The sequence below is a fragment of the Pleurodeles waltl genome, chromosome 4_1 (assembly GCF_031143425.1).
Source record: "Pleurodeles waltl isolate 20211129_DDA chromosome 4_1, aPleWal1.hap1.20221129, whole genome shotgun sequence".
In the NCBI taxonomy this organism is placed as follows: domain Eukaryota; kingdom Metazoa; phylum Chordata; class Amphibia; order Caudata; family Salamandridae; genus Pleurodeles; species Pleurodeles waltl.
The window spans coordinates 876,015,314-876,087,402 of NC_090442.1; positions in this window are offsets into that span (position 1 = coordinate 876,015,314).

A 72,089-nucleotide genomic window follows, 5' to 3' on the forward strand; every position below is an offset into this window, starting at 1 on the left:
CACAGGTCCAGCACACACCCATTGCCAGGAAGATGGAGTTATGGCAGACAATTGTCAACAATGTCAACGCAGTGGGACACCATCCATGCACGAGGGAAGACATCTGCAAGAGATGGAACGACCTGCGCGGGAAGGTGAGGTCCATGGCATTCTGGCACAACATTGCGGTACAGAAGACTGGGGGAGGACCTCCACCAACACAACCCGTCTACACTGACTGGGAGGAAAAGGTACTGGCCATCCTGCACCCTGAGGGCCTCACTGGACTAACTGAAGGAATGGACTCGGGTAAGTGATCTACAATTACCCCATATCCATCACACCTGTAATGCATGGACTACCCCACCCCTCCAACAGCCACCAGGACCACTACCCCACCCAGGCCACAATCAAAAAATCCAGTAACACTGCATGCCCACAATTCCACCAACAGGCCCACATAACCTCCCCTGTGCACAGCCACCTACCCCTTCAAGTAATCACCAAGGCACTACACCACCCACAATGCATCTCCACATCCAAAGCACAATGCAATGGCAACCTCACAAAGGCATCCTGCATGGCCCAAAAGTGGAAAACCTGCACAAAATATCCCAGTCCTGTGCACCCCATCTGATTATGCAATTGTAACAGACATGTCCATTCCCCCCAACAGACACCACCACCCATGCCACCCTGACGGAAAGGACAAGGAATGGCAGTGCCTCACTTGGAGACAGAGGCACCACCCAGGGCACTGGAGAGGGAACCCTGGACAGTGAGGAATACCATGGCCCCTCACACAGTCCTGGACTGTCACCATCCAGCAGTCCCACCCAGGACACCACTGACACCCCTACCGCCCACCCACCAACATCAGGACAGGGCAACCGACCCCACACCTGTGTATCCAGGCCGCAGACTGGTGGAACACAAGGACAGAGGCCACAGTCACCACCTACCAACAGGCAGGAAGACGATGGTCCCAGCACAAGTGGTACCACCATACCTGTGCAGGGAACACAGGCACAGGGGGCTAGGCCCAGTGGGAGGGATTCAGTGGCCCAGGAGGGAGGCCACTGGATGGATGCTGCAGCCCAGGACGTGATCTCTTGGTTCCTGGACGCATACCACCATACCCAGGACAGGATGGGCCAGATTGTGGCCACCCTGGAGCAGAGTCAAAGGCTGCAGATAGCCCAACACCAAGAGACCATGGAGCAGTGGAAACTGCACAATACGACCATGGCCACCATCGAAGGTGCGCTGCTGCTCCTTGTCCCAACCCAGCCTGAGACCCCCACAGACCAGGAAGCCCCTACTACAGGCCAAGATACAGACCAGCCGGCAACAGCAGCAGCAGTAGCAACTGGACTTGTGCCACCATCTGAGGACACAGGAGACCAGAAACCTCAACCCGTACAGGCCAACACCAGGCACCCAAACGGTCTCCAAGACGAAGGCCCCCTCTAAAAGTGACTCTGACAAGAACTGTCCCCCAAGTGTGCCACTGAACCACCATCCACACCACGCAATAACAACCCCAAAACTTGTAAATAACAGATGGACATATTACCACTGCCAACAGTCACTGAGACAATGTAGCCAGTATGGACATCTACCAGTAGCCCACTCCCATCACTATAAAGAACACCATAGCATCCCTGACACCAATTAAAACACCTGCTCACCAATATAAATGCCACCTGTCCTTATGTTGATTCGAATCCAAGTGTGCATTCAATTGTCATTGAAATCATTCATTCATATTTTTATTACAGGAATGGCACCCCATGCATAACATGGGGTGGTGCCAACAGAAATGTCTAACAAGTTGTCCATAATGTCACATGCCCCATGCAAACCTGGTCACAGTGACAATGTCAATTGACCCAACACCTCAATAGAGAATAAGGCATACTGACAGTATGCAGTACAGACAACCACAGCATCAAATAGTACCACTTAGTTACTGGAAGTACAGTTGGATCAGTTGGTTCCTGAAGTGTACATCTTACTCCTCCTCATCATCACCATCACTCTCATCCCCTCTCTGAGGATGCTGGTCTGGATATACAGCCCCCTCCTCCTCCAAGAGGGGAATAGATTGCCTCAAAGCCACATTGTGCAGCATGCAGCAGGCAACCACTATTCTACACACCTTCTCAGGCTCATAGGCCAGGGATCCCCCAGAGATATGGAGGCAACAGAATCTAGCCTTCAGGAGACCTATTGGGCGCTCTATCACCCCCCTAGTATGTCCATGGGCCTCATTGTAATTCCTCTCTGTATCTGTCCTAGGAGTCCTCACTGGTGTCAGGAGCCAACGCATGTTGGGGTAGCCAGAATCACCTGCAAAAGGGGGCAGAACAGGACTGTCACTGACAACCCTCAGTTGCAGACAGCCTGGTTGTCTGCTATGTGCCAAAAAGTGTCAGACACACTCACCTATGATCCATCCTCTGTCCCCTTGTAGTTGTTTCCTCATGTGTGGCACACCGCTGGTCCTCAGCACAAAGGAATCATGGACTGATCCAGGGACCATGGCATTCACATGTGAGATGTACTGGTCTGCAGTACACACGAATTGAATGTTCATGGGGTAAAAGTTCTTCCTGTTTCTGTACACCTGTTCACTTACTCTTGGGAGGATAAGAGCTATGTGTGTTCCATCGATGGCACCTATCACATGGGGAATGTTGACAAAGGCATAGAAGTCTGACTTGATGGCAGGGAGGTCAGCACTTTGGGGAAACCTCACACAGGACTGCAGGTGTCGTACAAATGCATTCAGGAATCTGGACAACATTGGCTGTGAAAAACCTTCACCCATGCCCACAGTCACATGAAATGAGCCCGTTGCCAGGAAATGGAGTGCAGAGAGCACTTGCACTCCAGTAGGGATGGGATGGTGATTCCAATTAGCCGGTCTCAGTGCTGGACCCAGTAATGCACAAAGTTCATGAATAGTAGCACGGTCTGTAATTGATAGTGATGTGACTCTTCACCATGGTCCCCAAATCAACAAGTGGTCTGTACACCGATGGGGCCCTCCCTCACCACATGGGTCTGTACCTAGGAGGAGTTGGGAACACATGTGAGGAACACACATACATCTGCCCAACATGTTAAATGTTCAGCACTGCTGGCATATAAGTCGATGACACATATGCATAGTAGGATGTTAAACTGGAGTGACATGTCCTCAATGAGACATCAGGCCTATTGTGGTGAGTAAATGTATATTTGTTCATGCCTATGGGGGTTGGGAACAATAGGGCCTGCATGAGGCAAATGAGAAATTAATAACTGGGTAGTAATGGCCAAAATGTTGGCCCCTGTAATCCAGAAATGTTGTAGTGGAAGTGACCTCATACCGATAGTGATTGTCGTAATAGCGTAAGGTGGGGCTCACTGCTGTGCGACCATTCATTGGTTAACATGGTTGTCAATAGGGAATAAGAGCATATAATCGCAGCCGGTGATGAAGGTGCACACTGCCGCGGAGTGTACGCCATCTTGTCACCCCAACTTCACTTGACTCCCGGATCACGTGCATGCAGGTACTCCACTGAGTGTGCTGCTGTGTCCTGACTCTGGTCCTGGAAATTACATGAGTGGCAGGGAAAAGGCCCCGGCCTTCACCATAGAGGAACTGGATAAGCTCGTGGACAGGGTCCTACACGTGTACACCAAGCTCTATGGTCGACCAGAGGTACAGGTGAGTAGATGGATTAGGGGGGCATGGATGTGTGTAATGGTGGTAGATGGCTGTAAACATGTGTGCACGTTTGACACTGTACAGTCATAGGATTCATGACATGCTGCGTGTGTGAGGTCCTGTTTTGCTGTTGTAAGTGTCCGTCCCATAGGGGACGTATAGCCAGCTGTATCATATGGGCATTGTCTGACCTCTGTGTTACTTTTTCTGTGTGTCCCATATAGGTCAGCGCCCATCAGAAAAGGGGACTCTGACATGTCATCGCCAGGGTGGGACGGACCCTGGGGGTCTACAACCAGTGGAGCAACCACTGCAGGAAGCGGTGGGAGGACCTGCGGTGCTGGACGAGGGAGACCTGCAAGGCCCAGCTGGGGAAGTCCTCCCAACGAGGACGGGGTGCCCGTCGGGCCCTGACCCCCCGTAATGCACCGCATTCTGGCAGTGGTGCATCCGGACCTGAATCGGCACCTGAAGGCTGCACAGCAGACACAAGGGGGTGAGTACAGAAACCATTGTATGCCTCCTTGATGGATGTGTGAGTGTGCTGTAGTATGTATGCTGTCTATTGGCAGGAACTCTGACTGATGTCAGTTTACATACTGGCCACCATGGGAAGAAGGGTTGAAAGGAACAGGTCTGCAGTACTTCAGGTCCCTCTGTGATGTTGGAAATGGCTGTAAAGCAGGGTTGTGGCCCCTAGTCAGGGGCATTGCCATGTGTATAGCGATAGGTGCTGCATGGTGGAATATTTGCAGGGTGGGAGTATGTGTGAACCAGTTATGTACCTCCAGTCCGCTAGTTACAAGTGTCTCTCCTGTTTTGTCTCCCCATCCCTGTTCTCTTATGATGTCTGTGTACATCAGCATCATCTGGCGAGGGAGCTGTGGCACCGGCGGTTCCACGGAGGCAGAGTCGAGCGACACCAAGGGGACCAGTGGGTTGGAGTGTGAGGGGAGTATCACGGGGGAGGCAATTACCACTAGAGGTATTGACTCTGATTCCTCCTCCGATGGGAGCTCCCTGGTGGTGGCTGACCCTAGTGGGCTCACCCATTCTGTGTCATCTTCTGCCACACCCCATACCATCACCGCCCTCCCATTTGCTCCCCACCGAGTTGCCCGTGCCTGCACACCCAGAAGGGTGGGCGCCTCCTTCGCCCAAGGCACCTCATCCCCTGCCCCAGTCAGCTCTGCTGCCCTCACAGAGGAGGCTATTGACTTCCTGAGGACCATCTCTGTAGGGCAGACAACCATAGTCAATGCCATCCAGGGGCTAGCATCAGAGGTGCATCAGACCAGTGCCTACCTGGATGGCATTCATGGTGCTGTGTCTGGCCTACAAAGATCTTTTTGGGCTCTGGCCTCCTCTTTGACGGCAGCTAGTGTCCCTGGTCATTCCGTCCCCCCTCCAACCACCTCTGTCCCTTCCAGCACCCGACTCCCTTCACCCGTCCTAAGCACACATTCTTACAGCCATGCACACACATCAACACACAAGAAGCGCACTGAAAAACAGAAGCACCACACTTCCCACCACAGGCATACACACAGCCAACATACAAAGGCACACACACCAACATCCACTTCTCCCAGTGTGTCCACCTCTTCCACCTCCATGTCTGTCACCTCTACATGCACACTCACAGGTACTGCACCCTCATTCACTGTTGCTGACCCCATTCTGGCAGTCACCACAAAATCAGACATCCATTCATACACCCCAGACACCACACCTGCACTCACCACAACGACTTTGGTTGACACATGCAGCACACTCATCAAACCTGCAGACACACAGACAACATGCATTTACTCTGGCAGCCTGTCTTGCCTCACTGTGTCCACCCCCTCCTCCCAAGACACTCAAACGTTCCAAGACATCAACCTAACACACATCCACCACACCTCAGCATACTGTACAGTCACCTGCGCCCACGTCACACACACCTACACCTGTCACAACCACCTCCTCTACCTCCACTCCCACATCTTCCTCCAGGTCCACTCCGATTGCCCCTAAAAAACTTTTCCTATCCCTTGTTGACCTATTCAAACCCACAGGCCCACCCCGTCTTGTCCCTAAGCGTGCCCACCTCCTTGCCCTGTCCACTCCTCCCACGTCGTAGCCCGCCCCTGTCCGCCCTTCCCATTCCCGTGCTACTTCTCCTGTGAGCAAGAGACCCTGTGCTGGCCCAGGTACATCTGCCGCACCCCAGTCCAAGGCTGCTCCACCAGCTTCAAAAGCCAGACCCAAGCCCCTTCCACCTCCCAAATGTAAAGCCAAGCCCCCCTCCCAGTCGTAAGTCACCACCCCCACCATTCCCTGCCCCTTTTCCCTGAGGTGCCTGGATGCCCCATTGTTGCCCCTTTATGGTGGAGTACCATTTGCACTTGTGGGAGTCAAATTGGGGCCATTTGGACTTTGGAATATGGCCATTGGCCTTCTGTTGGACTTCTGTTGCTCCTGGAGCTTAATAAAAAGTTTCTGTGGCCAGTATTGGTTTTGGCACACTCTGGATCCATGGTTCTTTGTTTCTTTGTGGGGATGTGTTGTGCACGTGTGTACTTTAGGCAGGTTGTCTTGGCCTTGTGTAGGGTAAGTACCTCTTGCTTTGGGGTGTACATAGGAACTTTCTCTGAATATTTATGTAGTGCCAGTGTTTGCTGATGGCCCTCATTTTTAGAAACCGCCGCTTATTTTTCCTCAACAGATATTTACCATTTGCAAGTTAGAGAAAAATACACAAATGGGAAATGAAAAAGAAAACAAGGTAGAACAGGCATAAAGGGAGAAAGCAGGGAATGGGAAGAGAGAGATACAAAGGCAGCAGTGCCTGGTAGTCGATTAAGAGTCCTGAGCAGAATTCAACACTAAGCAGCTTTGATATTTGGTGCATCAATTTTTAATAGCACCGCAGTAGCAGAGCTTTGGGAACCGACACTCATTCTTTTACAAACTAAGCACTGTGTTCAGAGTGTTCATAACTTATGTTATTAGAGATTCAGTGGTTATGCAATTGATGTTTTACTACCTACCACCCCTTTTATATCCTATTATTTCTCCCTCCACCTCAGACTCACTATGGCTGACTATTAGACTAGACCACCTCTTCATCAGCAAAGCTCATTCTTGTAATCGTTAGTCTATCCTTCTTGCGTTTCCAAAGTTATGCACACTTTGAACGTCTCGCTCTTTCCTCTAAAGCTCAATTTTGCCTTACCTCTCTCTTCAACTACGTCTTATCCAGCACCTATGAATCATGTGAAGCATTGTGCCTCCTCTCCGGTCACATACCAGATCTCATGTTGTTCATACTGCAAAATAACTTCACACTTTATCAAATACTTTCTTACAAAGCTGTAGGAAGTCCACGTTGCAAAATAGGTTGCGCCGCAGAAAGGCCCTTGTTTTATAATGTATGTGTTTCCCCAGTAAAGATCAGTGTGTAATATGGAGTTTATTCCTTAATGTTATGAAGCAGACCTTTTCTATGCAGAACTAGCAAACAGTTCTTCAACTCTGGAAGCATGCTCCGTCCATTCACTCAAATGTGTAATCCAGATCTGGGTAAAGGGTAAAGCTATTTGATATCGTTGATATATCTATGTCATTGTGTTGACTTTCTGTAAGAAAAAGTCATATTTTGTATTGCACTTCAGCATGTGCTGACTACAGCAAAGTCAAATGCTTCTAGCTGTCTGCCACCGAATAAGGCGCATTGCTATCATTTATTTAACACACTGTTTCTTTTTAAGTGCATTCCTACTGTATCTTCAAGATTATGATTATCCACTGAGAGAATGTGAAGAACTCAGACTGAAAACAAATTGAGTCATGCAGAAGTAGTACTTGGATCAACAAAAGAAGGACAAATATATTGCTTCACAAAGACGACAAATCAGGATACATTTCATGCAGGAACATTAATCATTTAGTAGATTGTTCAACATTACGAATTATGTTTAACTAACCATGGCCTCGCTAATAGTATTTACTCACGAAATTAGGAATGTAGGCTACCTAGCATCCATAGTTGACCATTTCCGTACTCAAGGACTGAACCATATTTGATGTGAAAGCAACCGTGTTCAAGGACGCCATTTCAAAACAGTTTCTGAAGCAGGCAACAAGCAATGACAAAACAGGCACGGCTGCTGTAAAACGCCTAAAGTTGGAATGATTTAGATTGAGCATATTTGTTATTTAAATTGGAGCTAGTGATTTCCTTTTTTTAAATGTTTCAAGGCAAAATACCTGAAACGAACGAGTCTGACATTTTCTTTGAAGGGGTTCATGGATGTTCCGCCCGTGAAACTTTGATTAAAAAATTAGTTCAAATAGTGCATTCTACAGGACAGTTGTCATCTAAATGTATTCAACATGTGTAAGGGCACTCATGAAATATTCCAATACTTTCATAGTGTGCGAGCAAGCCCTTACTATGCCAGACTATGCATTTTTAGCACAATTGTTTCCTGAAATGTATAAGAAGCCAGAGGTAAAACACCAATTTCATGAATGAATCTTCCTGTGGCCTATCATTCATGATGATTTAATTTTCATTTCCTTCCTTTATCCTGCCTCTTTCAGCTGATTCTTAGGCCCATTTTTATACTTTTTTAGCGCCACATTTGCGCCACTTTTTGACCCAAAAACGGCGAAAACGTACAAAATACAACTGTGGCCCATATTTATACTTTTTGATGCAAAACTGTGGCGACGCAGTTTTGTGTCAAAAATGTGACCGCCGGCTAACGCCATTTCTTTGCACAGCTCGGGCGTCAAATTTATACTTTGACGCACAGCAGTGTAATCCACTGGTGTGTCATTTTTTTTTACTCAACCCAATGCGTCACGTAGTAAAGAAAAATGACGTTAATGTGGCGAAAATGACTGTGAGCCGGTTTACGATGTTGCAAACTGGATACGTGCCTTTTTTTGACGCAATAGCATCAAAAAGTGGTGCAAACACAGCAAAATGTGCTAAGGAGATCCAAAATGGATCCCAGATGCTTGCACAGACCCAAGGAAGATGACAGCAGACCAGGAACCCGCCAGGATGACCCACAGAAGACCCAGGGCAGGGAGAAGAAGAAAAGAAAGTGTCGCTTCAGTGCAAAGGAGCAGGAAATTCTGGTGAAAGAGGTGACGGAACACCAGCACCAACTGTTTGTCACCTCAAAGTTGCCAATCAGTAGGAGAGAGGCAATATGGCAACAAATTGTTGACAAGATAAACAGTGTGGCAGAAGTACGGAGAACAGTCATCGAGTGCAAGAAACGCTGGCATGACTGCAAGCCCAGGACAAAGGAAAAGATGGCCAGGAACAGGAAGGCAGCACTGCAGACTGGACGTTGGAATCCAGCACCGCAGGAGGCCCTGTATCACATGGAGGAGATGGTGGCAGCCGTCATCCCTGAGGAGATTGTCACAGGGATTCAAGGACAGGACAGCGCAGACTACCAGGAGACAACAGAGATGCAGGGTAAGTAGAATGGGGAATTAAAATGCACAAATGTTAACTGCAAGTGTGGGGGACATACCTACTACACAATGCATGTATGTCATGATATTTAGGAAGTGGAATGGGTAAAAGGGCACGGCACGGGGGCATGGCCCGTTCAGAGGAAACCTGGGGCACAGTACTACACTACACCAACAACCTTTGCATGGGGGTATGCTGCCATGCCAAGGATGTTGGAAAGGTAAAGCCAGTCCAGGAGGGCAGGGTACAACGTAAAACTGGCCTGCTGTCACACGTAAGCTGGTATTCTCCCTACATGAACTAGGGCTCAATGAACAGTCTCAGACCATATCTGCAAGTGGAATTTAACATTGACAACAGTTGCCACTACCACCTCTGCTGTGTGTGCAGGTCAAGTAGCTAATGGCAGTAACGTCCCCATGGATCAAACACACCCAAATTAGAGGGTTCATGATGACAACTTTATCAATCCCCTGTAATCAAAAAAATGCTCTAATCCTGTCAAATGTGATTGTCCATAGTTGCTACAAATATTAGCCATTGCCATAAACATTATGGGGTACACAGCACTAATGTTATACACATGCTGCATATGTTAGGGTCCACCCTGTGCCTGGGTCACAATAGCTCCAGTGACACCATGCAACATCCCAAATGTTATACTGCTCAGACAACAGCATTGAGGGGGAGGATATATGTCACCGGCTAGTGAAATTCACCCTCACAGTCAGAAGAGGAAATGGAATACTGCTAGGACCATCAGTGCAATCAAATTCAGCACACATTCCTCAACATCAACATTACACACTACCAATGCTGACTTATGTAGTGTGCCATGCCAATGCTATACATAGTATATTCTAGGTCTCAGCAACATATAGCTGGATGTGAAATATCTGAGCCTGCCTCAGTTCCAGATTGTGAAGTGTGGTGCTAGTGCCATCAGAACAACCACAGCCAGTGCAAGGCCTCACCATGAGAATGGAAGTAGACGGAGGGTTGAGTAGGACAAGAAGGTGGCAATTCACAATTTGGCCAGAAACAACACCTAGAGGATGTGATGCTGACAAGTCCCCAAACTGACCACAATACATGTGACATGCAAGTGGGGCACGGGCCATGGGAGAATGCTAATATGAAAGACAGGAGTAATGAACAGGAACCAAGATCACTATGTGCAACAAATAGGAAGGCATGCACGTCACATCACAAATCCCACAACACACACACACTAATTGTACCATATCTCATTGCAGAGGACTATGGCTCTCCTGGGGATATGCCTGTCTTGGACTTCCCTGATGACATGGATGACGAGCTGACAAACGTTAGCCAGCAGACTCTCCAAGATGTCCTTGGGACTCTCCAGACCCCACCTTCTGTCGCAAGGAGGAGCACAGATACAGCAGCCATCACAGAGGACCCACCCACTACCCCAATTGCATGATCTGCCAGCTCCAACCCAGCTGAGGACTCTGACGACCCTGGAACCAGCTTTGAGCAAACTGTAGTTGGAGTACAGCGGGAGCTGGCCAAGGAGGTGCAGGTGGGGATGGAAAATATGGCAGCCAGCCTAGAGGGGGTGCGTTGGTGCATGATGTCTACTGCAGAACAGGCAGCAGCCATGCAAGGGCGAACATCAATCTTGCAGGAACTTGAAAAAAGTCAGCACAGCTGTAAGAGAGTTGACACAACACCTCCAACAACAAACTTTTCAACGGGTGCACAAATGCAATATTGACCCCTTCAGGGTCGACCTGGCTGCCTCCCACAGTGATGTGACTGCTATCCTTAAGAACCAGCAGCTCCTCGTTGCTGCAGTACTGCCCTTAATAGCCCCACAGTTGGCAGCTACCAGGATGTCTGATTCCACGTCTTCAAACACTGAGGTGTGTGTTGCCCCTTCGCAACTACCACTACCAAGGGCAGAGGAGACAACACACACATCAGAAGATGAAGACGTGGAACAGATCACCTTCACCCGTAAGAGTACACGGTAGCACTAGTCCCTGCCACATGGCCACCTACAACCAAGGTCCGGTGCTTTGTAACACGCCAGTCTTGCGACAGCTGCTCACACGCACTGTTCTCCAGCCCACTATTTATCTTGTCACCCTGCCCTGTGATTGATTCTCACTAACTCATTGGCAAATCCTGTCCCTCTGCACAGTCTGACACTTCACCTCAGCATATCCAATGACATGTCCTTTTGCTCTTGCGTAGGATCACAATGGAAGGTGTCACATTAATGGACTCACAATCATGGACAATGTACATATAGCACTACAGCACTTTAAAATAAATAGCGCTTACACAACAACTTTGTCTCTGTGTAATGTGACACATCAACCGTGATGGAGATCAGTGATGTTTACCTCAGGTCAATGATTATAGAGTGTCAATACAACTGACCAAAAAGAATGTGGGCTGATAACTATGGACTGTGGTCTGGATTGTACCATCATCTGCCCTTCCTGATGCTTAATTATGAGGGAAATAGAAACTATACAGTATAATGCTGTTTTGGACAGAATAACGCTTCCTCAAGGGATGTCTAAGCCAAAGATTATTGCCTTCAACTTTTTCGTCAAGCACAAACCCACAAAACACAAACAGCCACACTCACCCAAGCAACAAATGCCCAGCAAAAAAGTACAAATTCAAATATACACCACATACATCAGACCCGCAGGCAACTGCACCCTCAACCGACACACACACTTCACCCACTGCCCCTCCCTCTACCTCCTAAACCCAACTCCCTGCAACCATCTTACTCATTTTCCCAAAGAAAACTTTCTATTTGCCCAGGCCCTGACCCCGTCCACATCCCAAACCACCCCTCCCAAATGTAAACTCACCTCCCAAATCCAAACCACCCCCTCCCAAATCCAAACCACCCCCTTTCAAGTAAGTACATTGAGGTGCCTGCTTCTTGCCACATAGATGCCCCTTCCTGAGGAGGATGCACTTGGCAATGCAATTAGCAGGCACCCTTCAGGTCCTGAAGCCAACTTGTCCAATTCTGGACTATTTGGACATTGATTGTTTATAGAACAAGAAATATAAACTGAGAGAAGTATCTCCTTAGCATATTAACAATTATTCTATTTTGAGTTCCTTTGTCCTAGCATTATTTTAATACTATTAGTAAATATTTGCTAATAATGTTATTTATGCAAATGTATGTAACATGCATTTATTTTAATTTCTGACAATGAAAAGCACAGGTTTTATTTTTGAAATATTCATGTAGTACATACATTCAAGTTGGACATTTGTGATGCACATGTTAATTTTGGTGCAAGCATTCATCATGATACTGGACATTTACACCAATATTATACATGCTTATATTTCAGTGACTTGAGAATGGAGGTGTGTTTATTGTAACATGATATGTCTTAATAAAAACACATTTGCATCACACAGGGAAAATAAAAATTTTGAGTTGAATTAAATCTAATGGTTAAATGAAATTGCACAAGACAAGGGGAAATGTGACCTTAATACATCTATGATATGTTTGTAGTTTAGAGGTGACATTAGATGTACATTTTGTATAAACCCACTTATTGTATCGTGTGATGCCCTTACTACATTATATTGGATTTATGTAGTTACAATGATGTGTACTGTTTATGTATATGATATGGTAGTTTAGTATATTTGAACACACCATTATGGACACATTTCGAATTAGGAATTGATGTGACGTTTTGTGTAGGTGTCCATTAGCATGAAGGCAGTTAGTACCAGATTGATGAGTGCTAAAGATATATTTAGGTGTGTTATTTTAAGTTTTTAAAGCTACCACTTTACTCACATATGCAGTGCACTTCATTGTACTATTGCTTGCAAGTATTTTTTAAACATACACGATTTAAATGTTAATGTACACAGACAATTCCAGTTTTAACAGGCAAAACAGTGACTTATCTTCTTTTCAGCAATGACAGGGTTGATTTTAGTTTTGGTCCAGTAGCAGCAGCAAAGGTAGGACTTGTACGATCAGAATCATGGTGGCAGGAAACAGGAAAAGTAGAAAAAAAGTAAGTTTCATGCTTATATGTCTTCTAGTATGCCAACTCAGGTGTTGAGGTTTAGCTGCCATAGTTACATCGGTGGGAAGACACAATGGCCCTCATTACAACATTGGCGGTAAAAGCCGCTTACCGCCATGCAGAAGACCACCAACACACCGCTGCGGCCGCGGAATTCCCCCACAGCTATTATGACCCACATTTCGGAATCCTCCAAAATTCAGACACCCACACAACTCCGCCACACCAAAGGTCAGTGATAAACTGGTGAAAACAAATCCTCCACCGTCACGCCAACAGAAAAACGCCCATACTATCATGACACACGAATCCACGCGGCGGTCTATCAACCGCGGTATTCCATTGGCGGTACACACCGCCGCGCTCAAAATACACACACTCTTACAAAACACAGCCACATTGGACAATTCCAAATACACACACCTGATACACATACACACACCACTCCCACACACCCATTACAATATAAAACACACACCCACATCACCCACAAACCCCTACGACAAAAAATTCTAAAAGAAGGCCAGAGAGAGACAGCACCAGCAAGAACAACAGCATCCACAGGCACACAATAACATCACCCACAGAACTTCCACGCACCTCACACAACACACCACTACATCTCAGCACACTTATCACCACACACTCCACCCCACACATCACTGACACCACCCCTTGGCACGGCAAAGACACCCCAGGTTCTCGGAGGAGGAGCTCAGGGTCATGGTGGAGTAAATCATCCGGGTAGAGCCACAACTATTTGGATCACAGGTGCAGCACACCTCAATAGCAAAGAAGATGGAGCTATGGTGAAGAATAGTGGACAGGGTCAACGCAGTGGGACAGCACCCAAGAAATCGTGAGGACATCAGGAAGAGGTGGAACGACATACGGGGGAAGGTGCGTTCCGTGGTCTCAAGACACCGCCAGGCGATTCAGCGGACTGGCGGCGGACCCCCACCTTGTCCTCCACAACTAACAACATGGGAGGAGCAGGTCTTGGCGATTCTGCATCCTGAGGGCCTCGCAGGAGTAGGTGGAGGAATGGACTCTGGTAAGACAAATCTTACTCATTACATCCCCCACCCTATCTGCATGCCAGCACATACCCCCACCATCACCCTCACCCCCAGCACCCCAACTCCTCACATCTGTCCCAACATAACAAAGCACCCATCCCAACACCAAGCCCTGCATGCAACAACAAAGCATGGACACCCATCACTAAAGCATGCCCACTGCACATACCCATCCAACCCCCTAAACCAGCATCACACAAGGTCCCACACAGGAATGCAAGCACTGGGTACACGGTCACCCACCCATTCCACACCATGACACAGACAAATGTAATAATCATCCTTTTATACCCTTGCAGGACCCCTACCCAACGTCACCAGACAGGAGCATCCACACATGTCCACACCACCAACAGAAGAGGCCCACAGTGATGACAGCAGCTCTGTCCAACTGGATCAAGATGACCAGCCCGTCCCATCGGGGACCTCAGGACAGTCGGTTCCCCTCACACTGGCACAGGCCACCACAGACCTACCCCCCTCTGGAAACACCAGCACAGCAGCCACCCAGCGGGCCCATACCTCCGTCCCTAGGACACGTCAATCAGCTGTGTGTCCACCACTACAGGGAATCCAGGATAACCCACCACCCCAACAACAACAGGGACCTGGGGGAAGTGGGCACACGGTCCAGGGGACGGAGGCCCAGGAACACAGGGGAACTGGGAGGGCTGCTGTGCGACAGGGGATGGACAGGCCAAGGGAACCCACTCTCCACGAGGCCCTCTCCTCCATCATGGGAGCCTACCACCACTCCCAGGAGACAATGGCAACGGTACTGGCCAAGTTTCAGGAGACCCAGTGCCTGCAGGACGAACAGTATATGGGCTTCAGGGAGGAACTCAGAACCACCAGCTCCACCCTGGGCACCATCATAGGGGTGCTGAAGGAAGTACTCAACACCAGGAGGGACACTGTGGCACTACAAGGGGCCCCTGACACTAGCATGGACGATGAACTGCCCACCACCTCCGCCGGTGCTAGTGGACAGGACGCCACGCCACAGGACCACCACACCAGCACCCCACCCCTTGCAGAGGGAGAACCACCCTGCAAACGGTCCCTGAGATCCAGGACAAAGACAGAGCACGATGCCAAGACCCCCGCCAAGAAATGAGACCACCCTGATTGTCATCCTACTGTCCCACATTGTCATCCTATCCATACTTAAACTGCCCCAGCTCCACTTCCTATGCCCATATGGGCAATGCCCCTGTGAGACTAATAGACTGGACTCTGCCATGGACATTCCTCCGCCATCACCCCTCACCATTTTACAGCACCCTCCAATATTGAGCACTTAAATAAACACACTTAATGCACAAAACAATCTGGAGTCTGTCTGTGATTTCGAAAAAGTGTATTAGCAATTACAGTGACAAAATGATCTTTCAATTGTAATGTCAACATACCTATGTCACACAGCTCTAGTCCATGAGGAATCTAAGCAGATGTCACACAGTGGGACCCACATCTGTGAAATCATAAGGGAAAGTGACAACTCAGTGACCATACACTGGGTGAAAACGACAGACAGTAGAGAGGTGGTAGTGTTAAAGTACATGTAGTAGGCAGGTCTATACTCTTACCTGTGTCTCACTGGAAATATTGCTGGATCACTGAGTCCCTGTTGTTCATGTCTTCTTCCACTGCTTCCTCGTCTTCACTGTCCACAGGCTCCACAGCTGCCACAACACCGCCATCTGGACCATCCTCCTGCAGAAAAGGCACCTGTGGTCGCAAAGCCAAGTTGTGAAGCATACAGCAGGCCACGATGATCTGGCACACCTTCTTTGGTGAGTAGAATAGGGATCCACCTGTCATATGGAGGCACCTGAACCTGGCCTTCAGGAGGCCGAAGGTCCGCTCGATCACCCTCCTAGTTCGCCCATGGGCCTCATTGTAGCGTTCCTCTGCCCTTGTCCTGGGATTCCTCACTGGGGTCAGTAGCCATGACAGGTTGGGGTAACCAGAGTCACCTGCAAATGGTGAGGGACAACTGTTAGACACGCACTAACCTGGAGGGATATCCCCAGACCCAGACAACCATTCCCACTGACTAGCTTCCACGTGCTCACCTAATAGCCACACACGGTGCCTGTGGAGTTGACCCATCACATAAGGGATGCTGCTATTCCGCAGGATGTAGGCATCATGCACTGAGCCAGGGAGCATGGCATTCACATGGGAGATGTACTAGTCTGCCAAACATACCATCTGTACATTCATCGAATGATAACTCTTCCGGTTTCTGTACACCTGTTCACTCCTGTGGGGGGGACCAAAGCCACATGGGTCCTATCAATGGCACCTATGATATTGGGAATGTGTCCCAGGGCATAGAAATCACCTCTCACTGTAGGCAAATCCTCCACCTGAGGAAAAACGATGTAGCTCCGCATGTGTTTCAGAAGGGCAGAACACACTCTGGACAATACGTTGGAAAACATAGGCTGGGACATCCCTGATGCTATGGCCACTGTTGTTTGAAATTACCCACTTGCAAGGAAATGGAGTACTGACAGCACCTGCACTAGAGGGGGAATTCCTGTGGGATGGCGGATTGCTGACATCAGGTCTGGCTCCAACTGGGTACACAGTTCCTGGATTGTGGCACGGTCAAGCCTGTATGTGATAATCACATGTCGCTCCTCCATTGTTGACAGGTCCACCAATGGTCGGTACACCGTAGGATGCTTCCCATCTCCTCACATGTCCCAGTGGACGGTGCCTATGAAGGACAACAGCGAGCACAGAGTCAACCAACTCAGAGGTACGTACCCACAGTTTACACAGAACACCATTCCTACACAAAAGATGGCCTGTATGTGTGTAGAGTCTAGGCCTAGGTATGTGGGACGCAGTTGAAAATGAAGCCATGTGGGCCCCTGAAATGGTGGCTACCTGACCTGTAAAGTGGGACAATGGGATGTGAGGTAACTGTGCTGGCGTTGTACACCATTGCGGTAGGCGATCGAAGACCGCGGCGCAATGCTGCATTGGTTAACATTGGACCCTATGGGTCCCAGGAGCCAATGGCGATGTACGCCGGCGGTGACGGTACGCACCGCCGCGGACGTGACCGCCATTTTCTATCACTTCAATCACTCGATACCTGATCTTTCGACAGTGCTGCTGTGATCTCGGTCTGGAAGAGACAATGGCTCAAGTGTCTGGGGAAAGGGCCCCTGCCTTCACATCAGAGGAGATAGAGAAGCTCGTGGATGGGGTCCTCCCCCAGTAAACGCTACTTTACGGTCCTCCAGACAAACAGGTAAGTACACAGGGAGCATGTTGTATGGGCTATGCCTGTGTGGAGAGGGCTGGATGTAAGAAGAAAGGAGGGAGAGTGCTGCATGCTTGAAAGATGGTGAATACATGTGCCACATGGCAAGGGTAGGGATGGGGGCCAATCAGTTTGACGGTGCATTTGGTAATAACATCTCTTTTTCCCTTGTACATTTCATGTAGGTCAGCGCCCACCAGAAAAAAGATATTTGGTGTGCCATTGCCAAGGACGTCCGGACCCTGGGGGTCTACCACAGACGGAGCACCCACTGCCGGAAAAGATGGGAGGACATTCACTGCTGGAGCAAAAAGACGGCAGAGGCTCAGCTGGGGATGGCCTCCCAACGTGGGAGGGGTGCTCGTCGCACCATGACCCCCCTGATTTTCAGGGTCCTGGCGGTGGCCTACCCGGAGTTGAATGGGTGCTTGAGGGCATCACAGCAGACACAAGGGGGTGAGTACACTCTCATTCTGCTGACTTTGCGCGCAGTGGAGGGGTCTGGGTGGGGGAGGTGGGCTGTTGGTTTCCCTAGGCCAGGGCGAGTTCCGAAGGCAAGGCCCCTCCGTAAGACAGGCCATGAGGCACCCCACCCCACCTCTGTAGAGTGCCAAGCACACCTAGTCATGCCCCTGCGTCATGTATGTGTGAAGATGTCATCCATAGCCTTGTAGGCCATTTCCCAGGATTTGAACAGTGGACCCCAAGAGCGCGGCGTACTGCAGGGGGCTTCTGTGTCTGTCGTGTCCGGCAACGGTAGCGGTAATGCATGCACTCAACATGTCTTTCTTCTGTCGTTCCCCCCCCCTTTTTGTGGTCTCCCTGTTCTTGTGTGCATTAGCATCATCAGGCGGAGGAGCAGTGGCACCGGAGCACGAGGGAGCTGCATCCCACATAGCCCTGGAGGGCGAGACTAAAGACTCAGAGTTCACCAGTGGGACGGAGGGCGAGGAGAGCTCCACGGCGGGGACAGGAGCTGACAACAGCGACACGGACTCGTCCTCTGATGGGAGCTCCCTTGTGGTGGAGGCAACATCTGTGCCCCCGCATCTACAGGTACAGCCGTCACCCCCCCAATCAGCACTGCCCTCCCAGCAGCCCCTCAGCCTTTGCCCCGTGCCCGCTCACCTAGGAGGGTGAGCATCACCTTCGCCCCAGGCACCTCAGGCCCTGCCCCAGTCACCCCTGCTGCCCTCAGTGAGGAGGCCATTGACCTCCTCAGGTCCCTCACTGTTGGGCAGTCTACCATTTTGAATGCCATCCAGGATGTAGAAAGGCAGTTGCAACAAACAAATGCATTCCTGGAGGGCATTCATTCTGGTCAGGCGGCCCTTCAGCGAGCTTTTCAGACTCTGGCCTCAGCACTGATGGCAGCCATTGTCCCCGTCTCCTGCCTCCCCCTCCAACTTCCTCCACCCAGACCCAATCCCCTGTACCTCAGCCTATCCCAAGCACACCTACAGACCAGCATGCACACATGTCAACATACAAGGGAAGCTCAGGCAAACATAAGCACCACACATCCCACAGGCACTCACGCAAGCATCACACACATGCAGACACACCAACATCCACTGCCTCCACTGTGTCCCCCTCCTCCTCGTCTCCCTCCTCCCTCCCAGTCTCATCTACACTCACACCTGCATGCACTACCTCTACAGCCACTACGTCCCTCTCCAGCACACCCACTACCACACCCCGCTCACGTGCAGTCACCACCCCCACTACCATTCACACGTCCCCTGTGTCCTCTCCCAGTGTGTCTGTGACGCCCCCTCCCAAGATACACAAACGCAGGCACACACCCACCCAACAGCCATCCACCTCACAACAGCCTCCAGCGCATGCACCTTCACCCAAAGTCACCAAACGTACACCTCCTACAACCACCACCTCTTCCTCCACTCCCAAACCCCCTCCAGCTACCCATCCCAGTGTCTCCCAAAAACGTTTTCTGTCCACCCTTGACCTCTTTCCCACACCTCCCCCACCCCGTCCGTCTCCTAGGTCCCGAACTAGCACCTCAGCCACAACATCTCTGGGACCAGTGGTGCCTGTAGTCACCGGAATCGGGAGTGCACCGGCCACCTGGGCAGCCAGTGTGGCACAGGGCAACAGCACAGACAGTCCCCCACCTGTGAAGCATCAGAAGTTGGCCAGTGCCCGGCGGGAGAGGGGGAAGACTCCAGCCACCAAAGCCGCTCACAGGGGTCCCGATGGGAGTGTGGAGTCAGCTGTGATACCTTCCAAGGTGGGGAAGGCCCACAAGAAACCCGGCAAGTCTGGGAAGAGCAGCACGGCGGAGAAGACCGCCATCATCCCCGATGCCCAGGAGCCCACCTCCAGCACAAGCCCAGCTGCCCAGGACAGGACCGCCAGCACTAGCCCACCTGCCCAGGAGGGGCCCTCCAGCACCAGCCCAGCTGTCCAGGAGAGGCCCGCCATCACCAGCCCAGCTGCCCAGGAGGCCACCGCCAGCACCAGCCCAGCTGCCCAGGAGGCCACCGCCAGCACTAGCCCCGCTGGGCAATGAAGGACCGCCAGCAAAATCCCCGCTGGGCCATGAAGGACCTCCAGCAAAAGCCCCGCTGGGCCATGAAGGACCACCAGCAAAAGCCCCACTTGCCCATGAAGAACCGCCAGCAGCTGAGACCCTGCAATGGAGACCGCCATCTCAAGCACCGCTGAAAAGGGCACTGCCAACTCAAGCACCGCTGAGTAGGGCACCGCCAACTCAAGCACCGCTGAACAGGGCACCGCCAACTCAAGCACCGCTGAATAGGGCACCGCCGTCTCAAGCACCGCTGAACAGGGCACCGCCATCTCAAGCACCACTGAACAGGGCACCGCCAACAAGCACCGCTGAACAGGGCACCGCCAACTCAAGCACCGCTGAACAGGGCACCGCCGTCTCAAGCACCGCTGAACAGGGCACCACCATCACAAGCACCGCTGCACAGGGCACCGCCATCTCAAGCACCGCTGGCCCATGAGCGGCAAGGGCACTGACGCAACTGAGTCCGTCAAGGGGTGAATGATGCACTCTGGGCACCATGCCCCCTCCAGAAACAGTGGAGAAAAGAATCCACTTCCCCACTCCTTGGCAGGATGAAGCACTCTGGGCACCATGCCCCCTCCAGAACCAGTGGGGACTGTCATCCACTACCTCTGTCCTTAGCAGGATGAAGCACTTTGGGCACCATGCCCCCTCCCGAACCAGTGGAGAAAAGCATCCACTACCCCAATCCTTGGCAGGATGAAGCACTCTGGGCACCATGCCCCCTCCAGAACCAGTGGAGAAGAGCATCCACTACCCCAATCCTTGGCAGGATGAAGCACTCTGGGCACCATGCCCCCTCCAGAACCAGTGGAGAAAAGCATCCACTACCCCAATCCTTGGCAGGATGAAGCACTCTGGGCACCATGCCCCCTCCGGAACCAGTGGAGACTGTCATCCACTACCTCTGTCCTTAGCAGGATAAAGCACTCTGGGCACCATGCCCTCTCCAGAACCAGTGGAGACTGTTATCCACTTGAGAGATTGTGGCTTTGCACTCCCCAGGATAGGACAGTGGGCAACCCACCCACTGTAGAAACTTGAGAGACTGTGGCTTTGCACTCCCCAGGATAGGACAGTGGGCAACCCACCCACTGTAGAGACTTGAGAGACTGTGGCTTTGCAATCCCCAGGATGGAACAGTGGGCAACCCACCCACTTGGGAGACTTGAGAGACTGTGGCTTTGCACTCCCCAGGATTGAACAGTGGGCAACCCACCCACTGAAGAGACTTGAGAGACTGTGGCTTTGCACTCCCCAGGATTGAACAGTGGGCAACCAACCCACTGTAGAGACTTGAGAGACTGTGGCTTTGCACTCCCCAGGATTGAACAGTGGGCATGTGGCCCCCTCGTGGATTTGGCGTTGTGCACTCAACCGGCTGAGGTGCCCCCCCTTTCCCTCCCCCTGAGGTGCCTGTTTAGTTGCTCTATGATGCCCCAGCAGTGTTCTCTCCGTCATGGTCGGGGATCTTGAGTGGGCCTCGCCCATACCGTGTGGTCCCAGTGTTCCACGGACTTTATTAGAGCACTACCTGGACTACTATGCTTGGTATATATAATGTACATGGTGTATATATATATATTTCTGCCTACTTGCTTTTAATATATTACATTGGTTACACTAATTTTCTATTGTCTTTGCATTCTTCCTGGGGGTTTGGGGGGTGTAACTGTGATGTATTGATATACATTAGTGTGTGTGTTGTAGTGGGTGAGGGTGGGGGTGCGGGTGTTGCATGTGTGTGTACCTGTTTTTTCCCTCCCCCCTCCACTGTGTCGTAGGTGCAGTACCCACTGTGGTCTTCGCCGCCGGCGTTCGTGCTCCTGGTAGAGGAGCAGGAAGACTATTGCAGGTAGAATTTGGAGTTCCGGGTCCATGGCGTCCTCGTTCCTCGTGGGGTGTGTAGAGGTGAGCGTTTTCCCTTCGGGATTCCTGTTTCCGTCGTGTTTTTATCCACGGTGAATCCGCCCCGGAAAAGGTGGTGGATTGGCCTGTCATAATAGTGTGTGCGGTACATTGTCTCCCGCTTGTCTGTTGGAGGTGACCGTCGCGCTGTTTGTTTGTACCGCCGTGGCGGTCGGAGTGTTAAAGTGGATGTCTTTGTTGGCGGTTTCCGCCACGGTCATAATTGCTAATTTTTTACCGCCAGCCTGTTGGCGGTCTTACCACCGCTTTAACACCGACCGCCAGGGTTGTAATGACCACCTATGTGATTAGCTCAGTGGTAAAAGTGGCTGGAGTCTGACCGCCAGCTGCTTTTGCCTATGGTGACATTGTCACGGGTGAAGAATACTGTCAGTGACAGCAGTTCTTCAGTGGTCTTTTGTTTAGGGGACCGCCAACATCTAAATAGATCGGGCGGACCGCCAAGGTGGCAGATGGGCAATCCAATGGCAAATCAACGGCGGAACCATTAACACCAAAATCTAAATCAAGCTCTAAATTTGGATGTAAATCTATATTTACTTTTGTGATCAGAGCCCAAAGTATATATGGATACTTTCTAATGCAACCCTATTTAGGGGAGAGGCACAATCTGGCCAAAGTGTGGTTAGGAAATCAGACAATATTGCAAAAGAGCAGTGCATCTCAAACATTTTGTGAATAGGGCCTGTTACCTTCCTCCTCCCCTGTCATTATTGTGAGTTTATTTTTAAACCTGTGTAAAATAGTTTTCTTCTATTTTTGTCTTGGAATAAAAAAAGGTATACTATTTTCTTAGTGTCATTGGAAAGAGGTGGTTTGCCAATATTTATTGGTCTGATGGCAGGCTGCCAAGTTTTGCTACCAGTTTCAATTTTAGATGAGGCCTACAGGTAACATTCGCTCTCTGTTTATAAGACTTATTCTTTCCAAAGTATAACATACATGTAGGCCCTCATTACAAGTTGGATAGAATAAAGTGAGATGTTTACTCCACCTGGTCACTATCATATCTCCAGTGTGAGGTGTTTACTATGTGTTGAAAGTAGGTCCTATTCTGAGCTCTCAACAGAAAAATGGGACATAACATGCAGAATCATTTTCAACAGACTGCATTCCATATGTTTTGCCTTTTTACTGGGCCTCTCTACTGGATAAATGTTGTCCTGTTTGCCCTCCTAAAATCTACCAGGGAAAATTGCACAGATATGAAAATGATTTCACACATTGATATTCTGACCCTTGGGCAAACGAATGGTTGCAAAGGATAGGAATTTAGCCCTGACATTCCATTGAGGGCCTGAGAGTGGATTTGGGTCAGATCCTTGCTCATACCATAATGGTTTTGTTGTCCAGCTGAGGCATCTGTGTTTGTGTTGATGGTTTACCCATGACATTTTGGTCTCACATTGTTCAGAATTGAAGAGTTGTATTTTTCCACTGATATGGCGGGACTCCTTTTAGGGTCTCTTATCAGGTTATTGTGTAATTAGTAGCAGACCATGCACTCGAATAAACCACTTCCTGGTTCACATACCCTAGGTACCTTATTGCTATGAGAGACATATAGTCGACTGGATAAAACACTCCCAACAGTGATGTCAATAGCAAGAAGTTTGAAACTGTTATGCTTTTAAGGTACTACAAAATGTGTGTGATGTTCCAATGTCAAAATAGAAACTTGGTCCATGTTAAACACCTGCACCCATCATGTGCTACAGGTCGGAAAGGTTTGTTTGATTTTGCATACCTCGCCTCATCTGCTGGCATACTGCTTCAAATTAACAGGGACCTCTGCTCCTCCATAGCATTTGTTAGGTCAGGAATCCTGTGCTGGGAATACTAGTCAATAATTCAGTGCTGGAAACATGAGGTCAGAGCAGTAGAAATGGGATTAATATGAGGAAGGGCTACCTCAAGCCCTCTCACAGTTTCTGTTGGGCTTTGGATCCAACCCCTAATACTCTGTCATTTCTTCAATTGATCAGTGGGACAAGGGTTCCTTCACAGTCCCATTTAGCAGAGCTATTGAGCTGCCTAGGAGAATGCCCAAGATTGGTTCTATGTGTAATGCATTAATCTTGTAGGAGGGAATGTTCTGAAGGTATGCACTCACACACACACTGCCTTTGCACCCCTCCCCTTTAGAATTGCCCCATTTGTCCTCCACCTGTCCTCAAGCTATAGACATTAAAAGTATGAGAAGCACAATAGATAGTGGGTTGGGAAACACAACTGTATTTATGGAATTCTGTGAGTGCTACTGTTTAGTGTATGTATTACAGTATGTGTGGTTGCTCATAGGTTGTGGATGGTGGAGACTCAAATAACATATGGTTAAATTTGAAACTTAAGATTAATGAAAGGATGGGAATATCTTTGGTGATCATTTGTTTTTGTAGGTATTTCTTCATTATTACAGTGCAGGGTGGAATGGCGGATAGCTGACATCAGGTCTGGCTCCAACTGGGCACACAGTTCATGGATTGTGGCACGATCAAGTCTGTAGGTGATAATGAAGTATCTGTCTTCCATTGTCGACAAGTCAACCAGGGGTCTGTATACCGGAGGATGACGCCATCTCATCATCTGCCCCAGAGGACATGCCCTAAGGAGGAGAAGGGTGAGCAGAGGGTCATACATCACATAGCTTTCACAAGGGTGTTTTGAACAATTGTGATGTAATCGGTGTGTGGCGCTGCCTGTCCGTATTCCTGCACAAAAGTGATGTGACACAGTTAGTTGCCCTGCCATGTGGCCCCCTGAAATGGCGGCTGCCTGACCTGTAAGGAGGGACAAGGGGAAATGAGGTAACTGCGCTGAAGTTGTGCAGCGTTGCAGTGGGCGGACGAAGATCGCTGCGCAATTCAGCATTGGTTATCATTGGCCCCTATGGGTTCCAGGAGCCAATGACAATGTACACCTGCGGTGACGGTACGCACCGCTGCGGAGGTGACTGCCATTTTCTATCTGTTCACTCAATTGATACCTGACCTTCAACAGGAGAGGACCTACACTGCAAGTGCTGTTGTGACCTGAGTCTGGAAGCGACAATGGCTACAGTGTCTGGGGAAAGGGCCCCTGCCTTCACCGTGGAGGAGTTGGACAACCTGGTGGCTGGGGTCCTACCCCAGTACACACTACTCTACGGTCCTCCAGACACACAGGTGAGCACATTGTGAGCATGATGGATGGGACATGAATGTATGGAGTGGCGTGGATGGAAGATACGGGGGTGGGCTGAGGCCAGCATGTGATGATGGTCAGTGTATGTGTTTCTGGGCCAGGGTTTGAAGTTGTGGCCAATGAGTAAGATGAACCGGACGGGGGAGTAAAATCCATTCTTACTTCACTTTTCCTCTAGGTCAGCGCCCACAAGAAGAAGGGTATTTGGCGTGCCATTGCCAAGGAAGTGCAGACCCTCGGGGTCTACCATAGACAGAGCACCCACTACCGCAAAAGATGGGAGGACCTGCGCTTCTGGAGCAAGAAGACGGCGAAGGCCCAGCTGGGGATGACATCCCAAAGTGGAAGGGGTGCCCATTGCATCATGACCCCCCTGATGTACCGGATCCTGGCGGTGGCATATCCTGAGTTGGATGGGAGTTTGAGAGCATCACAGCAGCCACAAAGGGGTGAGTACAGTCTCATTCAGCTGAGTCTGTGCGCTGTATGAGGTGTCTGGGAGGGGGAAGTGGGCTGTCGGTTCCCCTAGGCCAGGGCAAACGTGCCAGGGTAGATCTATTGTTAGGCAGGCTCTGTGGCACTCCAACCCCAAAAGTGGTAGTGCCCATCTACACCTAGTCAGGCTCCTGTGGGTTCCAGGTGTGCATAAAATGGGCTTAGGCACAGTTCCCCATGGGCATGTGATTTTCACCTGAACTGTTAGTGCATGGCCTAAGGCATAGGGCTGCTCCCTGTGTGTTGTGTCCACCATTGGTGGTGTTGTTGCAGGTATTGACCATGTGTCTCCTCTGTCTTTCCTCCAAGTTTTGTTTTGTCACCCTGTCCTTGTGTGCATTAGCGTCATCTGGCAGAGGAGCATTGGCACCGGAGCAGGAGGGAACTGCAACCCACATGGCCCAGGAGGGTGAATGTACGGGGTCTGAAGGCACCAGTGGGACGGAGGGAGAGGGGAGCTCCACGACGGAGACAGGAGGAGACACCAGCGAAAGCAACTCCTCCTCTGATGAGAGATCCCTTGCGGTGGCGGGCACCTCTGTGCCTACCGCATCACCAGGTACAGCTTCGACCCCCCCACATGCACCACCCTCCCACCAGCCCCTCATCGTGTTTCCCATGCCCACTCACCCAGGAGGGTGGGCATCTCCTTCGCCCCAGGCACCTCAGCCCCTGCCCCAGTCAGCTCTGCTGCCTCAGTGAGGAGGCTATTGACCTCCTTAGATCCTTCACTGTTCGGCAATCACCCAATTTGAATGCCATCCAGGGTGTCGAGAGGCATTTGCAGCAAACAAATGCATGCCTGGAGGGCATTCATTCAGGCGTGGCAGCCCAACAGAGAACATTTCAGACTCTGGCCTCAGCATTGATGGCAGCCATTGTCCCTGTGCCCAGCCTACCTCCTCCAACTTCCACTACCCAGACTCGATCCCCTCTACCTCAGCCTATCCCAAGCACACCATCAGACCAGCATGCACACACATCAACACACAAAAGTGGCTCAGGCAAACATAAGCACCACACATCCCACAGGCACTCACACAAGCACCATACCCATGCAGACACACCAACATTCACTGCCTCCACTGTGTCCCCCCGTCCACATCCTCCTCCTCCCTCCCAGTCTCATCTCCATCCACACCTGCATGCACTACATCCTCAGCCATTACCTCCATCACTAGCACCCCCATCAACACACACCGCTCACATGCAATCACCACCCCACTACCATTCACACATCCCCTGTGTCCTCTCCCAGTGTGTCTATGAGCCCTCCTCCCAAAGTACACAAACGCAGACACACACCCACTTAACAGCCATCCACCTCATAACAGCCTCCAGCCCATGCACCCTCACCCAAACTCAACAGACGTACACCTCCTACAACCACTACCTCTTCCTCCACTCCCAAACCCCCTCAATCTTCCCGTCCCAGTGTGTCTAAAAAAACTTTTCCTCGCTAACATTGACCTCTTCCCTACACCTCCCCCCTCGTCCTTCCCCTAGGGCCAGGATGTCCGGATCCCAGCCCAGCACCTCAGCCATGAACTCCTTGAGCACTGTTGTCCATGCAAGTCCAGTAACATCCCAGGCGGCACCCATCAGGTCTGCCAGTGTGCCACCTAGTGAGGCCAACGATCACCCTATTCCCCCACCTGCCAAGGTGAAGAAGGGGCCAACATGCCGTAGGGAAAAGCCGCACCAATCACCCAGCAAGGCCTCCTCCAAGACAAAGGAGGACAGTGCCAAGGTCCCAGCAGCGACCTCCAAGGTGGGGAAGGGACACAAGTCCAAAGGGAAGTCAGCTCAGGGCATGGAGCCTCCGGTGAGGGACTGGTGTCACCCCTTCTGCAAGACAGAACAGCAACTTGTACGGCGGTGGCCACTGCTGCAACCACCGCCACCTGCACCGCCATCTGCACCACCACCTGCACCGCCACCTGCACGTCTGCTGCCTCTGCTACAGTCCCCAGCATCATCCCCAGTGGGCAGCTGTCCGAGGCTGCAGGAGACGTCCTGCTGTCTCCCTCCACAGGTGCTGACACCTGCACCACCGGCAGCATCTCCGCCGCAGCCACTGCAACCTGCCCTGCGTCGTGCTCAGACAGTGCCACCACAGCCGACATGAACATCATCCCCAGTGGGCAGTCAGCCACGGCTGCAGTAGATGTCCTGGACCCTGCACACACTACATGAGGCACCACAACCAGCACTGGCAGTACCAGCAGTTGGCAGGCAAAGTCGCCGCAGGGTGGAGTGTGTCTATTCCACCATGGAGTATCATGCTACCTGTTCCCAGAAAGTCTCGTGGCTCAGACACCCCGGTGAGGGAATGGGAACTGCCACACACCATGTGCAGCACTCTGGGCACCATGCCCCCTCCAGAACGAGTGGAGAGATACATCCACTACCCCAGTCCTTGGCAGGATGAAGCACTCTGGGCACAAAGCCCCCTCCAAAACCAGTGGAGAGATATATCCACTACCCGTGTCCTTGGCAGGATGAAGCACTCTGGAACAAAGCCCCCTCCAGAACCAGTGGAGAAAAGCATCCACTAGAGAGACTGTGGCATTGCCCTCCCCAGGACCAAGCAGTGGGCAAAGCACCCACTTGAGAGACTTGAGAGACTGTGGCTTTGCACTCCCCAGGACCAAGCAGTGGGCAACCCACCCACTTGAGAGACTTCAGAGACTGTGGCTTTGCACTCCCCAGGACCAAACAGTGGGCATGGAGCCCCCTCGTGGAGCAGTGGCGTCGTCCCATCATCCGGTTGAGGTGCCCCCCTCCCCTTCCCCCTGAGGTACCTGTTTTTTTCCTACCTGATGCCCCAGCACTGTTCTCTTCGTTTTGAGGCACGTGTCATGTGTGGGCTTTGCCCATGCATTTTGGGACCACTGGTCCACAGAAACTGAATGGAACAGTATCCGGACTTGCTGTACATATTTGTATATATTGATCTTTTACAGACATGTTGCCCTATATGGATTTTCGATTATTACACTTGTTACAATCATTTCATTTGGTCCTTGCATTCTTCCAGAGGGTTATGCAGGTTATATGTAATGTTGATGCATGTATTTGTGTGTATGGTGTTGGGGGTGAGGGTGGGGTGGGGGTGTTGCGTGTTGAGTGTGTGTGTCACTCTCTTTTTCTTCCCCCTCCCCGTGTGCTAGGTGCAGTACTCACCGTGGTCGTCGCCGCTGTCTTTGATGTTTCTGGTAGAAGAGGAGGTACACCAACATTGGTAACACCTGTAACTCAGGCTCCATGGCATCTTGGTTCCTCGTTTGGTGTCGAGAGGTGAGTGGTTTCCATTACAAGTACTGTTTCAGCCGTGCTTATGTGGTGTTGGTACCGCCCCGGAAAAGCTGGCGGATTGGTGCCTTGTAATACAGTGGGCGGTACATTGTCTTCCGCCTGTCTGTTTGCGGTTACCGCCGCGGTGTTTGTTTCTACCGCCGTGGCGGTCGGAGTGTTAAAGTGGCTGTCTGTGTTGGTGGTTTCCGCCATGGTCTTGATTCCATTTTTTTTCTGCCGGCCTGTAGGTGCAATGTTGCTTAGTGTGAGGGCACCCTGGCACTAGCCAAGGTGCCCCCACATTGTTCAGGGCAATATCCCTGGACTTTGTGAGTGCGGGGACACCATTACAAACGTGCACTTATACCCTTATACTCAATACCTATATGTATCGTCACAATTGTAACTCTGAACATGGCCATGTAACATGTCTAGGATCATGGAATTGTCACCCCAATACCATTCAGGTATTGGGGTGACAATTCCATGCATCCCCGGGGCTCCAGCACAGAGCCCGGGTACTGCCAAACTAACTCTCCGGGGTTTTCTCTGCAGCTATTGCTGCTGTCAAACCTCAGACAGGTTTCTGCCCCCCTGGGGCCTGGGCAGCCCAGTCCCAGGAAGGCAGAACAAAGGATTTCCTCTGAGAGAGGGTGTTACACCCTCTCCCTTTGGAAATGGGTGTGAAGGGTCTGGGAGGATTAGCCTCTCCTGGCCTCTGGAAATGCTTTGAAGGGCACAGATGGTGCCCTCCTTGCATAAGCCAGTCTACACCGGTTCAGGGATCCCCCCAGCCCTGCTCTGGTGTGTTCCAGACCTCTGCCATCTTGGATGCAGAGGTGTGAGGGCACAATGGACACCTCTGAGTGGCCATTGCTAGCATGTGATGTCAGAGACCCCTCCTGATAGGTGCTTACCTTTCTCTGTAGCCAATCCTCCTCTGAGGGCTATTAGGGTGTCTTCTGTGGGTTTCTCACCAGATAACAAGTTCCTCTGCACTTCTCTCTTCGACTTCCGCCAAGGATCAACCGCTGACTGCTCCAGGATGCCTGCAACACCGCAACAAAGTAGCAAGAAGACTACCAGCAACATTGTAGCGCCTCATCCTGCCTGCTTTCTCAATTGTTTCCTGGTGGTGCATGCTCTGAGGGCTGTCTGCCTTCACCCTGCACTGGAAGCCAAGAAGAAATCTCATGTGGATTGAGGGAATCTTCTCCCTGCCAACACAGGCACCAAACTTCTGCATCACCGGTCCTCTGGGTCCCCTCTCATCTTGACGAGCATGGTCCCTGGAACACAGGAGCTGGATCCAAGTGTCCCCGACAGTCCAGTGGCCCTTCTGTCCAAATTTGGTGGAGGTAAGTCCTTGCCTCCCCACGTCAGACAGTAATCCTGTGTACTGCATGAACTGCAGCTGCTATGGCTTCTGTGCACTTTTGCAAGACTTCCTTTGTGCACAGCATAGCCCAGGTCCCCAGCACTCCATCCTGCATTGCCCAACTCGCTGATTTGACCTCCGACTTCGTGGGACTCCCTATTGTTTTGCTGAGATGACCTCTGTGCTCAGATCTTCTGAACACCTATTCATGTGCTTCTGCGGGTGCTGCCTGCTTCTGCATGGGCTCTTTGTATTGCTGAGTGCCCCCTCTGTTTTCTCCTCCAAGGGGTGACCTCCTGGTCCTTCCTGGGCCCTGGCAGCACCCGAAATCTTCAACCGCGACTCTTGCAGCTAGCAAGGCTTGTTTGCGGTCTTTATGTGTGGAAACAACTCTGCATCCTCCAGCACCCCATGGGACATCTCTTGACCAAAGGAGAAGTTCCTGGCATCTTCTGTTGTTGCAGAATCTTTGGCTTCTTCCACCTGGAGGCAGCCCTTTTGCACCTCCATCCGGGGTTTAGTGGGCTCCTGCCCCCCTCAGACACTTGCGTGACTCTTGGACTTGGTCCCCTTCCTTTGCAGGTCCTCGGGTCCAGGAATCCGTCTTCAGTGCTTTGCAGTCAGTTGTTGTCTTTGCAGAATCCCCTATCTTGACTTTACAGGGGTAGTAGGGTAACTTTACTCCTACTTTTCAGGGTCTTGGGGTGGGGTATCTTGGACACCCTTAGTGTTTTCTTACACTCCCAGTGACCCACTACACACTACACTAGGCCTGGGGTCCATTCATGGTTCGCATTCCACTTTTGGAATATATGGTTTGTGTTGCCCCTAGGCCTATTGTTTCCTATTGCATTCTATTGTGTTAGTCAGTGTTTGCAGTACTTTTCTAACTCTGTACTTACCTGATTTTGTTTTGTGTGTATATTTTGTGTATATTACTTACCTCCTAAGGGAGTATATCCTCTGAGATACTTTTGGCAAATTGTCACTAAAATAAAGTACCTTTATTTTTAGTAACTCAGAGTATTGTGGCCCTCATTACGACCCTGGCGGTTGGTGGAGAAGTGGCGGTCTTACCGCCAACAGGCTGGCGGTAAAAAAATTGGAATTATCACCATGGCGGTAACCGCCATGGTCATCTGCCACTTCTCTGATCCGACCACCAGGGCGGAGACGACCGTTGGGCTGTAGACTTGGGAGTATCACGACCCGGCTGACCGCCATGGATTTCATGGGGTTGGGAACCGCCATGAAGTCCATGACGGTAAGCACTATCAGTGCCAGGGAATTCCTTGGAATTGACCCACAGCTCGGAATCCGCCAAAATCTAGACACCCACACAAGTCCGCCAAACCAAAGGTCAGTGATAAACTGGAGATAACAAAACCTCCACCGTCAAGCCAATAGGAATACGCCCACACTATCACGACCCACGAATCCACTCGGCGGTCTTTCAACCACGGTAAACCATTGGCGGTACACACTGCCGCACTCAAAATACACACACATTTACAAAACACATCCACATTGGACAACTCCAAATACACACACCTGATACACATACACACACCACTCCCACACACCCAATACAATATAAAACACCCGCCCACATGACCGCAAACCCTTACTACCAACAATTTAGACAAAGGCCAGAGAGACAGCACAGCAAAGCCAACACCAGCATACAGAGGCACACAACACCATCAAACATACACATCCACGCACAAACCATCACACACCCCTAAACATCACCCCACACATCACAACACACACCACCTCACACATCACCCACACCACCCCATGGCACCTCAAAGACACCCCAGGTTTTCTGAGGAAGAGCTCAGGGTCATGGTGGAGGAAATCATCTGGGTAGACACCTGCAGGACCCCTACCCAACGTCACCGGGCAGGAGGTTCCAGACATGTCCACTCCACCCACAGAAGAAGCCCACAGTGATGACAGCAGCTCTGTCCAACTGGATCTAGATGACCAGCCCGGCCCATCAGGGACCTCAGGACAGTCGGTTCCCCTCACACTGGCACAAGCCACAACAGAGCATCTCCCCTCTGGAAAAACCAGCACAGCACCCACCCAGCGGGCCCGTACCTCAGTCCCCAGGACACGTCAAGCAGCAGTGTGTCCACCACTACAGGGAACCCAGGCTAACCCACCAACCCAAGAACAGCAGGGACCTGGATGCAGTGGTAGTCGGCATACGGTTCAGGGGACAGAGGCCCAGGAACACAGGGGAACTGGGAGGGCTGCTGTGCGACAGGGGGAGGACAGGCCCAGGGAACCCACTCTCCAAAAGGCCCTCTCCAACATCATGGGAGTCTACCACCATTCCCAGGAGACGATGGCAACGGTACTGCCCAAGTTTCAGGAGACCCAGCGGCTGCAGGAGGAACAGTATTTGGGGTTCAGGGAGGAACTCAAATCCATCAATACCACCCTGGGCACCATTGTAGGGGTGCCGAAGGAAATCGTGAACACGAGAAGGGACACTGTGCCACAACAAGGTTCCCCGGACAGGAGGCACCGCCACAGAACCACAACACCAGCACCCCACCCCCTGAAGATGGAGAACCACCCAGCAAGCGGTCCTTGAGATCCAGGACAAAGACAGAGAACAATGCTAAGACCCCTGCCAAGAAATTAGACCACAATGATTATCATCCTTCTGTCCCACTTTGTCACCCTGTCCATCCTTAAACTGCCCCAGCTCCACTTCCTATGCCCCTTTGGACAATGCACCTGTAAGACTAATAGACTGGACTCTGCCATGGACATTCCTCCACCATCACCCCTGACCATTTTACAATCCCCTCCACTATTTAGCACTTAAAAAAACACCCTTAAATCACAAAACTATCTGGAGTCAGTCTGTGCTTTCACAAATGTGTATTTGCAATAACTGAGGGAAATAGCAATGTCCATTGTACTGTCAACATACCTATGTCACACAGCTCTAGTCCATAAGGAAACATAGCAGAGGTCACACCGTGGGACCCACATCTGTGAAATCGAAAGGGAAAGTGACAAATCAGGGTCCATACACTGGGTGAAAGTGACAGACAGATGAGAGGTAGAACAAGTGTATCAGATGTAGGAGGCAGTGATTTATTTTTTCCTGTGTCTCACTGGAAGTATTGATGAATCACGGTGTTTCTGTTGTCGATATCCTCTTGTTCTGCCTCCTCATCTTCACTGTCCACAGGCTCCACAGCTGCCACAACACCTCCTTCAGGACCATCCTCCTGCAGAAAAGGCACCTGTCTTCGCAAAGCCAAGTTGTGCAGCATACAGCAGGCCAAGATGATCTGGCACACCTTCTTTGGAGAGTAGAATATGGAACCACCTGTCATTTGGAGGCACCTGAACCTGGCCTTCAGGAGTCCGAAGGTCCTCTCTATAACCCTTCTAGTTCGCCCAGGTGCCTCCTTGTACTGTTCCTCTGCCCTTGTCCTGGGATTCCTTACTGGGGTCAGTAGCCATGACAGGTTGGGGAGCCAGAGTCACCTGCAAATGTCGAGGGCCAATTGTTAGACACACACTAACCCTTAGGGACAACCCCAGACACCTATACACACTGTGTAGGGTCCATGTCCTCACCTAATAGCCACACACGGTGCCTCTGGAGTTGCCCCATCACATAAGGGATGCTGCTATTCCTCACAATGTAAGCGTCATGCATTGAGCCAGGAAACTTGGCATTCACATGGGAGATGTGCTGGTCGGCCAAACACACCATCTGCACATTCATCGAATGGTAACTCTTCTGGTTTCTGTACACCTGTTCACTCCTGCGTGGGGACCAAAGCAACCTCTGTGTCCCATCAATGGCACCTATGATGTTTGGGATATGTCCCAAAGCATAGAAGTCACCTTTCACTGTAGGCAAATCCTCCACCTGAGGGAACACGATGTAGCTGCGCATGTGTTTCAGCAGGGCACATAACACTCTGGACAACACGTTGGAGAACATTGGCTGGGACATCCCTGATGCTATGGCCACTGTTGTTTGAAAAGACCCACTTGCCAGGAAATGGAGTACTGACAGGACCTGCACTAGAGGGGGTATACCTGTGGGATGGCGGATAGCTGACATCAGGTCTGGCTCCAACTGGGCACACAGTTCATGGATTGTGGCACAGTCAAGTCTGAAGGTCACAATTACATGTCGCTCTTCCATTGTCGACAGGTCCACCAGCTGTCTATACACTGGAGGATGCCGCCATCTCCTCACCTGGACCAGCAGACGTGCTCTATGGATGAGAACGGCGTGCAGAGGGTCAGCCAACACTGAGGTACGAAAACTCAACTTTATTCCACACATTTGTCAATCCGCTATGTGCCTGTCTTAGCGTGTATGGAAGGCCTAGATATGTGTGACGCATTTAAAATTAATGCCATGTGGCCCCCTGAAATGGCGGCTGCCTGACCTGTAAGGTGGGACAAGGGAATATGAGGTAACTGCGCTGGTGTTGTACACCATTGCGGTAGGCGGTCGAAGACCGCTGCGCAATCCTGCATTAGTTAACATTGGACCCTATGGGTCCCAGGAGCCAATGACGATGTACGCCGGCAGTGACGGTACGCAGCGCCGTGGACGTGACCGCCATTTTCTCTCTGTTCACTCACTTGATACCTGATCTTTGACAGGAGAGGACCTACACTGTAAGTGCTGCTGTGACCTCAGTCTGGAAGCGACAATGGCTACAGTGTCTGGGGCAAGGGCCCCTGCCTTCACTTTGGAGGAGTTGGACAAACTAGTAAATGGAGTCCTCCCCCTGTACACGCTACACTATGGTCCTCCAGACAAACATGTTAGTACACTGTGAGCATGCTGTCTGGGCAATGCCTATTTGGAGTGGTGTGGATGGGAGAAGAGGGGGGGGGCTGAGGCCTGCATGAGCGGACGGTGAGTGTATGTGCGCCAGGGCAAGGGTGGGAACGTGGGCCAATGGCAGTGACGGTCCAGACAGTTATATATTCTCCTTTTCCCCTGTACTATTCCTCTAGGTCAGCACCCACCAGAAGAAGGATATTTGGTGTGCCATCGCCAAGGAAATCCGGACCCTGGGGGTCCACCACAGATGGAGCACTCACTGCCATGAAGGATGGGAGGACATTCGCCGCTGGAGCAAGAAGACGGCGGAGGCCCAGCTGGGGATGGCCTCTCAACGTGGGAGGGGTGCCCGTCGCACCATGACCCCCCTGATATTCCGGATTCTGGTGGTGGCGTATCCGGAGTTGGATGGGCACTTGAGAGCATCACAGCAGCCACAAGGGGGTGAGTACACTCTCATTCAGCTGATTCAGCACTCATGGGAGGTGTCTGGGTGGGGGAGGTGCTCAGTTGGTTCCCCTAGGCCAGGGCGAATTTTGCAGGCAAGGACCCTTTGTGAGGCAGGCTCAGTGGCACCCCATCCCCACCAGTGGTAAGAGCCATCTACCCCTAGTCAGGCTCCTGTGACTTCCATGTGTGCAGCAATCGGGCATAGGCCTTGTACCCCATGGCCCTGTGATTAATTAGGGAACTCTTAGTTCATGGCGTAGTGCAGAGGGTTGCTGTGTCTGTAGTGTCCGCCAACGGTAGCGGTATTGCATCCACTGAACATGTCTTTCTACTTTCTCCCCCCCCCACTTTTTGTGGTCTCCCTGTTCTTGTGTGCATTAGCATCATCACGCGGAGGAGCAGTGCCACCGGAGCAGGAGGGAGCTGCATCCCACATGACCCTGGAGGGCGAGACTATGGACTCCGAATTCACCAGTGAGAAGGAGGGCGAGGGGAGCTCCACGGCAGGGACAGGAGCTGAGACCAGCAACACCGACACCAACTCCTCCTCTGATGGGAGCTCCCTTGCGGTGGTGGGCCCCTTTGTGCCCACTGCATCTACAGGTATAGCCACCACCCCCCTACCAGCACCGCCCTCCCAGCAGCCCCTCAGCGTGTATCCCGTGGCCGCTCACCCAGGAAGGGGGCATCTCCTTCGCCCCAGGCACCTCAGCCCCTGCCCCAGTCAGCCCTGCTGCCCTCAGTGAGGAGGCCATTGACCTCCTCAGGTCCCTCACTGTTGGGGAGTCTACCATTCTGAATGCCATCCTGGGTGTATAGAGGCAGTTGCAACTGACCAATGCATACCTGGAGGCCATTCATTTTCGCCAGGCAGCCCAACAGCGAGCATTTCAGACTCTGGCCTCAGCACTGATGGCAGCCATTGTCCCTGTGTCCAGCCTCCCCTCTCCAACTTCCTCCACCCAGACCCAATCCCCAGTACCTCAGCCTATCCCAAGCACACCATCAGACCAGCATGCACACACCTCAACACCCAAGGGTAGCTCTGGCAAACTAAAGCACCACACATCCCACAGGACTCTCATAAGCATCATACCCATGCAGACATGCCAATATCCACCGCCTCCACTGTGTCCCCCTCCTCCACGTCTCCCTCCCTGTCACATCTCCACTCACACCTGCATGCACTACATCTTCAGCCACTACGTCCATCACCAGCACGCCCATCACCACACACCGCTCATGTGCACTCACCACCCCACTACCATTCACACATCCCCAGTGTCCTCTCCCAGTGTGTCTGTGAGCCTTCCTCCCAAACTACACAAACGCAGTCACACCACCACCCAACAGCCATCCACCTCACAACAGCCTCCAGCCCATGCACCTTCACCCAAAGTCAGCAAACGTACACCTCCTACAACCACCACCTCTTCCTCCACTCCCAAACCCCCTCCATCTACCCGTCCCAGTGTGCCTAAAAAACTTTTCCTGTCAAACCTTGACCTCTTCCCTACACCTCCCCCACCCCTTCCGTCCCCTAGGGCCCCCCTGTCCAGGTCCCAAACCAGCACCTCAGCCACCACATCACTGGGATCAGTGGTGCCATCAGTAACCAGCTTCTGGAGTGCGCCAAGCAGCAGGGCAGCCGGTGTGCCAAGAAGCCAACACAAGGACATTCCCCACCTCAAAAAGTAAAGAAGTTGGCCACAGCCCGGAGGGAGAAGGCCAAAACACCTGCCACCAATGCTCTCCCAGGACTACAGTTGTGAGTGGCAAGACAGCTGCACCACCATCCAAGGTGGGGAAGGGCCAGAGAAAGAAAGGGAAGTCGCAGCCAACCTGCACGGCGGACAAGACCGGCACATGCACCACCGCCACGGGCAGTGCCGCTTAGGACACCGCCGCCAGCAGCAAGCTCACAGAGCCAGCTTCCGGCACCGCCACCCAGGACACCGCGGCCAGCAGCCCGCTCACAGAGCTCACTACCAGCACCGCCGCCCAGGACACTGCCGCCAGCAGCACGCTCACAGAGCCAGCCACCAGCACCGCCGCCCATGACACCGTCACCAGCAGCATGCTCACAGAGCCACCCACCAGCACCGCTGCCCAATGAGCGCCGCAAGCACCGCCGCCACTGAGTCCGCCGCCAGCACCGCAAGCGGCCACAACACATCCTGTGCCAGTGGCACCACCGCAGACATGGCTGCCATCCCCAGTGGTCAGTCGTACGTGGCTGGTGGTCAGTTCCAGGGGCCTGGACAGCTTCCATGTTGGCCCACCGTCAGTGGAGAATGACATCCATTACCTCTGTCCTTGGCAGGATGAAGCAGTCTGGGCACAAAGCCCCCTCCAGAACCAGTGGAGAGATACATCCTGTTTCTCAGTCCTTGGCAGGATGAAGCACTCTGGGCACAAAGCCCCCTCCAGAACCAGTGGAGAATGACATCCACTACCTCTGTCCTTGGCAGGATGAAGCACTCTGGGCACAAAGCCCCCTCCAGAACCAGTGGAGAATGACATCCACTACCTCAGTCCTTGGCAGTATGAAGCACTCTGGGCACAAAGCCCCCCCCCCCCCAGAACCAGGATGGAGCAGTGGGCAAACCACCCACTTGAGAGACTTGAGAGACTGTGGCTTTGCACTCCCCAGGATGGAGCAGTGGGCAAACCACCCACTTGAGAGACTTGAGAGACTGTGGCTTTGCACTCCCCAGGATAAAGCAGTGGGCAAACCACCCACAGGAGAGACTTGTGAAACTGTGGCTTTGCACTCCCCAGGATAAAGCAGTGGGCAAACCACCCACTGGAGAGACTTGTGAGACTGTGGCTTGCACTCCCCAGGATAAACCAGTGGGCAAACCACCCACTGGAGAGACTTGAGAGACTGTGGCTTTGCACTCCCCAGGATACCTCAATGGGCAAGGAGCCCCCTCGTAGAGCTGGCATTGTGCACTCATCCGGCTGAGGTGACCCCCTTCCCTTCCCCCCGAGGTGCCTGTTTTATTTCGATCTGATGCCCCAGCAGTGTTCTCTCCGTTTGGATCGGGTATCTTGTGTGGGCCTCGCCCATGCATTTTGGGCCCAGTGGTCCACGGACTATGTAGGTGCATTACATGGACTTGAAATCTTGGTATACATATTTGTTAATAGTGTATATATATATTTTTGACTAATGGATTTTTACTCATTACAATCGTTCACCTCATTTCTTTTTGTCCTTGCATTCTTCCAGGGAGGGTTGGGGGGTGTAAATGTAATGTTTCAACATGTATTGGTGTGTGTGTTGTTGTGTGTGAGGGTGGGGGTGTTTCGTGTTGCGTATGTGTGTCACTCTCTTTTCCCTCCCCCCTCACCTATGTCGTAGGTGCAGTACTCGCCGTGGTGGTCGCCGCCATCAGTCGTGCTCCTGGTAGAGGAGCAGGAAGAGAATGGCAGGTAGAATTTGGAGTTCCGGCTCCATGGCGTCCTGGTTCCTCGTGGGGTGTGTAGAGGTGAGCGTTTTCCCTTCCAAGTCCTGTTTCCGCCATGTTTTTGTATGCGTTGAATCCGCCCCGGAAAAAGTGGCGGATTGGCCTCTCATAATGGTGTGGGCAGTACATTGTCTTCTGCCTGTCTGTTGCCTGTGACCGCCATGCTGTTTGTTTCTTCCGCCGTGGCGGTCGGAGTATTAAAGTGGCTGTCTATGTTGGCGGTTTCCGCCACGGTCATAATTCCATTTTTTTTACAGCCGGCCTGTTGGCGGTCTTACTGCCGCTTTAACACCGACCACCAAGGTGGTAATGACCCCCATAGTGCTAAGTGATATAAGTGGTATAGTATGAGCTTTGCATGTCTCCTAGTTCAGCCTAAGCTGCTCTGTTATAGCTACCTCTACCAGCCTAAGCTGCTGGAACACCTCTAATCTACTAATAAGGGATAACTGGACCTGGCACAAGGTGTAAGTACCACAGGGTACCCACTATAAGCCAGGCCAGCCTCCTACAAATGTCCAAGGGGGCATAGGAGGTAGAGTAATGTCAGTTCAAGGTTGTGAGGGTGACATAGTGGGACAGAAGGGTGACAATCAGGAGAGTCTTATTTCCTGGCGGGGGTCTTGGCAATGTTCTCTGTCTTGTTCCTGAATCTCAGGGACCGTGCTGGTTCTCTTTCTGCAGTGGATGGGATGCTGGTGGCCTGTTGGTCCTGTGGCGGGACCTCCTGTCCACTAGCGCCGGGGGAGGTGGAGGGCTGTTCATCGTTCAGGCTAGTGTCAGGGGCCCGTTGGTGTGCCACTATGTCCCTGAAGGCGTTGGCCATGTCTGCCAGCGCCCCTGCAAAGGTGACCAGGGTGGTGTTAATGGACTTGAAGTCCTCCCTGATCCCCAGGTACTCTTCCTCCTGCAGCCGCTGGGTCTCCTGAAACTTGGCCAGTACGGTGCCCATGGTCTCCTGGGAATGGTAATATGCTCCCATGATGTTGGAGAGTGCCTCGTGGAGAGTGGGTTCCCTGAGCCAGTCCTCCCCCTGTCGCACAGCAGTCCCCCAGCTTCCCTGTTATCCTGTGCGTCTGTCCCCTGAACCATGTGCCCACTGACCCCAGGTCCCTGATTGTCTTAGGTTAGTGGGGTTGCCTGGGGTCCCTGTAGTGGTGGACAAACTGCTGATTGACATGTCCTGGGGACAGAGGGATGGTGAGTGCAATGCTGGTGTTTCCTTAGGGGGGAGGTTCAGTGGTGGTTTGTGACTGTGGCAGGGGAACCGCATCTTGATCCAGGCGTGCACAGCTGCTGTCGTCACTGTGGGCCTCTTCTGTGGGGGGACTGGATATGTCTGGCACCTCCTGTCCGGTGACGTTGGGTAGGGGTCCTGTTGGGGTGTAAATGCATAGTTATTGTATCTGTGTTTGCCATCTTGTGCAATGGGTGAGTTACCCTCTACTCCTGTGCTTGCCTTATTGTCTTTGCCCTTGTGTGATTGGTTATTTTGGGGCCTGGACTGGACATGCTTTGGTGATGGGTGTCCATGCATTTGTGTAACATGCAGGGCTTGGTTTTGGGATGTGTGGATTGTGATAGTGGGGTATCTGTGGGGGATTGGGGTGATGGGTGTGAGGGTTGGGGTAGGAGTTTGTGATGGCATGCAGGTAGGGAGGGGGGGTTATATTCTTCTAGATTTGACTTACCAGAGTCCAGTCCTCCTGCTACTCATGTGAGGCCCTCAGGATGCATGATCGCCAAGACTTGCTCCTCCCATGTTGTTAGATGTGGGGGAGGAGGTGGGAGTCTTCTGCCAGTCCTCTGTACGGCTACCTGGTGTCTGGATACCATGGAACGCACCTTCCCCCGTAGGTCATTCCACCTCTTCCTGATGTCATCCCGTATTCTTGGATGCTGTCCCCCTTGAGCCTGTCGACAATTCTCTGTCATAGCTCCATCTTCCTAGCAATGGACGTCTGCTGCACCTGTGATCCAAATAGCTGTGACTCTACCTGTATTATTTCCTCCACCATGACCCTGAGCTCCTCCTCAGAAAACCTGGGTTGTCTTTGAGGTGCTATAATGTGGAGCAAGTGATGTGTGAGGTGACGTTTGTTGTGCTTTGTGATGTGTTGTGTTGGTGTGTGTTCTTTGAGGTGAGTGGATGTTGTATGAGTGATGGTGCTGTGTGCCTGTGGATGCTGGTGTTCTGTTTCCTATTCCCTCTCTCTCTGCTTCTTCCCAAAAAATTGTTTGAAGGGGTTGTGGGTAATGTGAGTGTGTGTTTTATAGTGGTGTGAGTGTGTGGGTGTGGTGTGTGTATGTGTATCAGGTGTGTGTATGTGTATCAGGTGTGTGTATTTTGAATTGTGCAATGTGGTTGTGTTTTGTAAATGGGTGTGCATTTTGAGCGTGGCGGTCTGTCCCGCCAATGGATTACCGCGGTTGAATGACCGCCGCATTGATTCATGGGTCGTGATAGTGTGGGCGTATTTCTGTTGGCGTAACGGTGTGGGTTTTGCTATTGCCAGTTTATCACTGACTTTTGGCTTGGCGGATTTGTGTGGGTGTCTGTATTGTGGGGGATTATGAGATGTGGGTTGTAATACCTGTAGCGGCTTTCCGCAGCGGCCACTGTATCTTGACGGCCGTCAGCAAAGCGGTAAGTGGGATTTACCACCAAGGTTTACGTTTTCTGAACTTTGATGCTGAATCCTGATGCCTGGCTGATCTACTGATGTCCTGATGACGATGGCTGATCTACTGATGTCCTGATGACAAAGACTATCTTGTGTTGCCGATCCAATTGATGTGTCTGTTATGTCTATTTGCTTTTTCTTTCTAGGTACCAACCGCACTGTTTTGATAGAGCCATAGTTAGATGGTTTTTCAAATTGGTGTTACTAAATTGTTTTGCCTGAAGCCCAACATGCTGATGTTAATCTGATCTTAGTTGAGGATTCTCATTAATGAAAATCTGTTAATAGGGAATGATGCTTAGCTGAGTCTACTTGAATGTAATCTCGTTGCAGAATTGTTCTTGTTATTAAGTTGCACTGTAACCTTAGAATGTGTAATAGTTCAAGCTTTGATTAGATTACGTTTTTCCGTCACTTTGGACAGCCAGTGTTGTTTCTATATGTGTATCATTTGTTTTTGAGGTTATTCCACATGTCATGGTGCGTGACAGTTACTCACTCTATTGATTATTACTGTTATTGATTATTGTTGATTGTTTATATCATGTATTGGTTATTGATTATTGATCTGCATGTACTGGACTTATGGTGGGAATATCTTAATTGCGAATCAAAAGGTCCATTAACCTATTTGCGTCCCCTTGTAAGTTTACTTATTAAGGTCAAACGTGCTAACAGTAATGGTAGCAGAGGTGATGGTTAGTCTCCTTAGGAGCCCATCATAGACGTCCAGAGATCGTAACAGAGGTAAAGGTTAGTCTTCTTAAGAGCCAATAATAGATGTCCAGAGATAGTAACATAGGTAAAAGATTTGTCTCCTGAGGAGCTCACTATAGATGTCCGGTACAGAGAAGATAGCAGAGACCGATGGCTCACCTCCCTAAGAGCTTGTTGTAGGTCTTCCCAAAGATGGTGGTAGCCTGATGATTTGGTCCATTGAGACTTCATTATTACTGAGTTTGGATTTTATTTTTCAATTATGCTAATTGGAGAGAAATGGTCCCCCTAATTACAGAAATGACTTTTCCAGAATCTCAGGCCTTGCTAATGGTTTTTTGAGGGTGTTCTCAGCATTCTAGAGACAGTGTGAATGAAGTAGGCTGTTCTTGCACAACGTATGCAAATCACAGTTGAATTATGAGGTTTGTGAGGGTCTAGGGAGTTTTCATACACCACATGAAGTTGTAGAAGGAGTGTGCGTAATCTGCAGTGTGAGAGCTCAAAAATTGTCCATGTGGTTGTTGGTGTACAGACCCTGCGTGATCTAAGACTCCGGAGTATATTGAAAAGTGAATGAGACACTGAGTTTTATATTGTAATTTGTCTGGTTTAATAGGTAGATCGGGCGTGATCGACAAGTCAGAGTGTGAGTCAAAGTGACTGAAAGAAAATTTCGAATGAGATCTGGCGAGTCCTATGTGCACCAGGATAGGCCCACTGATCAGTTGAGAGTAAAATTTGCGGGTCAAATTTTGCTTGCAAATTTGGGAGACTGAGAAAGAAGGAGTAGCGGTATGTGCGGGAAGAGCCGTCAATGAAAAATCCATAAAGTTTCTGAAGCGATTGTGTTACCTTTCCTGCAGTAAAACAGTAGATTTGGGTTTTGTTTTTAATTAGTGCTCGCAATTTTTGCATTAGTTTGTGGGAATCAAGGTTTGGGGAGGACAAGTCGCAAGACTTTGTGAGGCGCAGTACGTGTGAGTGTGACGTCATTGGAGCCATGCTGGGATAGGTCAGTTAATGAGAAGGGTCAAGCACGGATTGGCAGCCATCCGTGAGAGGCAATTTGGTTGAGAAAGTAGGTGAAGGGAATTCTGGGATTAAAAGTCACTTCATGATTTGATTCGAATAACAAAAAGGTCGAAAAGGTGAAATTTTTCAAAGCTTTAAAAATTGCTTGAAGCTGAGATACATATATTACAACGAGTATAGGCGAGGCTACACCGCCAGAAGGTAGACCAGCTTACATTGTAATGGAAGAGAAGGGTGTTGCGCTATGTCTTTGGCTAGAGCAATGGTGCAAAGTGACAGAAGAGGATGGGAACATAGTATTTCCTACAAATGGGATGTTCAATTTGAGGGTATTTGAGCATTTAAGGATGGTGCTATATGAATTGAAGCCATTTCCAAGACCAGCACAGTTTGAGGCTTTAGCAATTTGGGAGCTAGTAGCCAGACAGCAACAGAAATTCGAGAGGAGAATGAGAAAGGCAGAAAAGACTTTAACAGAGGCTAGGTGGGGCAGTGATCAGAGAGTTAGGAGGATGGAGACTTTGCACGGAATTAAGTTGTTTCCGGCAATTATGCAGGAAAATGAGAAGGAAGGCTACTAGAAATACTAACAGATGTCTGTCTGAGAGTAAGGAGGCTAGAAAGTCTTCAACAGTAGAGGAAGAATCGGATGATGATGAGTTTATTTTACAGTTATTGAGAAATCGCCCACCACCATATGCAGTACATGAGAGTGGTCCGAGTACCATTGCTGATCCCACAGCTGCAACACATGTTATGGGACAATGAGTCTGATGCAGGATAATGCTAGCCTGATACAAAATGCGATGCAGAGTGGTCTTAATGTGCCTACTACTCCTGTAGTACAAAATCAGGTGCAACCGCCACAGGTTCAGAGAATTTATCCTGATGTGCCCATTATGGAAATGACTTTGAATTTAATGGTGCCTAGGGAACAGGTTTACCCGACACCTATGTTGGTTCAGACTGAACCAACTCCACTTTCATTGCCCCAAGTGCAGCTGCAGGTCATGCCAAGATTCACTTTAGTAACCCGTACACAGTCAGATATGTGAATCAGAACATGGGACTTATTCTCCCACAGAGCATAAGTGCCAGACCAACCCCAGATGCTACATCGCTACCTATTACTGTTGGTCCAGCCGGACCCTTACTTGCACAGAAGAAACCTACTGTAGGTGAGCAGGGTGTCATGTACCAGAATATAATGAGGGGAGAACAAATGAAAATGCTCGTTAAGTCTCTCCTGTTGGACAGACTCAGACGTATCAAGATCATTGTTAGACCTCAGTCTATTTGTAGCACTTCCAGATACTATGGTAGGGTCAAAAGTTAGCTAGAGTTTGAAATTGTTGACACCGCAGACCCCGAATGCAGTTGCACATCAGGTGCCACAAGTCCAAGCCAGTAACATTTCGTTACAAGGATTGACAGCTCAGCAGTTGACTGAATGGTTAGACAAGCTGATTAGCAGAGTGCTCCAAAGGGAGAGGAGTGTTTGAACTATGCTAGGCTACGTATGGAATCGGGCAAACTCATTAAGGGAACTATGTGTGTGAACAGGTTAGAATCCTACACAGAGGCAGAGATGAGATATTTGTGCCAGAAGATTACGAGGAAAGAAAGCAATGTGCATCAGAAACTAGCAGACCTGACAGAGAAGTACGGCGTAGAAATAGAGAAAACTAAACATTTGAAAAGGAGTTACAGATTAGATTTTGAGGCTAAAGATTTTGAACACATGAGATCTACTGGAATGAAGGCACACCTTAAGGAATTGCTTCAAAGTGCCCAGACCTGGGGAGCATTAGACAACTGGGAAGGTAGATGGGTAAAGAAAAGAGACAAACAAAAAGGTATTGTTGGAAATGGCCTTTCTGCAGGGTCACCCCCAAACATTTTACCTTCCTCCTTGTCATTTTCGGACCTCATTTTTGCTGGCTTTAGGACTCTGTGCACTTTACCACTGCTAATCAGTGCTAAAGTACACATGCTCTCTCCTTAAAAACATGGTGACATTGTCTCATACCCAATTGCCTTATTTATTTACTTGTAAGTCCCTAGTCAAGTGCACTACATGTGCCCAGGGCCTGTAAATTAAATGCTACTAGTGGGCTGCAGCACTGGTTGGGCCACCCTCATAAGTAGCCCCCTAACCATGTCTCAGGCCTGCCACTGCAGTGTTGTGTGTACAGATTCACTGCCACTTTGACTTGGGATTTAAAAGTACTTACCAAGCCTTAAACTCCCCTTTTTCTACACATACATCACCCCTAAGGTAGGCCCTAGGTAGTCCATAGGGCAGGGTGCTATGTAGGTGAAAGGCAGGACATGAACATGTGTGCTCTATATGTCCTGGCAGTGTAAAACTCCTAAATGTGTTTTTACACTGCTGTGAACCCTGCTCCTTTCATAGGATAGCATTAGGGCTACCTCATATACTGTTTGTTTGGTAGATCCTGATCTGAAAGGAGTAGCCAGGTCATATGTAGTATGGCCAGAATGGTGATACAAAATCCTGGTTAGTGGTGAAGTTGGATTTTATTTCACTATTTTAGAAATGCTACTTTTAGAAAGTGAGAATTTCTCAACACTTAAATCCTTCTGTGCCTTCCAATCCACATGTGGCTAGGTTTAGTTGACAGCTCCCTTGTGCATTCACTCAGACAACCCCAAACACAGGATGCTCAGTCACACTTGCATACATCTGCATATTGAATGGGTCTTCCTGGAACTGAAAGGGGACCTTGTGCGCTTCTAAGCCACTCATTGAAGTCTCCACACTTCAAAGGCACATTTGGGTATTTAAGCAGGGTCTCTGGCCCTACTAACTCAGATACTTCTGAGGTAGACACTTCTACTCCACAGACACTTCCTGGAGAAGAGAACCTGAACCAGAACCTGCAACCTGCCAAGAAGAACTGACTGGCTGCCCAAAGGACTCAACTGACTGCTTTTCTGAAAAGGACTGCTACGTTGCTGCTCTCTGGCTGTGCTGAGAAGTGGTCTCCAAGGGCCTGGATAGAGCTTGCCTCCTGTTCCCTGAGGTCTCAGGACCAAAAAGACTTAATTCCTGCAAGACGACTGTGTGGCAAAAATCTCCGCACAGCCTGCAAGAAATGATGCACAGCCTGCATCGCAGTGAGAAGATCCTCGCACGCCGAACCGAAATGACGGAGCCTGACTTCGCAAGGAGAAGATCAACGCCACACCAGCGTAGCGACCGGAAATTAGATGCACAGCCCACTGGATCGATGCAAAGCCAAGCCGGAACAACGCAGCCTGATTAACTGAGAGGAATCGACGCAGCGCCTGCCGTGATGTTCAAATTTCCATGCAATGCCCACCGGATCGACGCATCCCCTGTGACTTCATCCTGCAAGCGCTGGATTTCAAAGCATTGTCCCTGGGACGTCCTAAAACTCAGCAATCCAAAGAGGATCCCAGTCTACGCGCTGGAAATCGACGCAAAGCCTGACCTGTATGAAAACCCAACGACACATCGTCTGTGGGCACCGGCAAAATCGACGCACACTTCCCAGCTTTCCATGCATCTCCTCCTCTGCAGTCCCTTGTGGAGAATTTGAATGCAATCCAGGTACTTTCTGCTTGCAAGAGACACTTGTTGCTTTTTAAGAGACTAAAGACACCTTATATCATTTTTACAGTGATATTTCAACATATACTTATTGGATTTTAATCGTTTTGATCTGCATAATACCACATAAATATTAGATAGTTTTCTAAACATCGTGTGGTGTATTTCTGTGGTGTTCTACTGTGTTGTTGCATGATTTATTGCACAAATACTTTACACATTGCCTTCTAAGTTAAGCCTGACTGCTCAGTGCCAAGCTACCAGATGGTGGGCACAGGATAATTTGGATTGTGTGTGACTTACCCTGACTTGAGTGAGGGTCCTTCCTTGGACAGGGGACCTGACTGCCAACGAGAGACCCCATTTCTTGCAGGGATTCTGTGGAGCTGACTGCAAGTGTGGAGCAGGATAAAGATCTAGTCAAAATGTTACCAATGAGAAAGATTCCGGGGGGAATGTTATTTATGTCCCTTGGAGCAGAAGTGACATTCTATCACTTACAAGTGATTATCCAAAATTGGGAGAAAAGCCAGTAGAGTAGTATCAGCAGACAGACAGGTTTGTGAAACTTGCGAAGTACCTGTGGGAGGACTTGAACATGTTACTAGAGATAGTGGTTCCAGCTGATCTGTGGATAGAGTGTAAGAGTGTAAGAGGAGTGTAGATTGGCAAACAAGCGAACCAGAGAGAGACAAAAATAAAGGTGCCCCATCTCCTGAGATAATGAAATATTACTATATGGCGATTGAATTTCTCCCCAAAATAATGATTGGCAGAGTATTAACAGGACAGCTCACGAAGCAAAGGAGTTGTTACATACATATTAGGAGAGATTGGTGCAGGCGTTCAAGCATTACAGTGGTAAAGAGACTATTGAGGCGAAAGACATGATTAATTTTGTGTTCAGATTTGAGGAAGGGTTGAGACCTGAAATTAGCCAGATGATTAAGATTCATTTGATTTGCTGGCAAGCTTAGCCGATTGATGAGGTGTTGCAGTATGCAAAGTATTGTAGTGATGAGATTGAGTTGAAACAGGGAAAGCTGAAAGAGAAGGCGATGGTGATGCAGATTAAAGCTTCTCAAATGGGAATTCAAGGGAATCTTCCACAACCGTTACCACAGCAGCAACTGAGAAACATTATGTTTCAGCCCAGATGAGAGGTAGAGGTCGCGGAGGTAAATTGAATCGTGGTCCAGACTTGGGTACTGTGGGGGTTCAGAATGATGTGCAGGGAATGAAGAAATTATTGCCATGTCACGTTTGTGGAGACGTTGGACATTGGAAACAGGAGTGTCCGATGATGGCGCAGGAAGGTGTGGTTCAGTAAAGAAATGATATCAATTCTTTCCAGAACATGAGGGGGCTGAGAGTGAGAGGCCCTAATCCAAATTTTCAAAGTAACGTGAATCAAGGGCAGAATTTTCAACCCATGCAGCAGGTGCAAATGCTACGTGAACCAATGACACAGTTGCAGCCAATGCAACAGCAGGTTCCCATGGTACCTACACACCAATTCAAATACCTCAAGCCCCAATGGAACAGCAACAGATGATGCTTTCTCAACAGGTCACAGGCCAGAGGCTTAACCAAAGTAATAACACAGTGCACCAATTCCCATTGCACAGTGAGAATGGAATAAATGATGATTGGATGAGAGACAGTCCAGATGAGGAGCCATGTGTGCTTGTAACTTCCATAGAAGGAGATCAGATAGGTCCCTATGTGAAGGGAAAATGTATGGGTCACAGAGTTTAATTCTTGGTTGACACGGGATCTACATGCTCTACAGTGAGAAGTGGAGAAGTTCCAAACTTGCCCCTTTCAGGTAAAACAGTTCAGATTGTAGGAGTAGAAAATCAGTATTTGACCAATGACATTACAGAACCAGTTCAGGTTAAAATTGGGAACTTTCAGGGATTGCTCAAATTCGTAGTCTGCGATTCAAGTCTGGTATCCCTACTGGGAAGAGACTTTCTGTGTAAAAACGAAATGTTTGATTACTCGTTCAAATGATGGACTTGAGATTCATATGAATAGTGATGATGAAGATGACCAAGCCCCAGAGTTAGAAGGTGAAATTACAAATGAGGAGTATCCTCTGACTGAATTTGTCTGTCCTGACACAGGTCCATGCAGGTGTAAACCGCCCTGAAGCATATTTTTCAGCTACTTTGGACCCAGTTGCAGCAGCCTTACCAGGTTGTTTGCACGCAGTTGCAGCAGTTGGTCAGAGCCTTACACAGTGTGAAGGCATTGTGATGGGGCATCCCCTGACTATAATGGTCCTTCACTCTATTGAGATTCTACTTGAGAGTAGGGAGGCAGACATATCAGACACTTGGGAACTTTTAACCAAAGGACTCAGTTTTTTTAGTCCTCAGGGGTGCTACTTTTATAAATATTGGTTTTGTGGTTTTTATTGTCTTTTTCTGCACCGGTTCCCAGTTTTGGGGGCACCTGGTGCATCTCCTTTCACTTTTTATTTGGCAGCCATTAAGGTGCCATTTTCCGGCAGCCATCTTGGTTGCCGGTCTAGTTGTTGGTGCTGGGGCCAGGTCAGGCCTCCCCCATGCTCTTTTTAAATGTGGGCAGCCATCGGCCGCGCAGCGGACGTGCGCAGCGGGCATGTCACGCAGCGCCTAAGGCAAGCCCGTCTGCACCCGTGCGCGCCCTGACGAGCCCAGGGCCCAGAGATGCTGCTCGTTTTAGGTATTCAGCTTCACATCTTTATGCTTTTAGAAACACCCAGATATGTTCCACTCCTGTAGGGCCTAACCAGTCATCTGTGTGTCCCCCCTGTTCTAGTTGTTCTTGGGCTCCCAAGTCCATCTCGCCTTCTAATACCTCCTCCCATCAATTAGGTAAGCTATTACTGCTTAACTGCCGCTCCCTAGCGGCACACTCCTTACATATTCACATGCTCCTTGAAGAGCTATCACCAGATGCCTTGTTTCTCACTGAAACCTGGCTGAATGGAGATTCTTAAGCAGATTTATGCAGTACCTTACCCCTAACTATTCTATAGTTCATTTAGACAGACTTCATATGAGAGGTGGCGGTATAGCTATTATTCACAAAATCTCCATTAAATGCTCAACATTCCCACTGGAAATTCCAGGATGTGAAAGTATGTTCTTCTCTCTGCACTTGTCGTCTACTTATACTTTCTCAGGAATCCTTCTCTATCGCCCCCCCCCCCGCCCCGTGTGGGGTCTTTTTAGAAGTTATCCCGGAGGCAGTGGCCAGCTCTATTGGGAAGGCCTCTAACTTAACCGTCCTCTGCGATTTTAATATCCACCTAGACAATCCTACCTCTTTTACCTCTATGGGTATGGACCAGCATGTTACTGGTCCAACTCACACGAAAGGCCATACTTTAGACCTTTTTTTTAGTAATATCCCTAATCTTACCTTCTCCTCCTCTCTACCTCTACCCTGGACCGATCACTATTTAGTGTCACTTACGTTTCCCTATGATGCTCCTAGAGAGACACAGCCCAGGTGCACCACAATGGGTCGTGCTTGGTCGAAGTTGGTACCTAGCACTTGGCATATGGCACTCTGTGCTTCTCCCTTAGCCAGTGACCATGCCTCCATTAAAACGGTGGACCTGTTTAACAAATGGATTTCTACCTCTTTAAACTCAGTTTTGCCTTGCAAACTGAGGGTGAAAAAACGTGCTCATAAGTCTAGTCCCTGGTTTTCGTCTTCTCTATTGGACCTTAGAAAGAACTGTAAAAAATTGGAGAGAATTTGGAGAAAAGATTATAATCCTTCTGCTAAAGAAGCCTATAGATCAGCTATTAGATCTTACCATCATAATATTAAGACAACACAAGCTCTATATTACAGTAGTAGAATAGAGAACTCGTCCAATTATCAGAAAGAAATCTTTCAGATCTTTAAGGAGCTCACTATACCCCCTATGCCGCCCTCCCGGGTGGAAGCTTCTATTATGCATAGTAATGTATTAGTGGCTCACTTTCAAGACAAGATTAACAAGATATACTCCGGTTTTCCTCCATCTCCCTCTCAGAATAATCTCATGGGGCAGGAGATAAATTCTCCTACGGGTATGACCCAGTTAACCAATTTTTCCCCCCTCACAGGTACTCTGATTGGGAATTTTCTTGCTAATATCAAATCGGGTTCTCCCTTGGACCCGGCCCCTCCTTCTATTCTTTTGAAGGCAGCAGATATTGTTGTTGGTCCTTTGACAGAAATACTTAATAATTCCTTGTCCGCTGGTATTCTTTGTTTTGCCTCAAACATGCAATCATAAAGCCTCTCTTAAAAAAACTTAAGCTGGATCCCTCTGTCTTGGATAATTATCGACCCATTGCCCTTCTTCCTATATTGGCAAAAATTCTGGAGAAGCACGTGAACCTGCAATTGACCAGGCATCTTGAGAGCCACGATCATTTACATCCTTCTCAAATGGGTTTCAGAACCCATCACAATACAGAATCGGCACTCCTTACTGTAACTGAATCTGCTCGGCAACTTCTAGATCAAGGTGGTCATGCTGCTATTATCCTCCTTGATCTTAGTGCAGCATTTGACACTGTCGATCATACTCTTCTCCTCGATAGACTTTCCAAGATAGGGTTAGGAGGTCTAGCCCTTGCCTGGCTCTCCTCCTTCCTCACGGGAAGATCCTTTCAAGTTTTGGATCGCTCTTTTTTGTCTGACGTCAGGTCTCTATCTTGTGGAGTCCCGCAGGGTTCATCTTTAAGCCCCACCTTGTTTAACATCTATCTGTCATCCTTGGCCACAGTAGTCGCTCCTTATAACCTCTCTATGGTCACTTACGCTGATGACACGCAATTGGTGGTTTCCCTCTCTAGTAGTAGGTACTCCCCCTCTGCCAACCTGTCTGACTGCATGAAAGTTATTGGGGACTGGATGACCCTGTCGAAACTGAAATTTAATGACAGCAAATCAGAGGTGATGATTATAGGTAATGGCGCCCCTACCGCCCCTCTGGCTATGTACTCTGAGGCTTTTAACAGCCTGCCTCCTCCAATAACACAAGTAAAAAGCCTTGGCTTTCTGCTTGACCCACGCTTAACTATGGAGCCACAAACTAAAAGAATCTCCTCGATCTGCTTCGGCTTAATTAGAAGTGTCAGGAAGATTCTTGGACTTCTGCCATTCGCTGCCAGAAGAATTCTTGTACAAGCCCTAGTCCTCTCCCGCCTGGACTACGGGAACTCTCTATATCTTAGTTCTCCAGATTATGTAATAAAGAGGCTGCAGGTTACGCAGAACGCGGCAGCTAGACTTCTCATGAATACCCCAAGGCATCTTTCCGCTAAACCAGCACTTGCAGCTCTTCATTGGCTTCCGATTAAGCAGCACATTCAGTTTAAAGCTCTGTGTCTTGTTCACAGAGCCTTACACAATAAGGGTCTCCTTTCCCTTAGAAAACGGATCTTTCTTTACTCGCCCCTTAGACCTCTTAGATCTCGTTCTTCTCGACAGGTTTACATCCCTTCAGTCAAGAGATCATGGGGAGGTTATTCGTTCTCCATCAGGGCTGCTCGGCTCTGGTATGCCCTGCCCTTTGAATGCCGTTAGGAATCCTCTGAACTTCTCTTTAGGAGGAAGTTGAAAACCATTCTCTTTCCCAGTTAATCTGCTTCCCCTGGCTCTTCCGACATTCATGGTGTACTTTAGCGCTGGGATGCCCCCGGGTAGCCATGAGTTCTACAAATCTATAAACTAAACTAAACTAAACTAAACTACTTACAAAGATGAAAACCCAATATTTGACTGGTGCGAGGTTGACCACATATGAAACAAGTATTCTAGGGTCACCAAATGTGTCATTGAAAAGATGTACAGTGCTGAACCCGGCAAATCCCAAATGAAAATGTTAAAATTGAAAATTGGAAGACGTTGATTGTCTTGAAGTAACTGACTCGTGCACAAAACCGAGACATGACATTAGAGATACCTGAATGGAAGAGAATGACCAAATTATCTTTGTTGATGGTTCCTGTCTGAGAGACAAGGCAGGGAAACTGAGAACAGGATATGCTGTGCGCACAATTACTGGTATTTTGGAATCTTCTTGGCTTTGAGGAGTGTATTCTGCCCAAGTAGCAGAACAGGATCCCTTTCTAGAGCGTGCCATGTTTCTGCTCAGGTGAAAGTTACAATCTGTTGGAAAATGGGTTATTGGTAGGGCAGGTAGGTACCTACACCTAGCAACAAGCCACAAACCTCCACAAAAGTACAGTTAGGTCTCAGTAAATTAATCCCAGCTCTACCATTGGTAGCTTGGCATCGAGCGTCAAGGCTTAACTTAGGAGACAAAGTGTAAAGCATTCAAATATCACAAAACAGTAATTAAATAAAACACAGGAAACAGTTTAAAAATCCAAAACCAATTTATAAAAATAGCTTATATTTTTATCTTTAAAATGACACAAAAACGATTAAAATCGGTTCAGGGGAACCGGAGATATGAATTTTTAAAGTATTATTATTTTCTAGCGCTTAGAAACAAAAAGCGCCAATCGGGTCATCTGGTTGCACCAGGACCGGGACAAAGTCAAACTTTCAGGCCGACCGCGATGGAGCCCTGCTCGGCTACAGGTCGCGGGAAGCCTCGGTTAAAAAGTTACCTTCTGACTTAGTCTTTATTTTGAAGTTTTTCTTCACCGGGACGAACCTGCCAGTTGGATCCGACCTCCTGGAGCCCTTGTCCGGATACGCGAAGTCGGTTTCCTCAGTGGTGATTTCTACCTTCGGACTTAGTCGTTTTTTCGAGATGAAAATCCTTCGACCGGGGTAAACCAGAATCTTGATCCGACGTCCGTGGAGCCCTTCTCGGATACGATGGCTGGAAGGTCCCGGTCAACTTTTTACGTTCGGACTTAGTCTATTTTTTGGATGTTTTTCTTTACCGGGACGAACCACGAAGTCAGGCCGGGTCGCGGTTGAGGCAAGCCGGCTAGAATTTCCGCGTCGGGTCGGTCACTTTATGGAGCTTTTTTTCAAAAATTCTCCAATCTTTTCCAAACTTCTGGGGCTTCACCCAGATGTTCTTTTAAGGTTCTTTTGGGGTCCACAGCTCACCCCAAGGGTCCAGAAGTTCTGTGATGGTCCTTGGGAAGTGCGGACTTCAACTCCCAGAATACACCTGGCGCAAACTCCTTTTTGGCCACTGGACAGTGGTCAGCTGGTCACTTTTTCAGGAGTTGGTGCAGGGGACTCTGGTTAGCAATTTTTCACCTGTAGCAAACAGGGAGTCCCTCCTTGAACCAGTGGAAGCCAGGCAAAGTCCTTCTTGTGGTGAAGCCCAAGTGTGCAGCTGGTGCAGTCTTTCTGAGTGCAGGGTCCAGGTGCAGGCCAGGGGTCCAGCAGGGCAGTCCTTCTTCTCCTTGTAGTTCTTTCTTCTTGAAATTTGGTGGGGATCTGAGGCGTGGGTGCAGGTCTGCCAGTTTTATCCTTGCTCCTGGGTGAAAAGCAGGGGGGCCCTGGTCCTCCAATCAGGGACAGGGTCGTCCCCCTGTGATGACCACTTCCTGGGAAGTGTGGCAAAAATCCATCCCAGAAGGCAACAGTCTCTAAAAATCCAAAATGGATGAATCTGATTTTTGGAGGAGAGATCTGGCTGAGCCCACCCACTGGTGTGGCTAAAAATCATAAACACACCCCTCTCCTGCCCTCTCCTAATCTAATCAAGGGGGCACCTAGCTGTCTGGGGTTGCAGGATGTGGGGGTGTTGCTGGGTGCTCCAGATGTCCTTCTCTGCCTTTGAAGACCAGTTTGGCAGCCCTCCCCCTTCCTGCCTCACCATCTGCTGAGGGGAGATTCTCTCCCCCAAGCACATTCCTTTGTGTGAAGTCAGGCCACTTCACACCTCATTAAAGTAGCCTGGCAGAAGCTGCTGCAGGCTGGCCAATCAGAGCACAGCAGCAAAAACAATGCAGAGCTGAAATTGGCAACTTTTTAGGTAAAGTCTAAACTTTTTACCTGCACTAGTTATATTAAATCCAACAACTGGAAGTTGTGGGATTTATTATAACAATCAATTTGATACCAAATTCTTGGTATGTAACACTTAAGGAGACTTTAAAATTTTAAATAAAGTCTGCCCATTCTAGCCTATGAAGGCCATTTACTTCAATGAGGGAAAAACTAATTTGGCTGTTTTTACCTCACCAGGGCTTATAAATCTATTTTTATAAAGTCCCTGCTTATAGTTACATGGCACCCAGCCCTAGGGGCACATAGGGCACACCTTAGGGGTGACTTATATGTAAAAATAAGGTAGTTTAAGACTTTGGAAGTACCTTTAATTCCAAAGTCGAATTTGCATATAACTTTAATTTAAAAGCAGCCAGCAAGGCAGGCTTGCTTTTAAAATGACACTGGGCACCTCAGCAATGCACCTAGGTGTGCACCACCTATGCTGTGGTCCCTAAACCTACATGCCCTACCATATACTAGGGACTTATAGGTAGGTTTACTTAGCCAATTATAATTAGCCTAATTTGCATATCCATTTTACACTGTGCACAGGCCCTGGGACTGGTTAGCAGTACCCAGGGCACCATCAGAGTCAGGAAAACACCAGCATAAAGTGGAAAATGGGGGCAAAAAGTTATGGGGCCTCTGCAATCAGCCCCAGTTTCTCACACAACCCCCCCCCAGCCCACACGCCCAGGAGACTCAGCCCAACCCTGGGAGAGTCTTCCTGGCTTGTTAGGCGAGGAAGACAGTGAAGAAAACTGGCTGTCCCTTTGCAGGGCCTACTTTGCCTTATATCCTCCTGTCAGGGTCACTCCCTCTGGGTAGTGAAGCCATCCCAACAGTAAAAGGACCCAACCCAAACTGAAACTTCCCTCTAGGGGGGTCTTCCTCCTCTCTCTCTGCCAACTTGGGTAGTGAGGTGCCCACCTCCCCTACTCCAAACTTTGCTAGGGCAACACCTAGCTTACCCAAAGAGGTCACCCAACACCTGAGCAACCCCACCATGACCAATAGGGTCAGGGGGCCTACTTTGCTATTGGCTTTGGGGTCTGCCTCCCAGGCCAAGTACAGTGCTGCCAGGAAGGCTAGCACCCAGCAGAGGCTACTGACAGCTGTCAGTACCCAGAACCACACCCTAAGCTCTCCACTGACAGGTGGCTGAGCTGCTTTAGGGGCAACTTTGGGGTCCTGGCACCCCTCTTGCTGTCTAGAGTGGGGGGCTACCACCTCCTGTGGCAGACATCCTCCTTCCACTCTCCCTTCTGTCAGTGCAGGGGCAACACCTTGCATCTGGACAGCTGCCTGACTACTCAGGACTTCCTTGGGGTCAGGTGAGGCCTCACCAGTGCCAACTCTGGGCTCCCCCCTTACTGGGGCAGAAGGCCCTTGGCTCCCTGGAACTCTCTTTAAGAGTGGCCTACCCTTCCTTTTCTTCTTTCCTTTTCTTGGGGACTTCTGTCTCCTAACTGTAGGGACTGATTCCCCAGGACTTTGGGTTGGGGGGGCGCCCTGGGCGACCACCCCATCTGTGACCAGACTCACCTCTGGGAAGTCATTGCCCAGGATACAATCTAGGGGAAGGTCAGCACTGACTACCACCCTAATCCAGTCAAGGATACCCTCCCTCTCTAGGGGCACTATGGCTACAGGTTTGGAGGTGACCTCCCCTGTGGCTATCCTGACTTTCTTTGTCTTTCCTGGGACATACATGTCTGGGGTCACTAACCGGTCACTCACTACAGTGTGACTGGCACAGGTGTCTCTCAGGCCAGTGGTAGGGATCCCATTCACTTGAATGTGGTGGAAGTGCCTACTCCCACCCTCAGGGATCACCAGCTTACCATCTGGTCCTGTCTCCCAGCACAATGCTAGGAGGACTTCATCATCTGAGGAATCCTCCTCTATGGCTACACTGGACAGCCCAGTGCTAACCACTTTCTTTGGACAGGCTGCATCTCCTCTGAAGTGACCTGTCTGCTGACAGTCAAAGCAAGCCCTACTGTCCAAGAGCTTTTTTAACCCTGGGTCTCCCTGTCTCTGCATGTCAGAGTGGGAGTGGGATTTACTCTCCTCCTTCTTAGGGTTCTGGGGTACAGAGGGAGTCTCTGTGGTGGGCTTACCACCTCCCTCCTTAGGTTTTTGGGGACCTGTCCCCCCCTTCTTGGAGTCTCCCCCCTGGGACTTGACAACCACCCTGGTTCTCAACCACTCATCAGCTGCCTCCCCTAGCTCTCTAGAGTTGGTCTGCTTAGAGTCCACTAGATGCTGGCGTAACCTTTCTTGGATACAATTGGTCAAGATGTGCTCTCTCATGATCAGATTGTATAACCCCTCATAAGTATTTACTTTGTTGCCAATAATCCAGCCCTCTAGTGCCTTTAGTGAGGTGTCCACAAAGTCAACCCAAGACTGGGTACTGACCTTCTGGGTGTCCCTGAACTTCATTCTATATTGCTCTGGGGTCAGACCAAACTTCTTGACTAAGCACCTCTTCATACTAGGGTATGAATCTGCCTCCTACCCCCTTAAGGTCAGAAGCCTATCCCTCCCTGAGTTGGGGACCAACTCCCACAAAAGGGAACCCCAGTATTGAGGCTTAACCCTTCTCATTTGGAGTGCCCTCTCAAAGGCCCCTAGCCACTTATCTATGTCATCCCCCTCTACATAAGCAGGAACCACCCCCTTGGGTAATCTGGGGCAAACTCCCCCACCCATGGACACCTCAGCTTCTTTATCGCTGCTTCCATTTCTTTTCTCTTTGTATGCCCACTTTTTCTTTTCTAGGGCCAGCTTCTCTGCTTCCAAAGCTATGTAGGCTAGCTGGGCTTCCAGCTCTCTTTCCCTGATGGATGGGTTCTCTCCTCCTGAAAGGACCCTCTTCCTACCACTAGCTTTGGGTCTGCCCCTAGTGACTGTATCCAGTGAGGACCGTTCCTCCTCTTCCTCACTTGGGGTCTGATGCCTTCCCTCCCCTGAGTGGTTAGAGTTAGCATCTTCCTCTTTTTCTTCCCCCTCTGGAGCTTCCTCTGTCTCTACCTCTTGGGCCTCAGCCCATGCTGTCAGGGATTTAATCAGGATTTGCTTCCTGAGATCAGGGGTTGCAGGCAACCCTCTCTCAATACACAACCCCCTAAGCTGGACTACTGTCAGTGTGGGTAGGCTAGCCAGATCAAGCTCCATGGTTCCCTAGTTTTGTGTCAACAAAAACTTTTTGCAAAAATTGGAAACAAGAATTTAGAAAAAATTACAAAAATTCAATAATTGAAATTAATCCAAATTAATTTAAAAAAAAAAAAAATTAAAAATTAAAAACAATTTTTGCACTAGGACAATTTAAAGGATTTTTAATTTGTTTTATCTAAAACTGTAACGTGATATTGAACACAAGTACAGGATCCCGTCGCTGCTTCCAATTATGTTGGAAAATGGGTTATTGGTAGGGCAGGTAGGTACCTACACCTAGCAACAAGCCACAAACCTCCACAAAAGTACAGTTAGGTCTCAGTAAATTAATCCCAGCTCTACCCTTGGTAGCTTGGCATCGAGCGTCAAGGCTTAACTTAGGAGACAAAGTGTAAAGCATTCAAATATCACAAAACAGTAATTAAATAAAACACAGGAAACAGTTTAAAAATCCAAAACCAATTTATAAAAATAGCTTATATTTTTATCTTTAAAATGACACAAAAACGATTAAAATCGGTTCAGGGGAACCGGAGATATGAATTTTTAAAGTATTATTATTTTCTAGCGCTTAGAAACAAAAAGCGCCAATCGGGTCATCTGGTTGCACCAGGACCGGGACAAAGTCAAACTTTCAGGCCGACCGCGATGGAGCCCTGCTCGGCTACAGGTCGCCGGAAGCCTCGGTTAAAAAGTTACCTTCTGACTTAGTCTTTATTTTGAAGTTTTTCTTCACCGGGACGAACCTGCCAGTTGGATCCGACCTCCTGGAGCCCTTGTCCGGATACGCGAAGTCGGTTTCCTCGGTGGTGATTTCTACCTTCGGACTTAGTCGTTTTTTCGAGATGAAAATCCTTCGACCGGGGTAAACCTGGATCTTGATCCGACGTCCGTGGAGCCCTTCTCGGATACGATGGCTGGAAGGTCCCGGTCAACTTTTTACGTTCGGACTTAGTCTATTTTTTGGATGTTTTTCTTTACCGGGACGAACCACGAAGTCAGGCCGGGTCGCGGTTGAGGCAAGCCGGCTAGAATTTCCGCGTCGGGTCGGTCACTTTATGGAGCTTTTTTTCAAAAATTCTCCAATCTTTTCCAAACTTCTGGGGCTTCACCCAGATGTTCTTTTAAGGTTCTTTTGGGGTCCACAGCTCACCCCAAGGGTCCAGAAGTTCTGTGATGGTCCTTGGGAAGTGCGGACTTCAACTCCCAGAATACACCTGGCGCAAACTCCTTTTTGGCCACTGGACAGTGGTCAGCTGGTCACTTTTTCAGGAGTTGGTGCAGGGGACTCTGGTTAGCAATTTTTCACCTGTAGCAAACAGGGAGTCCCTCCTTGAACCAGTGGAAGCCAGGCAAAGTCCTTCTTGTGGTGAAGCCCAAGTGTGCAGCTGGTGCAGTCTTTCTGAGTGCAGGGTCCAGGTGCAGGCCAGGGGTCCAGCAGGGCAGTCCTTCTTCTCCTTGTAGTTCTTTCTTCTTGAAATTTGGTGGGGATCTGAGGCGTGGGTGCAGGTCTGCCAGTTTTATCCTTGCTCCTGGGTGAAAAGCAGGGGGGCCCTGGTCCTCCAATCAGGGACAGGGTCGTCCCCCTGTGATGACCACTTCCTGGGAAGTGTGGCAAAAATCCATCCCAGAAGGCAACAGTCTCTAAAAATCCAAAATGGATGAATCTGATTTTTGGAGGAGAGATCTGGCTGAGCCCACCACTGGTGTGGCTAAAAATCATAAACACACCCCTCTCCTGCCCTCTTCTAATCTAATCAAGGGGGCACCTAGCTGTCTGGGGTTGCAGGATGTTGGGGTGTTGCTGGGTGCTCCAGATGTCCTTCTCTGCCTTTGAAGACCAGTTTGGCAGCCCTCCCCCTTCCTGCCTCACCATCTGCTGAGGGGAGATTCTCTCCCCCAAGCACATTCCTTTGTGTGAAGTCAGGCCACTTCACACCTCATTAAAGTAGCCTGGCAGAAGCTGCTGCAGGCTGGCCAATCAGAGCACAGCAGCAAAAACAATGCAGAGCTGAAATTGGCAACTTTTTAGGTAAAGTCTAAACTTTTTACCTGCACTAGTTATATTAAATCCAACAACTGGAAGTTGTGGGATTTATTATAACAATCAATTTGATACCAAATTCTTGGTATGTACCACTTAAGGAGACTTTAAAATTTTAAATAAAGTCTGCCCATTCTAGCCTATGAAGGCCATTTACTTCAATGAGGGAAAAACTAATTTGGCTGTTTTTACCTCACCAGGGCTTATAAATCTATTTTTATAAAGTCCCTGCTTATAGTTACATGGCACCCAGCCCTAGGGGCACATAGGGCACACCTTAGGGGTGACTTATATGTAAAAATAAGGTAGTTTAAGACTTTGGAAGTACCTTTAATTCCAAAGTCGAATTTGCATATAACTTTAATTTAAAAGCAGCCAGCAAGGCAGGCTTGCTTTTAAAATGACACTGGGCACCTCAGCAATGCACCTAGGTGTGCACCACCTATGCTGTGGTCCCTAAACCTACATGCCCTACCATATACTAGGGACTTATAGGTAGGTTTACTTAGCCAATTATAATTAGCCTAATTTGCATATCCATTTTACACAGAGCACAGGCCCTGGGACTGGTTAGCAGTACCCAGGGCACCATCAGAGTCAGGAAAACACCAGCATAAAGTAGAAAATGGGGGCAAAAAGTTATGGGGCCTCTGCAATCAGCCCCAGTTTCTCACACAATCTATATGGATAGCCAGTATGGATTTGGAATAGTCCATGATTTTGGCCAATTGTGGTCACAGAGAGGCTTCATGACATCTTCTGGTTCTCCAGTGAGAAATGGTGAAAGGATTGAAGAACTGTTACATGATATTCAAATGCCTTATAAGATTGCCATGGTGAAATGCAGTACACATCTGAAGTTGCAGGACTTTGTATCATTGGGAGATAGATATGCAGATCAAGTTGCAGGGTTTGCGCATTGAACTGTATATTGTTTAAAGATAAGTGGGAACTGTTACCCGAAGAAGACAAAACATGTTCAAGTTTTGCACTGAAATTAATTGACACCTTGGAGGAATTGAAAATGTTGCAGAATAATGCTGAGAGGGAGGAAAAACGTTCATGGAGCAAAATAAAATGTGTGCAAAGACAAGATGAATTGTGGGTTTCAGAAGAGGGTCAGTGGGTTTTGCCAAATAGTCTGTTGTCTCAAATGGCTAGGTATTATCATGGTCAAGCATATATTGGGAGGGATGCCATGATTATATTGTTCAAACCTGATTGGTTCAACCCAAGGTTTAGACAGGTTGCTGAAGCAGTTTGCCATCATTGTGTCATTTGCCAACAAATGAATGCGGGGAAGGGGAGAGTGGTTAATTTGAGCCACTTTGGATTAGCAGGAGGTCCATTCAGCAGAATGCAAATTCATTTTATTGAGATGCCTGTGTGTGGAGTTTTGAGATTTGTGTTGGTGATTGTTTGCATTTTTAGTCACAGGATTGAAGCTTACTCTACATGAAGAAATTATAGTCTCACAGTAGCAAAACTACTGCTTAGGGAACTGATACCGCGTTTTGGGTTTCTGATCTCTTTAGAATCAGATAGGGGAAGCCACTTCAACAATGAAGTAATTAAATTACTGTGTGCAGCATTGAACATTAAGCAGAAGTTGAATTGTGGTTACCGCCCAGAGGCATCAGGACTAGTGGAGTAGCTAAATGGTACCTTGAAGTCAAGAGTTGCACAAAGATGTGTGCGTCCACAAATTTGAAATGGCCTGACGCATTGCCTTTAGTTTTGATGTCAATAAGAAACACACCTGACAGGATGACAGGATTGTCGCTGCATAAGATCCTTATGGGCTGAGCCATGAGGTTGCCAATGGTGCCTGCAAATGCACTTGTCAACATTACAGATGATACGGTGTTGGACTACTGCAAAGGTCTGGCAAAGGTTTGCTCTTTCTCTCAGCAGGTGGAAGCTACCACACTGCCACTGATTCATGACCCAGGGCACAACCTGAGAGCTGGAGACTGGGTTGTGGTCCAGAAATACATGAGGAAGACGTGTTTGGAGCTTCGTTGGAAAGGACCATTTCAGTAGTTCTAACAACTACCACAGCTGTGAAGTGCACTGGAATTCAGAATTGGATCCATACCAGTCACACAAAGAAAGTGGCATGTCCACTGGATCATGAGGAAGAAGAGTTGTCGAGAGTGCCAAAAACAGCGAAACAGGTCTCTGGGCCGGAAAGAGAACAAAGAGGAACTGAGACCGGATCTAAGTCAGTTGAGGACGGTTCAGTCACTCCTGTGAGAGACGAAGGAGAAGACCTCCAGGAGGGTGACGGAGAACCTATCTTAATTGAGGCAACAGGAGAATCTAGTCAGAGGAGGGCTTTCCCATTAGCAGATGATCTTCGGAGACAAACAGAGCAATTGCCATACCCAGAGGGGAAGGGAGTTGAGGTGAATCAAAGTCATTGTGATCTGACTCCTCCTAAACCTGTTGCAGGTCCGTCAAGAGAAAACATTGCAGAACAAGGGGAAGTTTCAAGTTCGACTCTGAAGAGAACACTGACAAAAGGTCCACTGAAAGGAGATAAGTGGCCGGAGTCGCAAGAAAGAGGAAAGGAAGTAGTTGTTAAGACAACAATCAAGAAAGAAGTAAATACAACAAGGAGAGAAGATCTAAGTGAAGGAGAATTGAATGGTGATCGAAAGTTGAAAAAAAAGAGAATAGCAAGTCGAAGATACGCAGGTCCTGAATGGGTGTATGCAACTACAAGTGAATGGCAGTAAAAAAAATGTCTTTTTGTTTTGATAGAGACATTTCGGGTCAGTATTTTGGCACTTAAAGGAAGCTGATGATGAACTGAACTGTTGAAACAATCTGAGAGAAACATTTTGAGAAAAAGACTTTTGAAAGTAACTGAAGAGACATTGATAACCTGATCTGACTTTTGAAACGTGATTTTGAGAAGCTGCTTACCAATTTTGACAAGGGATCTTGGAAGTAAGACTGAAAGCTGTAAATAACTGCTAAAAGAAGATGTAATTGTTTTTGATTTTGCTGCAGTTTTTCTGAATTTTCTTCTGCTTTTTGATTCTTCACAGATCATGAGTAACATTAGCCAGCAGGGTAGGAATACTAGGCGCTGTAAATTTATGAGTGTTGGTTTGGCGATTATGTGTGGGATATTGTTTGTGGTGTTGATTGTGGGTATCTGTTCCTGATAAGAGTGAAGCCAACCATACTTCTGCTTTTGTGACAACTACTGCACTGACAGCAATAGAGACGCTTAGGTTGGATGAGAAGTATTTGCATGGGGATACTAATGTGCAAGGAGAACTTTCTTCTAATTCCTTCTGTCACTTGTTGAGTGAGTATGTTGAGACGATGGATGCGAGGAATTGCGTGTGTGTACACAGATTCCTTCATCAGTTGAGGAAGGAGTTATGTATCATAGTTTGCCTCTAACATATGGAATAAGTTGTAGTCTGCTACTAGTAGCAGGATTCTTTAAGTAGGAAGTACATCCAGTACTTTTACTCAAATTATGACATGGTGTTTTCGTTTGTCCCTCTAATTAGGTATTTGAGTAGAATAGCTAAGGATAATGATATAGTATTAGTTAGAGGTTTCTTTGAACCTACATTGAAGTTTGGCACAGCTTATGCGCACAGGAATACTTTGACATGCTTGCTGACACCTTTAGAGAAAAGCTTCTTAAATCACACAGATGACAGGCAAAAGGCTTTGAAGGAGAAGTTAGAAAAAGGCCGAAAGAAAAGGACTTACAGGAATGATTGTGCTTATAGTGTGATAAAAGCGCAGGGGAAATTAGCTTTAGAAGTGCAACATGTAGGGAAACTTTGTATATAGGCCTAAATCACGCTGACACTTTATTTGTGGCACCGAGTGAATGTAAGCATGTGTTTTTGTTTCAGACTAGATGGACGTTTATGTTGAATGGACAGGACCCGGCAATTCCCGGAGTTTATTATATCTGTGGTCTTAATGCTTATTACCGTCTTCCAAGAGGCTAGTATCCAACATGTTTTTTGGGGATAGTTTTCTCCAGAATGTATCAAATGGATGATTTGAAGAAATTTCCAAAAGTGACTGAATTACATCATATGAGACAGAGGAGGCAGTCTCCTTCTGGTATAGTGGGAGATATTTGTAAAGCAATGATTTCTTCAGTGGGAGTCATTCTGAATTTGATAGATTCAAAAGTTGTCTACTATTGTGGACAACATGCTGACAAATTTTTCAGGAGTCATACTCCTGATAGATAGATACTGAATTAGATCCTGAGAAAGCTATGACTCTTCAGAATCTTCTTGCTTTAGACATTCTTTTAGCGACGGATGGCGGAGTCTGTAGAATGATTCATTCTAGGCATTGTTGTTCGTATATTCCTAATAGTAGTAAATAGATTAGAGGCTTAATTACTAATCTGACTAATAAAAGTGCTGATTTTAAAAACTTGGTGTTTGGGAGAAGATGGGCAAAGGTTTTGCTTTAGTGGGAAATTGGCTCAGCAACATTATTGAAAATCTTGCAGGAGTTATTAATTATTGTGGTTTGCCTAATTGGAATATAAGGATTGTGCAAATTATGCAAAACAATTAAATTGAAAAGGTCAAAGAATAATCAGAGTAGGAAAGAAAAGGGAAAAATTGTAAAGGAAAAACTCCAAAAGGGAACACAGGTGTGGAGGGATTGAATCGACAGAATTTTAGCTGGTGCAATAATTGTAGGTGGAAGTTAGTGTGATGACACATTTAGCCATTCATTCATTCAAGCTTTATTTTGGCAAAATACCATAAAAGCAGAACATACACAATAATAAATCATCAGAAATAATTAAAAGAGCCCTTAAATTCAAACCAAAACTAAATCTTCGTCATGTACTATGTTCAATTTAAAAACTTTTGTCAAAAAACCCATTGAAGTTAAGAACTTCATAAAGCACTTCATATACAGTAATAGATCCTCAGTAATAGTTAAGTGGAACTCATCCACAATAATATTATAAAACATGCACAAAATCTAAAATATGAGATTAGTAAGAATTATAATTAATATAAAATACAAAAGTTTGATCTTTGAACATACATAACAAGCTGATGATCAAGGCACAGTCATAAGCTTTTAAAAGCTATACATTAATACTCAAATATTTGTTTCCAAGATGCCAAATTGCCTCTACGAACTTTGCCAGTGTCCAGACCACAGTCCCATGCATACTTGATCTGCAAATCCTAGGGGCCGAATGTCGATCCCTAATACACAGGATTTTGCAGAGTGGTCTTAACCAATGTGCCCTCTGGTTTTTAGATGCTGGACAGAAGACTAGAACATGAGCAATGTTCTCTTTGGTTCTACATCCCCTCAAGAATAAATTTAGTTTGCTTCCATCCAAAAGTAGGGGCCCGTAATGGCAACGATCCAATTCTAAATCTAATATAAATTGCTCGTGCTATGGGAGATGTAATTATATCCAAATAGGGCTCAAATTCATATTGGCACTTAGTTGATAAAAACCTGTCTGTCATACTGGCAGCTGAAACCAATGCCAACTCTGTTACTTGCAGATTAGTCTGATATACATCCTTCAAAGTCTGTATTACAATCTTTGGGAGGTGAAGAGGCTCAGACCAGTACAAACCCAACCCAAGTTTTAAAAAAGTGTTTTTCACGTATCTACACCATGGTATGTTTTCAATTTGTGGAGCAGCTAACATCACCCTGAGCTATACTCCATGCGGATTTAAAGTTTCTATGGACCATCATCTAATCCAATACTGCAATGGCCTCATAGCTGCTGTATCTGCAATGGAATATAAATTCAGATCCATTCGAATAGGCAATGTTGTAGAACTCAGGGGGATCTTGAGCAAGTTCTTTAAAAATACATTTTTCACTCTCATTACCCCATAACTCTGCACCATACAGGGCTCCCCCTCTGGCTTGACTTTTATATATTTCCATCGCTGGAGTAATAGAAAAACTAGAAAATCTCCCCGTGAATCTTAAAATACCCCCTGCATTTTGCTTCAGGGACATGGTACACTTTGACAGGTGTTCGGACCATTTATGGGAATCCTCCAACCTAACTCCCAAATAATCAAAATTAGAGACTCTTTCTAGAATTTTACAATCTAGGGATATAATTTTCTTTACTCTATTTTTGATATCACCAAAAACCATATATTTGGTCTTGGTAGCATTTATTTGTAAGCCGTTCTCCCTACAAAATCCTGAAAATTTATCAAGGAGCATAGCTAATCCAGAGGCAGTTTGTGATATCAATAGAGTATCATCCGCAAACAATAGACACAGGGTTTTTTACCCCGCCCAGCTTTGGGGCATCATTATCACAGTCATATAAATAGGGTATACAAGTGTTTATAAAAAGTAAAAAGAGTGTGGGAGCCAATACACACCCCTTGTCTTACCCCTTTCTGTAGTGGTAACTCTCCCGTAAGTTCCCCATTTGGTCTCCTCCTTACTCTAGCATAACTCTCGGAAAATAATTCCTGGATTAGTTTTAGCAAGGGACCCGGGACACCAACCCTTCCCAAAATCTCCAATAATTTGAGTCAGGGAAACAGGTCAAAAGCAGACTTAAGGCCCACAACGGCAACAAAGAGTCTCCCAGCATCCAGGTCCACCATCTTCCATTTAATTGCAAGAAAGTCGAAGACATGGTCAACTGTACTTGTTTTTCGCCTGAAGCCAACCTGTAAGTGACTAAATACATCATTCTCTTCTAACCATTCCTCAAGCCTACCCAAAACCTCGTAAGAAAATATTTTCTGCAAATTGTCAAGCAAACTTATTGGCCTATAATTGCCCGGGACTGACCTATCCCTTTTTTTGTAAATTGGGACAATCATTGCACCTTTCCAGGAGTGGGGGGGATTGCTACCTGTCAAAACAGCATTGGACACACTATTTATATAGGGGCCCTAAAATTTAAGATTAGATTTAAACAAATTAGATGGAATTCCATCTGGGCCAGATGCCTTTCCAGATTTTGGGGCCTTAATGGTTATCTCTGTTTCTTTTAGAGTAAACGGTGTAAGCCCACATACGCAAGTGTTATCAATCACCCTTGCTCTGCCTGTGCTGGTAAAAGGCACAGACTCCTGCCTATAGAGTTCTGTAAAATAACTTGTCCAGTCATCAGGTGGTGTATGACGATCAGGTCTGGGCTTCCCTTTTTGCCCTCTTTGGGCTATAAATGACCAGAACTGCTTAGGATTAATTTCCTTAGCTGCTACTAACAATTCCTGCCAAGTTTCCTTCTCCCATTTAGTCTTTTTAGTCCTAATTGCAGTGGCATACTCTGGTCTCTCCAAAATAATCATTGATCTATCTTTTTGTTTGATTGCCTCCAAGAGTCTGCACTTGGCCTTTTCACACACTTTATTAAACCATCTATTGCATTTGCCTATTTTCTGCTGTTTATTTCCTTTGCTGAAAAATAGCTCTTTCAAAGAAGAAAAGAATTCTGCATGAGTGGTCATATTCTAATCCGGTGTGTGTACTAGAAGCAGCGGCTAAATGATAAGTGAAGTCTCAGTTGTGCATTTTAACCACTGATTCATTTGCATTTGTAAAAGTCTCCCATTTTATGGCACGCTTGTTATTTGTCACCACTATGGGGAGCATATCATCATGCTTCTGCTGAATGTCTTTTTTAGCAGAAACCCACCTATCAAACACAACCAAAATAGGTGAGTGATCACTACAGTGTTGTTCTCCCACCCTAAGGTCTTTGATTGCATGCCAGTTCCTTACATCAATGAGCACGAAATCAATATGACTGCTATAGGACCCTCTAAAAAATGTTGAATTTGATGGGGTGTCTGAAGGAAAGCGTCCATTTCCTGGCCAAAGTCCATGTGTTATCAAGTCAAAAGGAACTTTATTTCGGCTACAAGAGCCATAAAAGCACATAGCGACAATAAATACAAATAAATACACAATTTAAATAAATATAACGATACATATGATGATAAAATAGAATAAGGATAAAATACACTCACACAGTGTGATGGAACAGTCTTCTTGGAACCATTAAACTGATAAAAAGTTCCCTCTAACAATCCAACTAGCTCAGAGGAACTTGGCAACGGCGATCACTAGCGCTGGCCTAGTGTCTGATCTGAGGATTCGGAGGGCTATTTCAGAGCTGCGGACTCCCAGCAGTCTGCATGCTGGGGCCAGCCATTTCCTACATGAGGCAGGCAAATAGGACATGAGGGAGGTTCTCAATGGGGGCGTTGCAGGCTGGACAAGCGGTTGATTCTTCGTATGACCAGCGGCTGGTAAACAGTCTTAGTGGCAGCATTCCAATGCGGAACTGAAAGTACAGTTTCCTTTCCCTTGGGACCGTGATTATGTCCCAAAAAGCCTCATACTTGCATGTCTCTTTTAGGTTGACAAAGTCACAAGAAAATGTAGTATGAAGTGCGGCCCCTAGATCTTCGTGATCTACCATGTGCCAATACAATTTCTTTAGTTTGCTTTTTGAGGGAAAGGAGGAGGTGGTTCGTGAATTCCAGAGTTCTCTGAGCCCGAGTGAGTAGAGTGACCCCTTGATGTATAGTAGCAAGGGGATGCTGTGAAGATGATCAGCTTTTAAAATAACCTGCAGGGTTGCAGTAAAGGATTGGAACTCTGAGGTAGTCCAGAGACGCTGCCAGTACAGAAGAGGGCGTAGGTGGGCTTCATGACCGATGCGTTTTATACCAAGATCCTTAAAAAGGGGGAACAGTGGAGTGCTTGGTGGAAGGGACACAAGGTTTCTTAGGAAGTTGTTTTCAGGGATGGTTATATCTTGGATTTTAGCGTAACCCCATAGTTCAGCCCCGTAAAGCGCTGAGGTCACAGCCTGGGCTTCATATATCTGGATTGCTGGGCAAATTGGTTTTGTGTGTGAGAGGTGAAAGTCTTCTATTAGTACCCATGTTGTTTGCTTTACTTTTAAAGCTTGCTTTCCTATGTGTGATTTCCAAGACATGTTGTCAGTCAATGCTATACCCAGGTAGCTGAAAGTGCCCACCTTCTCAAGCGTGGTGCCCTCTAGTGTAAACTTCCCTCTAAAAGATCTATGGGGATCTATGGGGATTGAAGGTCATTAGTTTTGTTTTTGGGGTGTTGATTTCAAGTCCCCGCGTGGAGCAGAATTTCTCAAAGCACATGAGGAATTTCCTTAGTCCACTAGGGGTCTTGGATATCAGGAGAGTATTGTCTGCAAAGAGCAAGACTGGGATTTTTTGTGTGCCAAGTGATTGTGCGTCAGCCTCCACTCTAAGCAGGGAAGGGACGATGTCATTGATCTACAGGGAGAAGAGGGTCGGGCAAGGTCACACCCTTGTCGCACACCCCTTGATACATGGATTCTATCAGTTGCCCCTTGTTGTCCCACCTGAATTGTGCGTAGTTGCCCTCGTGGAGTTGTATCAATAGTGCTAGGATGTGCTCGTGATTCCCATTCGGTAGAGAGTGTCCCATAGTTTGTTGCGAGGTACTAGGTCAAATGCAGACTTTAGATCCACAAAAGCTACATATAGGCTCCCTTTACCAATGAGCACTGTTTTCCAGTATAAAAATAGAAACCTGAGGGCTTGGTCAATGGTATATATTTTTTTCCGGAAACCAGCTTGGAGGGGACTAAGGATATCATGTTCAGTCATTCAGTCTTCGATCTTTCCCAAGAGACAGTGGCAGAACACTTTTTGCACACAATCAATTAGACTAATTGGTCTGTAGTTGCAGGGGAGTGATCTGTCGCCCTTTTAAAAGATCGGACATCAATAGCTCCATTTCCAGGACTCAGGGATAGGCGCCCCAGATGCTATTGTGTTTGCTATGATGGTGAGGTATCTTGACCAGGTTGCAATGTTGGTTGAAAACAGGTCTGCTGGAACACCATCTGAGCTGGGGGCCCTGTCATATTTTATGGTGCCTAGGGAATATATTATGTCATTTTGAGAAAACAGCTGGGGCACTTCAATGGTGGTTGCTAAAGTAATGTTTAGGCAGGGGTCCATGTGAACAGGAGTGGGGCTATCATGGTCGTGGGAGTACAGCCCACTGAAATGGTCTACCCAGTCTTTTGGGGTGATGTTGGTTGTTATGTTCAATCCACTGCTTTCTGGGCCTCACGCTGCCAGGGACCAGAACAGACTACAATTCCTCTCGCGCACAGCTTCGCTAAGTGCTGTCCACCACTTATCATCTTGGTCACGCTTGGCTTTGCACATGGCTAGCTTGTAGGACTTCCTAGCTAAGCGGATGGCGTTGGCATCCTTGGATTTAATAGCTTGGATTAAGTGCTTATTTGAGAACCGGCACATTTTATTGAACCAACGGTGCCTACCTTTAGGTCTCTTGCCATCATGGGCTGTGGATACTGAGAAGTGGGCTGCAATATCCCTGAAGCATGAGGTGTGGGTTAAACTGATTTCCTCATTAGGGATTGCGAGACCTACCTCTAGGTCCATTAATGTAGTCTTTAGGGTGTTATTAGCTGCGTTAATGAGTGTTGGCCGAGCCACAACCTTGTCCCACTTTAGGTGTCGTTTGTCGTTAACCAGACTAATGCCCTCTGGTGCTGCTACTGAGGAGTTAATCGTGGGCGAGTTTTTACCCAAAGCTAACGTATGGACAGAGAGAGGATTATGATCACTTTCAGTTCTCTCAATGAGCGTTATATCGATGACTAGGGGCCATAATCTTATGTCGAATAGACAGTAGTCGATTCTGCTGGTGTGGTTGGTTTTGTTGAATGTGTGACGGCCTTTGGCGTCTGATTTGGTTCTGCCATTTAATGCCCTGAGCCCAAATTCCATGGTCAGTGATTTTACTTGGACAGCGGCCTGCGGCCATCTCTTGATGGGTGGAATGGTCAGGGCGGGGATAGACCAAGCTCGATCCTCCTCGTATGTGGACCTAAGATCATCCCAGTCTAGAGGTTCGAATGTGACATTAAGGTCACCTGACACTATGGTTTTATGATGGTGGGGACAGTTTTTCAAAAGGGCTGCCAGGACACAAAGGATTTTGGAGGCTTGGCCCCCCTGACCTCTCGAGTGTAGATATTGAAGATGTTCACAACTGTGTCAGGCACGAATGATAGGCAAAGACCTAACAGGTCGGGAGAATCAGTGGGTAGCTGTGATATACAACCTTTAAGTGATGTTCTAATCCAGGTGGTCAAGCCCCCAGAAGGCCTGCCCCTGGCGCTGAGCATGGCAGGGATATAGAAGTTTGAATAGCCTGTTCGAAAAAGTGGATCAATTGACCATGTCTCCTGAAGAAGGCATATGTCGTGTTCTTCAATAAAAGAGGTGAAGGACGGAAGAGGGAGAATAGATTTCAAACCAGCCACGTTCCATGAGACAAGTCGTACCCCATGGAGTGGAGGAGCTATCCTGTCTAATGGCCTAGTATTTACATGATTGGCTGCCAGGGGTTTGTTTGGCAGGTGAGGTTGAGTGGGAGTAGGTGGATCAATGCCAATGTTGGTCAATGAGACTGGGGTAAGTGGCGATGTTCCTCTGGTAGAGCTGACCTGGCCCTGGTGAGGGAGTGCTTGCATTCCTAGCTATCGGTTCTTGATTTGGTGGACAATATTCCTGAAAAGTGTGAG